Below are 57,416 nucleotides of genomic sequence, written 5' to 3'. Positions count from 1 at the left end.
GCAATTCATGTTCTAACCCTAAACAGAATATAGATCATAGTTCTAACACTAAACAGAAAAATAATTCATAGTTCCAACATTAGTAAAATAGTAATATATTAAGTATTAACATCACAGTTTAACAGAGCAATGCACATTCTAACCCTAAACATAACATAGATCATAGTTCTAACACTAAACAGAAAAATAATTCATAGTTCTAACATTAGTAAAATAGTAACGTAACAATTTAACATAGCAAGTTTTTTTAAAAACCTCAAGGCGCAAGCAATTTTCAAAAGCCAATTGGGATTGTAGCTTACAAATTTGATAGACCTTCCTCCCTGAAATTAAGAAATTAGAAACATTAGTTTACCAAATTTTCAAACAGCCAAAACATAATAAATGGAATAAATAAAAAAGATTTGCCAAAATTGAAATAGTTAGGAACTAGGGTTCAGGAGAAAAACATAACTTAAATGCAAAAGAGACTAAGAGAGGCTCTTCAGATTCTCAGAAGTCAAAACTTTTTCTCTTGTTAGCAAGAAGCCAAAGCAAACAAGTTCAAACTTATTCAACTGAACAACCAAAGTGACTTGCATACATCATAAGTTCATATTCGAGTATAAAAGGGCGATGGGGGGGGGGGGGGGATTTGGGAATGAATAAAAAAATAAACCTATGATGACAGAAAGCTCAATACTCAATTGCCATTTCTGTCACAGTCAAATCAAGAGCCATCATGTTTGTCTCTGCCATCGGTATGAGCTAGGGCTTGGAGAAGATAACTTGCCAGAAGACAACTCACAACATGTCAACAACCAAAATGTCACCAAACAGTTGAATGAACAGACTTACTGAAATAAAAAATTGAAAGAACACAAAAAAATGGGGATTTGGCGGCGAGATTGGACGGTATAGGAGAAAAATTAGTATCCACTTCTGGTTCGAGTCACGCGATATCTGAAGAGAGTTTCTCTCACAAAACTAGCATGACTGCTTAGAATGCCATTAGATCAATATCAGATGATCCATCAACGGCTCGATTGAGAATCTGAAAGGAACGGGTTGTTGGGAGGGGGTTGAGAAGGATTGAATGCGTGCATTCAACTCCTCAACGATGATGGGAGATGCATTGAATGCTCATAGCAGGCTGCATTCAATGGATCATCTCTCTCTCGCCATCACCCTAGTAATCTAGCCCTCAAACCAGTCCGTCAAACAACTCTCTGGTATTGCCATAGTGGTAACTGGAAAGACTGGAATGAAGAGAGAGATAGAGAGCGACGAGGGTGAGTCAATGAGAGTGACGAGGGTGATGGTTTGAACTTTGAACTTTGACTGGTTATTGGTTTCTGGTTTGGTTTACAATTTACAAACGTTTGGTTTCAATCCCAAAATCCCAGCCATTAGATTTGAGAAAATATCAAAAATTTTAATAAATGAACGGCTGGATTTGGAGAGAGAATTAGTTAAATCGATTTGGGCATGCCACATGTCGAAACCTTTAGTTTACCAAAACATTATTCACATGCGGCTGTTTGTAATTGAATTTGGTGTGCTTATTTAATAGAGTCTGTCGATTCTATAAATATTATCAAGATTTAATTTCAGTCGTTAGATCGAATCACTCATGGCATGCTTACGGTGCTTGCGATACACCATATAACTCCCACGCAATTTAATTGATTACAGATGGCTTCCATTAAACCCATCCAACGACCAATATTTCATCAATAAATTTGGAGGGCTAAGATGGCTTGTGGTCATACCGAAACGACTGTTACACTGTCAGTCTCGATGATCGTACATGCGTGTGAGCTTACAGCCGTTGATGAATTCCTCCTAGTGCGATGGGGGGTTTTAAGTCGTTCGATCATCTCAACCAGGGGAAGCTTACAAAAATTCGGATGCACCAAATAAATCCTAAACGAGAAAATGGTCAGCAGCTGGCGTCCACTACATGCATCCAACGGCTGAAATGAAATAAAAACAAATTGGACGGCTGTCGTCCATTGCGTGCAAACCAAGAGTCTTGACGCGTTGTCAGACTCATAGACAGTGCGTGCGTGGGGTAGATTTCCAAGACCGAGTGTATCGTCGCGTGTGTGTTGGTGAAACCGGTTCCATACATTATCCAATAAATAATATTGACCATTTATTTTAATCTTTATTTTATCATTCAATCAAAGGCGTTAGATTAGTGGGCTCATAGTGTCATGTGCAACACCATATAACTCTCACCTTCGTAATGGATTACAGCTGTATTCCATTTACTAAACTCAACGGCTCGGATTAAATCAAATTAAATCGGATGGCTATGATTAAATGTCTAAAATTTCAAAAATTCAAATAATCAGAATAATCTAGTATGGGTAATTTCAGGTGAGCTCGCCTCTTTAGTTATCCAATAAATTATCTAAACCATTAAAATAAAATACAAATTTGTATCAATTAAATCTTAACCGTTTAATTAACTAAAGTACTAAAGAAACCGTGTGTGCATAGTAGTGTAGTACTACATAGTTATTATTATGAATATGATAATAATTATTATATAATAATATATAGTAGTAATTATTATTATTTTAATAATAATTAATTAATTACTACTATTATTATTATTAATACTAATTTACTAAATGGTTGAGATTCTTGAGAGTTGAGATTATTATTATTAATACTAAACGGTTGAGAAATGAGAATCTTGAGATTATTATTATTATTATTATTATGATTAATTGATTATTATGAATATGATTATTATTATTATACTATACCCTTGATCTTAATTGAACCTATGTACACACATTAATATGATTATTATTATTATTATTATTATTGACTAATTAATTGGACATTAGACATTAAGCTTATAAATAATAACATAGTCTATACTCTATATAATGTTGGTTATATAATTATACTATACCCTTGATCTTAATTAATTAATTGTACACACATTAATTTAACCTATGAATATGATTATTGTTATTGTTATTATCATTACTATTATTATTATTATTAACTTATGAATTGGACATTGGACATTGATATTGAGATTCGGGACAAGAAAGGTACTGAGAATGTTGTTGCCGACCATCTGTCACAAATTTTATTTGAGACACCCCAGCCGGTTCCTATTCATGACTCTTTCCCAGATGAGCAACTATTTCAAATCACTCCGAGAAATCCGCCATGGTATGCCGATATTGTCAATTATCTAGCTACATGACGGATTCCTTTTCATTGGTCTAAGAAAGATAAGGATCGCTTCTTCAATCAAGTTCGATTCTATTTTTGGGACGATCCGGAGTTGTTCAAGTATTGTACTGATCAGATCATCCGACGCTGTGTCCCTGAGAGTGAATTTTCCAGCATTCTCACTTTTTGTCATTCTCTAGCTTGTAGAGGTCATTTTAGTGCCAAGAAGACAGCAGCCAAAGTTCTACAATGCGGATTCACATGGCCCACCTTGTTCAAAGATGCTTATGAATTTTGCCAAGCTTATGAGAGATGTCAACGCCTAGGAGCTATGTCTCGGAGGGACATGATGCCACTGAACCCCATCCTCCTTGTCGAGATTTTTGATGTCTAGGGTATTGACTTCATGGGACCCTTCCCACCGTCTTATGGATATGAGTACATTTTGATAGGAGTGGATTATGTCTCTAAGTAGATAAAAGCCATTGCCACAAAGACCAATGATCACAAGGTTGTGGTGAAGTTCCTCCAAGCCAACATTTTCAGCAAATTTGGTACTCCTCGAGCTATCATCAGTGATGGAGGTAGACACTTTTGCAACCGGTTTTTCAAAGCCTTACTTCTCAAGTACTCTGTCACACATAAGGTAGCCACTCCGTACCATCCTCAAACAAGTGGCCAAGTGGAAGTTTCTAACCAGGAGATTAAGCATATTCTGGAAAAGACGGTTAGGCTAGACCGAAAGGATTTGTCCTTGCGCCTCAATGATGCATTATGAGCCTACCACACAGCTTACAAAACTCCCATTGGAATGTCTCCCTATAGGCTAGTATATGGCAAGGCGTGTCACCTCCCTGTGGAATTAGAACACAAGGCTCTGTGGGCAATTAACCAGTTTAATTTCAACATGCAAGTAGCCAACCCCCACCGGAAACTTCAATTGACAGAGTTGGAGGAGCTACGGCGAGATGCATATGATAGTGCTAGCCTTTATAAGGAGTGGACTAAGGCTTTTCATGACAAACATATCCTGCCCAAGACATTTGTGCCGGACCAGAAAGTATGGTTCTTCAATTCCAAACTCCGGCTTTTCCCTGGGAAGCTCTGCTCCAGATGGGGACGGTCCATTCATAGTCACCTTGGTGTCGCCCCATGGCGCCGTCGCATTGCGGGACCCAAAGGATGGCACTCTATTCAAGTTCAACGGCCAAAGGTTCAAGCCCTGCATCCAGAACTTCGAGCTAGGTATAGACATGGAATCCATCCATTTGACGGATCCAATCTATTTTTTTGATTGAGACACTGGCACCCTGGGCTCGAGGGCACCCATTGTGCGCTCGATCCCAGAACACGGGCCTGCGCTCAAGCCCACCCCAAGTGGGATCGAGCGCAGAAGCTCAACACTAACACACACTTGCATGAATGCGCTCAAGCGCACCATCAGGAGCGCTCGAGCGTACCCCCGCCCATCCATTCCCCCTCTGCGCAAGTGCGATCGAGCGCACTCGTTCAGTGGTCTCACGTGAATTTTTTTTTTTTTTTTTTTAATGTCACGATCCCCTTTCTTTCCCCTATTTCTCCCCCAAGCGCTAAATACCCCAAGCACCCAACTACCCCAGCACCCCATCACCGCCACACTGCCCTCACCCACCACCGAATCTCCACCACCACCAATCACCGCCGCACTCCACTACGACTGCCGAAACACCCAATGCCGCCACCACATTCCCTTTTTCCCCCTCCCCGTCCACTCTTCTCTCCCCCATTCCTCCTTCCCTAAAATCCCCACCGTGCCCAATTTTCTTTTTTTTTTATTTTTGTGGAAATAGCAGTCCGTGGGTGCTCCACCACACACTGACTACTATGTGTTGTGTTTTCTTCTTTTTGCAGGGGGTTGGGCGGCTGAGTAAAGTGGTTCTCTACCACTTCCCTTTTGAGGTGCCCACCAGGTGTTCGACAAAAAGCCTCAACGAAGCAACATCATGCTTCAGGTCCCCGCTTCCACCTCCCGGTCTTCCCTCGCTCGGGATACCACCCCCGAAGCCCCATCCCAGCCGTTACCACGCCGTGGGAAGCAACGGAAGCTTATCTTGGAAATGTCGTTTGCCATTGACATTGTCTTCCAAAGCCTCCAAGCAACAAAATGGGCGGTCAAAGAATGCAAACTCCGCGGCCTCACAGCACTGTCCCAACAAGTCAGCCCCGTTGCTTACGAAAGCCTAGTCCGAGAATTTTATGCCCATCTCACATTTAATTGTACTCAACCGGGCATCCTCTCTTGATCGGTGGCGGGCATGGACGTTGAGCTGACCACTGATGACATTGCTGCTGCTTTGCAATGTTCTCATGCTTGCCCGTCTAATATTTTGGCTCGAGATGGTGCCCCTCAGTACTAAGACCTACCGTCCGATCTTACACTGCAATATATTGTGGACAACATCTGCCGCGGCCGTTATACCGATGATCTCCGTAATTGTACAAGCAAGGTCCTGCTGCGTTCCCGACTTTGGTTCGTGGATTTCATTTTGCAGCGGAATGTGTGTTCCTTTGGACACAAAACTCAGCGGTGCAGCCCCTTCCTTGCAGCCCTATATGCCTTTCAGAGAGACTTTTGGATTTCCATCCCTCAGCTCATTTGGGATCACATACACAAGTTTTGGGACGGGGCGATTGTGCGGTGCACTCAGGGTTCGTCTTCATGGGGACTTCCCTTCCCTTTTCTCCTTACCCATATCCTTCAGACCCGAGGCATTGAGGTTACACCCACTGATGCGTCTATTTCTACTCACCGTCAGTTCAGACTGATCCAGTGGAACTAGAGTTGTTCCCACATGCCAAGATGACGTCGGGAGCACACAGTAGCTAAGGTCGTCAGGGAGGCCGATGGGCCTATACACAATGCGCCACCTGCAGCTGAGTTGGTAGACAGAGAGGGAGCGGTCGCAACCGTTACTATGAGCATGTCACAATATGAGTCCCTCCACAAAGAACAGCTGGAGCTCCGATCTGAGCTTGCTACCCAGAGGGCGGAGGATAAGCGCCTGGCAGATGAAAGATTTAAAGCCCAGCAAAAACTGCTGCGTGCCATTTTAGCACGGCTGCCACCTGATTCAGGGGCATCTTCTTCTGCGCCGCAGTGATAGGTCAAGTACTTTTATCCCTTACACTGCTTTACTGTTTTTTCCACACACTGAGGACATTGTGTGTTTTAAGTTGGGGGTGTGGGCATACATGTTAGTTCTGAGCATGCAATTAATTTTCCTGTTTTGATTTGAAATTCATTGATGGGCTTAATATGACAAACACATGATCACTTGATTAAGGAATTAAAATTGTGTTACTTTCATTGGTAGCATGAAATATTACTTGTTTCAATTTGATTTTCACAAGCACACTAGCATGTTGTCTGTGGGGCATAAAATCTAGAATCAATAATGTCTCGTTTTAATATTTGGAATGTAGTTGGGTAACTTATTGGGAAAATGACCTTGGCATAAATTCTTACAAAAAAAAAAAAATAATAATAAAAAAGAATAAATAAATAAATAAATTGATCATTTTAAACTTTTCACCAAGTAATTGGACCTCTTGTCTCATTAAGCAGTGAGTGTTCGCGTCAAAAAGTGAAAAGTTTGGTTTGATTGATAATTAAAAAAAAAAAAAAAAGAGTAGCTTAGCTTTGTAGCCTTTTTGACCTGAGCTAGTAAGTCCTTAGTGATGTCTTTACACCTAATGCCCTAAAACCGTCTGGTTTGGGAGTCATCAACCTAACACTCAATACATGGGTCAATCAGAAAGCTTAAGGGAGCTAAGTTATTAAATGATTAAAATAAAATAGAAAGGGAATTTTTGCCTTGGTTGTTTTATCTGATGGGGAGTCTAATGAATTTTGAGTATTAATCCATGCATGATTGAGATTAGTATTGAAATCCCATGACTATGTGTTGAGTTCACATACACTAGTTGAATCCTGTAATATCTCATAATTGACATGATTGAAGCTAAGTTGTAATTTCCTGAAATTGTGAAGATAGTGTTTATTCTATTAAGCCTGGTAATAAATGAGAACCATGATGGTCATGATATTGCATCCTTGGGAACTACATGGTTGAAAAATGTTTATGGGTATCATTCCTGGAAAACCCTCACGAGACTTCACTCGTCCTCTAAGGAACTCCTAAGGGTTTAAAAGGCTTGTTGCATATGCTAAATATAACCGTACATCCCACGAAAGATGGATTTATCTTTTTATTTTTCAGTTTATTTTCTATTTTGTATTGCTAAGGGACTAGCAATATGTAAGTTGGGGGTGTGATAAGCGCCGAATGTTGCACATTCAAGCCCCTTAATTTACATATGTTAATTTCTTAGCATTGTTATTTGTTTGATTTTGTTTTGTTTTTGTGTTTCAGGTCTTATTTGACAAACCATTGAAAAATTGGGTTTAAAAGGGCAAAAAGCTGGGCATTCTGAATCTAGGATCGAGCGCAGTTACTCCTGAGCTCGAGTGAACCTGCGCTCGAGCGTCTGCGGCCAGGGATCGAGCACATAACAGCTAGGCTCGAGCGCACAAAACTTCAGATTGAGCGCACTAGGGTCTGTATTGCACGGCAGCAATCCTTTTCCAGGGTGGATTTGGTTTTCAGTCTCCCAATTGGACTGGGAGACTGACCTCCGATTTTCTGAGGGTTTCTAGGGTTTTTAGGGTTTTCCTAATCCCTATAAATAGGGCTCTAAACATGGTAAACAGGGACACCGCTTTCTAGAGTTTAAATTTCAGTAAATTGTCTGTGGAGCTTAGAAGATCATGAGCAGCTAAACCCAATTGTGGGGTGTTGATGTAACCCTTTCCAAACACAATGGTTTGAGTGTATTTAATTTCTAGTTTTTCAATTTATGCATGTTGATTGTATAACTCTGAGGATTGCTACAATTGATTTATGTTCTTCATAAATGCAATTGTTCTTTAATTCCAATTCAATATTAGTAAAATTCTTATCTTGTCTTAGAAATTATTTTACTATTATTGAACTCGAATCATTCTTATTTTCTGTGATTATAAGAATGATGGTTATACAATGGTTCTTAATTGGTATGCAATCAATAGGGTTAGATAGGCCATGCCTAGGAAAGACGGATCGTACTACACCTTAGTTTAGTGTAATTTAGGTAGATGATCCGTGCCAACCGAAGATGGGTTATGCTATTCCGTTGATTGTATGACATTATTTTCATATTTTTTCTTGTTTAAATTATAACATGCATAGAATGAATTGTTAGAATTAAATATGGTTAACCATTGATGTGCGGATCGTGGTGAAATCAATACCTTACTCTCTCTCTCTCTCTCTCTCTCTCTCTCTCATATATTTACTCTATTTGAAATTACATAACAAATCATTCTCTTTTAAATTAAGTGAACTTTAATCTTTTAAATTTTGATAATTAAACCCCTGCAGTCCTTGAGGTTCGACACCCTCAATATAGTCGTATCCTACAAAAATTCGTCCTATTGGGAGTGGTTATTTTTAATTGATATTTTTTGTCACAAAAATACCACATCACTAAGTCACCACTTTTTTAGTTAGTTGATTTTATTGTTAAGATTGCACATAGAATTGGTAGCATTGGTTTTTGATTTGATGCAGGACGATGGCACGGACAAAAGCGAGTGTAGCAACCTCATCCTCCTCTTACCCACAATCTCGCAAGCTCAGGGCCATGATGCAAGACACCCAAGACCCTGAGTCCGATCTCGACTATGAGATGGAGGATGTCATCTCCGATGCATCCCCGGCCAACAGTCCCGCGCTCGAGGGTCCAGTTAGGGAGGCCAACAGCGGCACTGATAGTGACGATGCCAGCCGCGCCTATGATCGTGACTGCTGCAAGGTCGACAATGCTGAGCGCAAATATTTAAGCCTCTACAAGAACTGAAAGATCATCTTTGAAAGGGGAGTCGATGTGGCCAATCATGCCCCTAGGATATGAACGTTGTTAGATGCCCAAAGGTGGGTGGATATGGTAGAGGACCATCACCCGACAATCGTGGAGTTGGTCCACGAGTTCTACGCCAACATTCATGAGCAGAGCAGTGACTCCTTTCAAACTTGGCTTAGGCGTGAGCCGATCATGGTGACTCCCAACCTCATTAGCCACATCATCGGGCCACACGAGTAGGTGACTTGGCTTTTCATGGCCACTCGACGACATTCCTACCCGTTATTAGATAGTCAAGCACTTCACCAACGGGCGTCCCCATCAAATGGATATGGAAGGAGAAGGGGTCTTTCATATTAACGCCCTCAAGGACGACGACCGATGAATCTACCTCGTCATGATCAGTCGGGTCCTTCTAGCGGTGAGCCTGCTGCCTCTACGCTCTCCTGACAAAGCCTGCCATCGATTTTGGTTCCTTAGTCACAACAACGATGTGGGAGTCCAGCTAGCAGACCAGATCATCGCTTTGCCATATGGAGCCCTGATCACACGAATCACTGAGCATGCCAAAGTATCTACAGAGGGCCTAACAGAGCTACCACTGTCCAGAGCATGCATGACCTCGTGATTGCTCAACACAAGCAAGTCTCACCTTCGAGGAGGTGAGCCTGAGCTGAGACCCCCACAGGCATTGAGAACGGCAACAACCGATGGCACATCCTTGTCTGCAAGCAGAGAGGTGCATTTGGACCGTAAGGAGAGCACGCTCAGCAAGATCTAGTAATCCCTTTGGGAGCTACACGAGGTGCGAGCAGAGGGCCACGCTATCCTAACACAATTGCAGAACCACTTGATGAGATCTCTCGACGTTAAGGATTACGGTATCCACATCCTTAGCGTCAACCGAGGGAGAGGGAGCCCGAGCTCGCGAGGTACCCTTGGTCGAGGATCTGCAGAGCCTAGCTCCAAGAAAGATAGGCGATCACACTCTTAGGCTAGTCTTGTGATGACTTCTTTTTCGTCCTTTTGTGTTTTGTATGAGTTTCGGCTACATTATAAGTCCATTTTGATTGTGGCAATTTTTGGTGTGTATGCAGTATTCCTAGACTTATTATGCTTTGTCTTTATTTTTTGGTATGTATGCGGGGGTTGTTAAATTTGTTGTGACTATTTGATTTTATTGCTGCTTTGAACGTACCCTTTTCAAAACAATAAACAAAAAAAAAAATCTGGTTTTCTACCCTAACTATTTTACAAAACCCCACGCAAGGAAGAACTTATTCTTTATTGGGAAAAATATAAAAAGGCCTCCCAAACTGACAGCCGTTTGCGACTTGGCCCCCTAATATTCAAAAGGTACTAAAGTAGCCCAACAATGTACCCAAAATTTTGCAAAGTGGCCACTCCGTTAGTCAGCACCGTCAAATTGGATGGAAAATGCAATACGACGTCGTTTTTTGAGGTTAAGTTTCTAAAATGCCCTTTTGAGAAAAAATCAATTTAAAAAAGGCCCCCAAACGAAGTAGTTTGGGTTGAAAAAAAAAAAAAAAAAAAACCTAACTACCTCCATCACTATTCCATGCTCGTTCCTTTTCCCTTCAAAGTTTTGGATGACAAAGATATAAGAGGAGAGGAACGGTTGAAAGGAAATAAACCCACAAAGTTCCGATGACAAGGTTACTGGTAAAGGAATAAGGAAGAAGCAAGGAAGTAAGGAAAATTTCCTTTAATTTTCCACCTTCAGTGCCAATTCTTGAATCGAAACCTCCCCATTGCTGTCAGTGCTACCTCCTTGGTTTTCAAAGAATGAGACCATTTAGGATCTACAACACGCACTAAAGCCCGAATTCCTCCTTCTCTAATCACCATTTCCCTAATCAATTCATCACCAAATGCTATACTTTGAAGGAATTCAATCGACATCATCTGCAAAGCTTCATCTTTAGACCTTGCAAGCCTGATAAACATCGAAATAGCACCTTCTTCAACCATAAACCGCTTGCTTTCTTCGACCCCAACGAGATTTCTCAGCACCCCACATGCAGGACCAACCAATTCTACCTTATATCAAAACTAGAACATATTTCAACAGCGACCACGCATTGTCGGAATTCTGGGTCAGTTTCATCAAACACCTTGTAGCACTCTGTTTCCCCAGCTCAGACCCACACTCCAAAACCCGAATCAACAATGCGGTAACCCCGGCTCCAACCAAGATCACCTTGTACAAATAAACCCTACAATTTTCCAAGTTTAATGGGAAGTGGTTTGAAAATTGCAGGTGAGGTGTGAGGTTGTTTGCATGAAGGTTGGGTTGCTGAATGGTGAAGGGAAGTGGAGAAGAAGACAAACCTACGTTTGTTTAGGGTATTAAACACTTACCAAAATGGCGTTGTTTTGTAAGTGTAAGGGTTTTTTTTTTAAGCCAAACGACGTCATTTGGGGGGCCTTTTTTTAATTGATTTTTTTCCCAAAAGGGCATTTTAGTAACTTAACCTCAAAAGACGACGTCGCATTGCATTTTCCATCCAATTTGACGGTGCTAACTAACGGAGTGGCCATTTTGCAAAATTTTGGTACATTGTTGGGCTACTTTAGTACATTTTGAACATTAAGGGGCCAAGTCGCAAACGATTGTCAATTTGGGGGGCCTTTTTATATTTTTTCCATCTTTATTTTCAAAACTCGTAATTTCGATGACGAAATTATTAAAAGGATGGGAGAGTGTAATACCCCGATAAAAACAACCGTTTTTATTAAAAGATTAAAGGCTTTTTACAAAACGACTAGAGATTTCAATAAAACATGGTTTATAACAAAGGACTAAGTAACCCAACCCGTGAGTATTTGGAGGCAAACTTAAGTTCCACCCCTTTTTGACTGTACGTATGCCTAAAGGACCACCCATATGTACGCACCTGACCTTTAGTGAGGAAGTATGCCCAAGGGACCACACATACGTACACACTTGTCTTTAGTGAGAATGTTCGCCTAAGGGACCACTCGTACGTACATTGACCAGTCTTTGACTGAGTAGGCAATACCTAGGACATACGCCTAAACTCTTTTATCCAACATGTAATAGTACCCGTATGTACGCCAATAGTACTCGTACGTACGTTGACACCCTTAAAAGTAGTTTTAACCCATTCTTTGACTTTTTAGAGAATACCATGCTCCAAGCCCCAATATAAGGCCCCCATTCAACCTTTAACCTCCACTGCACTCAAGAAACCCTAAAACCTAGTGTAATGAGTGATTTAGTGAAGGAAGGAGGAGATTGGAGGAGTTGGCCATCTTCTAAGGTAACTCCTTGTCCATTTCCATAACTTTCATAATGTTCTTACTGCCTTTCTAATGTTATAAGTTTTAAAGATACTATGACAATCTCTTGTTCTCATTTTCTTACAAAACCAAGAAACGTTTTCAAAAGACTTTAAAGTGCCTCTTTGATTCCTTGAGTTGCGTGATATGTACCTTCCATGTGTTTACTTGATAGCCTAGATGGAGGTATATCAGCCCATAGACTTGATAGAAGCCTCAAACCACAATTTGGAGCTGTCTACCAAAATACCTAACTCACTGGCTGAACGTATGCTCTTGATGCCACGTACGATTAGGTCTACGTACATCTGCCCACTTAGTTCTACCTGTGTAATATTATGTCCAACAATCCCTTTTGTTAGATAGGACTTAGCACCAAACTCGTAGAAAACCTGTACTGCACATAATGACATGTCGTATTTTGTTATTGCAAGGTTTTGTGATGTCGGAGGACTCGAGCAAGCAAACGAGGTAAGTAAACACTTACAACCACTTTCCTTAAAAACATGGAATATGTCAACTGACTGACCCCGCGTATGATATGAGCATGTCTACTTTTTGTAATAACTTGGTAACTATTTAATAACTTGTTGATAAGATACATTATATGACATGGTACACTGGTGCATGCGGTATAATGGCCATGGACTTACTATATAGACTTGATTCTATGGTCAAATGTGTGTGATTTTATATAGGCCTTAGATCCAATGGTTGTTTCATGACCGGCTCAGCTTTAACAGGCAGTCACTATAAGACGTACATCATTAGTAGTGTTGGCCACCCGTGGTTGGACTCGGTCGGGTTGCTAGTGTTATGGACAGTAACGTAAAATGATCGGGGCACCGACATTGTATTACAGATCCCTCGAAACAGCGCCAACTCTGCTAAAAATGGGCAATATCTCGGGTAGAACATATATGATAGTTATGACGCATTAGTTTTTCTACATTTAAATATTTAGGCGATTGCCACCGGGAGTACACTACCCTTTATAAAACCAAACAATATTTTCAATGTGTATTAACGGAGACAACACCTCTTTTCAACGATATCGGAACTGCACGTTTATTTTCGTATAATAATAATGAGCTCGTGTCATACCCAATTGTAAGGTTTACTTACTAAGTCGTTGGACTTACGTGGTTATTACTCTTATAGGGAGCTTGTTCTTAGAACCCAAGAGTAGAACGGTTGCCACTACAGACTTTGCTTTAAGATCTTCATGCTATTATCATGTTTGCTTTATATTATTGTTAGTTGTTTCATGTCTTTAATTTGAGGATTATACCTGTTCCTGTAATGATTAATAGATTTCTCAGATTTATTTCACATTCATATGCATTAACTCTGATAATGCTTAGAGGGCCGGTTCCCCATTTAGCCACTAGTTGGTTAAACTGAGGTAATTGCCAGTAACCCTACCAGGCTGACTAAGGCTAGTCTTGGAGGCGTTACAATGCATGTGCCTAGTTTTATCATGTATATGTGCTTGAGTCCTTGGCAATAGAGATAAATGCAATAGAACCGGTACCGGGTAAAATGAATAAATAAAAGGATAGCATATAATGCCCAAGAAAATTAGATGGATGAATTATTCATTCTAAACTTGAATAGTATGGAAAATGAATTTCTCTTTTATTGATATTTTCAATACAATTTCTACCGGTTTTTGTTCCTTATAGATTGAATAGCCAAATGGGATTTTATGAGATTTTATTATAAAATGTACATTGATGAATCACTTGTTAATAAACTCTCGAAAATCATATTTTGTACTAAAACTGGATTTTGACATTTTGATCTAGTGGGAATTTAATTTTTCTGTATTTTTTATTGAATACAAATGGGTGAATTTTCTTATTTACATTGTAAACTTAAAGAAAATGAACATATAAATATTGTAAAAACATTTATTTAAAGCCTACTGATGAGTGCCAAATATTGCATATTTGATTCCCTTAATTTGCATTTGTTAATCCTTTGACTATGTTTTAATTTGATGTTTTGTGTTAGTTCTTTGTTTTTAGTGTTTTGTAGGTTGCTAAGGGAAAAATGCAACTCATTCCATTAATTATGGGGCTTAAGACACTTCGGGGAGCATTTGTAGCAAATTTGGATCGAGCGATAATTCGTACCTGACGAGTCCCGCTAAAAAGACCATATCTAGAGTTGTAAAACTTGGATTGGAGTAATCGTGGCGGCATTGGAAAGCGCTAACTTAAATATATACAAAGTCATGTTTCACGAGAGTTTGCTAATTTCGATGTTTACTAGGTCAAAAGAGCCATTGTTTCGCAAGCCGTCCGAACGGTGGGAAATCCCGTCCAAACGTCAGTGCGCACGAGCGCACGTATTGTGTGATCGAGAGCACTCGGTAGGCATGTCCGTATGCTGAAAAGGCCCGTCTAGACGGACCACTTATCAGACTCGTTCCAGCCGCTGTTTTTAGGGTTTAAAGCCCTAAAAACTCTTATAAATAGACAACTAAGCCTCAAGAAAAGGATGCTGGGAGACCAAGTCCGAATTTCTATAGTTTTTCTCTCTTTTTATTTTAGTTTTCTTTAAGTTCATGTTTTATTTTCAATATCACGTGGAGGTAATTCCCAACTAAGGTTGAAATGAAGCCTCACCGATGAAGAACAACTACATTTTTTTGTAAGTCAATATTATTCTAATTTTATGGATTTTTAAGATTTCAATTGTTTTACTTTAATTTAATTATTGAGATTACTCTTGGATATCTATTAAGATTTACGGATACATGTGATGATTTAGGAGAACTTCATTTAATTGTTTTGCTTGGATCTTTATTTATCAAAATAAAATTGGATATCTTTTGTGATTTATCTTATGGATACTATTGATGATTTAGTTTAATCTGAATATCTTTTGTGATTTGTGTAATGGATGGATACATTAGATGATTTAATTAATTTGTGAAGCATAGTAAGACATACATACGATTTCATTTGTCAGAACTTTAGACAATATTGATGAACATGGAATGTGGTGTGTTGATTTGGTGAGTGTGGATTCCACAACCTTAATACGTTCTTAGTTGATTATTTGTTTAGCTTTCTTAGTTTATGCTTTCTTTTATTCAAAATCAAAAATCTTTCGGAACTAGGTTAGGATTTAATTAATTTAGATATATTTAGTCTTCAAAAACACAATTCCTTGTGAATTCGACCTCGCACTTGCAAAAGCTATATTGCAAACGACTTGTACACTTGCGAGTAACATTTAAAACTCACAACACCTACTACTAAATAGGATAGCTGCTAAATTGGTTTTCTATTTTGTCATCCCAGCGGTAGTTCCTCCATCCAAACGAGCCTTTTCTAGAGAGTCTCATGCACTATCTTGTCCGAACGAATGTCGGATGATGTGACACAGAACGCCTCACCTGCAACCTCGTTTGAACGAGTTGCAGCCAAGTTCACTTACTCATTCGAATGAGGGTCCCCTCATCCAAACAAGTCGCATTGGTATGAATACCCAGCACGCGAGAGAAAACTTATTTCTCTCATTTTTTCCACCCCTTCTCCGTTTTTCTCTCCTCTATCCTTAGGTTTGTACCCAAACCTTAGGTATTGATTTGTAAAAGTTTCCAAAGCCAAATCTAACCTCAGGAACACATTTCTTGGTGTTTTTGGTGTTAGATCAACGTTTTCACCAACTAGTTTTAGGTAAATCCATAAACCCTAAGTTTTCTTGAGATTTTTCGGGGTTTTGCTTAATCTCCCAAATTTCTTTAGGGCTTTTTCAATTGGTGGAGTTCAAAGCTTGGTTTAAGCTTGAGTTGAAGTTTCGTAACTTGAAACCTTGAATTTCATTGAAAATCAAGGTAAGATCCAAAACCATAGTTTTTGTCTACGTTTTAAGTTTGAGTGTTTTGAGTGTCTATCCCTAGAGATTCTCTATGGGTTAGCATTATAAGCTAATGTGGTGTCAAATGAAAACCCTATAATGCTATGGGTTACCTTGTGGGGTGAGATACTTTTGTGGTTTAAATATCTTTGTAAAGCTTGAGTTATTTAAGCTTAGAGTTAAGCCTAATAGTATATTTACTATGTAAATGCAAAGGTACATTCTGAGTTGGGTTAAAGTTCCTCAAGCGTACCCAAGTAGACATTGTAAGTATTTTTACTTATTAAGCAAAAAGAAACGTTTTCAAAATATGTACAAAGCGATACATAGTCATTTGGCTTCAAGCCAACATTACTTTGAGATAAAAGAGTGAGTTGGCACCACATCCAATTATTTAAAGAAATGATAATTGGAGGGGCGTTACATCAAAGGTCATGGATGCTGGATTTGGCTTACATGCTGTATGCTGTAATTTAATCAACGATCAAGATTTAATTTCTCAAAATCTTTTTTCATTTTTTCTCTCTTATTAAATGCTTCTAAAAGTAAGTCAACTTTAAAATTCAATCTTAACTGTTGATTAAACTACATCATATATGCTGTTATTTTAATAACAGCATGTAAGCCAAATCCATGGATGCTTTGTAAATAAAAATCTCGAGTAATGCAAAGGAGTTGATAAAAGTCGAAGGGGAAAGAAGCTTGCATGGAACAAAGGGTGGGCAACACAAATGCAATGAAGCTAGACTTGAGCATTACAACACGACTTGTCATGCTATATTTGATTTTAAAAAGGGAAAGATATATAAAAAGCATTACGACACGACTTGTCATGCTATATTTGATTTTAAAAAGGGAAAGATATATAAAAAAATAAAATAAATAAAATAAAAAAAGAAGTCTCATAAACTAACACCTGTTCTTGAAATATTGTACTACAATGACAAGTGTACCAAAGTAATATATCAAACTACCTTAAGTGCATAAAAAAATGCCATTTTTTATTATTATATTCATATAATACTCTTATTCTCTTAAAAACAAAAATTAAAAATTAAATTAAACTATTTTTTAAACATTAAAAAACAAAGAAAACTCAAGGGGTGGATATATATATATATATATATATATATATATATATAAAAGAGGGATAAACAAAAATCAGTCACGGTAGTTAACATAAATTACAAATTATTCTGTGTGGTATAAAAAATATGGATAAATGCAAAAATAGATCTTACGGTTGACCAAAATTACAAATTATGCCCTGTTATATGAAAGTAAACTCAGAGGTCCCTAGCTTATGCCAAAAAAATAATTTCGTTTTCAAGTCGAATTTCGTTAAAACATTTTACGGATTCCGTTAAATGCCACTTCAGCACCAATAAAATGGCGACATATGTCACTTTTAACAAAACAAATATAAATATATTAAACTAAAAGATTAATTTTTATTTTTTATTTTTTATTTTTTTAAAAAAAAAAGTTGGGCAGCCATTTTATTATTAAAAGTGACACGTATCGCCATTTTATTGGTGCTGACGTGGCATTTAACGGAATTCGTTAAATATTTTAACAGAATTTAACTGCATGGATTGAATTGTTTTTTTTTTTTTTTTTTTTGCATATCTCAGGGACCTCTGAATTCACTTTACGACAAAGGAACAAATTGTAATTTAACTCAAACATAGAGAGTTGTTTTTGCATTTATCTTTTCTTCTTTTTTTTTAGGGAAAATACATTTTACCCCATGAACTATCCACACATTTAAACTTTGACCTCCAATGTTTAAAAAGTGACACTTGACCCCCCCTCCAAACTTCCAAATTGTTGCAATTTGACAATTCTTACTCTTTTTTTTTTTTTTTTTTCTCCAAAATGCCTCCATCCCAAGTTAAAAAAAAAAAAAAAAAAAAAAAAAAAAAAAAGTTAAAAATTAAAAATTAAAAATTAAAATTAAAATTTAAAATTTAAAATTAAGGGGTGTCCGATCTAGGGTGGCCGAAGCCACCCCTAGGCCCAATTGGGGTGGTCGGCCACCCCTTAATTTTTAAAATTTTTTTTAAAAAAAAAAAAAAAAAAAAAAACTTGGGATGGGGGCATTTTGTAAAAAAAAAAAAAAAAAAAAAAGTCAGAATGGTCAAATTGCAACAATTTGAAAGTTTGGGGGTCAAGTGTCACTTTTTAAACATTTGAGGTCAAAGTGTAATTGGGTAGATAGGTCAGAGAGGTAAAATGTATTTCTCCCCCTCCCCCCCTTTTTTAATAGTTTAGTTTAGTTTGTTATTTTAGTTTTTAAGAGAATATGAGTATTATAGGAATATAATAAAGAAGTGACATTTTTAACACCTTAATAGTTTGATGTATCACGTTAGTACACTTATCACTTTATAGGACTATTTAAAAAATGACTGTTAATTCAAGAATATTTTTATATTTTTCCCTTTAAAAAAAACCAATGGGAAAGGGTAACAAAAATGGCACCTCGAAGAGGAAGTGTCCTACTACGTGTAATACACACAGAAAGAGGGCTTGGAAGTGAAGAGAGCTTGATAAGACTCAACTCCTTTGCCAAAATGAGAGGGGTTGAGGAGAATAGGATAAGGACGAAAAGGAATAGAATGGATAAAAGAAGGTGCGGAGGGTGGGAGTAATAATAGAAGTTATTCTTATGTTCTTTTTGTGTTACTCTACAAATGAATTAAGATTTCTTATAATTTTAAAGAAATAATAGATTCTTAAATTACACAAGTCTGGTCATTTTTAGACATTGAAACGATTGAGAAATGCTACATATTAAAATATTGTATGTTACAGTTGAAAATTGAGTATATTTTCATTATATTCTTGCTCTCTATGTTGTAAAAAAGATTTGAGCAAAAAACTATCTTTCAATTTTATGAAGAATAAATGTCTCTACAAAAGTGAAGGTGAAGCTTTTTGGAAAGAAAATTCTTTTTGCGTACCTCGAAAACATGCCACATTTTTAATAGGTGACATTTTTCAATTGTTTCAATGCCTAAAAAAGGCCTAAATTACGTAATTTGAGTCTAAAATTTTAAAGAAATTGTAGTGGATCTTGATCCAAAAAAATAAAGTGGCTTTTAAAATTACCATTTGATCAAAATTTAATTGTGATCAATCACAAGTTCAATGATGATTTTAAAAAACACATCATTTTTAGAGTGACATAAGAATGTCTTCTAGCATTACTCGTAGGAGTGAGGTTTGACTGTGGGATGTTGTGTATGGATATATACTCAAAAGTAACATTTTGGTCCATGTGGTTGCATGGCGACAACCCCCAACAAATTAACAAAAAGGGCTCTGTTTGAGATCAACATGAAATATTTTTTAGAAAATGTTTTTCATATTATTCGATGCATGGTGCAATCAAAAATAATAGTAAAACTGAAAATCTTTTTGGTTTGACCAAAAAAGCTTCATTATTTTCAGAAAATGGTTTATGTTATTAAATTTCGTAAACCATTTGTCGAGTTTGAATTTCTCATTCTCAAATCGTAGGCCATCGCTAGGTGACCACCGGACCCCCACCAAACCACCTCTGAAACCCCACTGAGCCACTGCTGGAACTCAAATTTTTAGGTTAATTTTTTAAGGAGAAACTTCGCTTAATTTTCCTAAACTTTCAACGTTTTTGCAATTATCTTCTTAAACTTTAAAATCTCTCAATTTAGTTTATCCAACTTAAAAAGTTTAAAGTGTCACCCCTACTGTTAGGGTTTGGAGTTAAATTTTAACTGAGGATGCCAAAAGACTCAAAATAACTCTATTAAAAAAAAAAATTGCAAGTCGGGACCCAACTGAGCCACTATCGGGACTTCACCAGACCCAACTGGACTGCCACTAGGACTTTTCCAGCCATTGTCAGGACTTTGTTGGTACCCAACTGGGACTTACTGGGACCCAATGGAACCACTGTCGGGACTTCTCTGGGACCCGGTCAAGACTTGCGGTACCTAGTCAAATCACTGTCGGGACTCATAAGACTCGACTAAGTCACCATCGGGACCTAATCGGAACATTATCATAATTTAAAGTTTAATATAATTAAATGAAAAAAAAATTGTTTATATATATATATATGTCCTATTGGCCAAACACTAAAAAATACTTTTATAAGAAAAGTTTTGAAGAAAATATTTTCTACTTACGTGGAAACAAACGGAGCATTAAATGACTTCCACCTCAATTAATGTTTCATCCTCCTCCTTTTCTTATCCTTTATTCTTTACAAGATTCCATATTGAAGAGGTGAAGAGAGATGAATTTAGTGCACGAACCTTCGTTTTTCACTTCAATTATTAAGAAAAAGGATTGCATTATTTCCTCACTCCAAAGTAATACGTTTGTAAATACTCCAACTCCTATGATGGGATCCATTGTATAGACCACCAGGCACCAACCCCAGATGGCCATATTATATATATATATATATAGGCAGGTATAACCTACCCCCACTGAGGTGGGTTGTACCTAGTGCCTATGGCACTTTTCAATGTGGATTAGAATATATTTTTTTGGACTGCAAAAAGGTAAGAAGAAAACAAATACCTACCACTTGTCGCAAAGCAATGACGCTGAATGGATGGTCCACTTGTATTTTGTAATCATCTCTCTACTACGAATATGAATGTCTTTTCCTCCATCACACAAAACTATTCGCACAACTTGACAAATTAACTTGCATTTCCTTCTGATAACTACAAGAGAGAGAAATTAGAGCCTAATCCTTGCAGTTCTTTGAATTTAATATTAATTCTTGATCCTATAAAAAAATTTCCAAGCAATTTTTATAAGATGTAAACACAAGACACCACCTCATGTATGACCGCTGAAAACAAAAACAAAAAAAAAATATTGTAGTAGCAAGTGCTACGATTCCAATTGATTATAATCCATATTTGGTTGTGACACAAAAATTGATTATCTATTTTTTATTAGGGTTTTAATGTTTATTTGAATTTCCTTCTTTAGTTTATTTATTTGTCTTTAAGATATAAGATTTTGTAATGTTTTCCTTCTTAGGTGATTTAGAGCCCGTTTGGGAGTGTGATTTCAATAAGTGCGATTTTAAAATTGCGTTTTTGAAATCGCCATTTTTGAAATTGCATAGGCATTTGGTAAAACATGTTAAAATTGAGCAGAAATTTTTCACGATTTTAAAAATTGCAATCCCAAAGACTCAAAAATTGCGATTTAGTTTAAAAACGCAGATTATTTCTTTAAAAACGCACTTCCAAACGGGCTCTTAGTTTCTTATTAGGTTTTAAAACTACCTTTAGGATATTAATAGACATAGTTACGGATTTTACCTATATTTAGTTTTATTTCTTTCTTTTGTAGTTTTGTATTCTTTATTATAAAAAGGCACTGAATGTAATGAAAAAAAAAAAAAAACCTTTTGCTCTGAGCCATGGATGAGGAAAGAATAAACTAGTCTTTAGGTTTTATTGATTATTTAGGTTTTATACTTTAAGAGTTAATGCATTTTGCAATTTAATTATAATTTTATAATGGGCTTGACCCAAAAATTAGTTAATTTAGTTAAGATTTCTTAGAGTCTATTTAAGTGTTCTTTTGAACCTTTATAAATACAGATTATGATTAATGAAAAAATAATATTTTGTTTTTGAGAATTGTAATTGCTCTTTTTCTATGGTGATACTTTACATTCCTAGTAAGACGCTAGATTTATCTGATTAGTGAGAAGTTAATCCTGGTAAGAGCAGATTTATCCGCGTCATGCGTAGCTTGTTATTTTTACTTAGAATTGAAGACACTCTCCTTTCCTTTTTATCCATACTTTCCGTGCTATGACCTTAAAGGAATTTTTATGGGGACATTTTGGAGGGAGGAAAAGAACAGTACTATTGCATAAAAAAGATAAAAATTGAAAACCTTACATTTACATTGCTGGTAAGTACAACTGATTCTCACTGCTATTATGTCTTTAATACAATACCCAATAGAAAGCTATCATCAAACCTGACATTGCGACAAAATGATCCTCTCCCGTTCAAAATGAACCAGTCCATTATATCATAAGGGTAAAATTATCATTTCACACATTTTTTTGATAATTTTGTACCGGATACCCTCCAGTTAAAGGGCAATATGCCAAAATTTAATGCACTTATTTGTTATAAAGGATGGTAGAACTTGCATTAAAGGTTGAAGGACAGAACTCCGCATCAAGCTTAGTAAGGAACAGGCACACGAACTGTAGGGGGACCGGATTTCATGTCCTCAATAATGAGATTCAAGAGACTGAGAGCCACAGGACCTTCTTTGCCTAAAAAGAAACAAAATTTGTAACTTCTATCAACTTTCAAAGTTTTATAAGCAACAATATTTCAACTTAACAATTTAAGTAAGAGAATGGTTATCAAGGGCCATAGAATAATATAAAATGCATTACTTTTAGGTATTTCTTAGAGCTTGTTTGTGATTACAATAAGGAGGTTAAAAAGTATTATTGATACCTAAAAAGTTCACATATTTGGTAAAAAATTTCAAAAGTACTTCTTTGACTTTTTTACTCTAAAAAAAAGTCAAACTCACTTTTGAAAAAGACTTTAAATAAAGCTTTTACCAAAAACTCATTTTGATTTAAAAGTTCTATTTTCAAATACAATCTCAAACATGCTCTTAAAAGGGCCAGCATGATTGTAACAATGTAGTTCACATATATAAAAGCAACTTCAAACATGAATAAATGAGGTCCACTGTGCTTAATGATGTTTTTTCTATAACTTTTTATCAGTTAAAAAAACTCATAATAGAGCATACAACACAAACACATTGTCAAATCATTAAACCAGCCTAAGCTTTTGGGACAAATGATTACTTCTAGGGTACACAGTGACAGTACATAACAGGAGGAAGAGTTCTTACCATCACCAATGACCTGCTCATCCCACTGCACAACAGGCCGAACAAGAACTCCACTGCCAATAAGCATCATCTCATCAGCTTCCTTCCCTTCCCCCACACTCACATTTCTTACTTTGATTTCCCCAAGCTTCCCCTCCCTAACCAGTTCTGCAGCAAGAGTCAAAACTCTCTTAGCCGTGCACCCACTTAGAATATAGTCAAAACTAGGCATAATAAGTTCCTTCCGCTTTGTAACAAACGCCACATTCATGTTAGGCCCTTCAGCAACAAATCCATCACTATCCAGCCAAATAGCTGCATATGCACCATTTTCTTCTGCCTCCATCTTTGAAAGCACATTTGGGAGGTAATTCACACTTTTCATGGTAGCAAATTGAGGAGGTTTTATTGGGATTGATGAAGTTATTACTCGGATGCCCTTTGAATCAAACGGTGATTGATCTTGGATTACAACAGCATAAAGAGCTGGTTGATGGCAGCCAGATGGGGATAGTTGGAAATCACCAGGTCCTGCAGAGAGCCAGTATCTCAGTGATCCTTTTCTACACTTGGAAGCACTGACAGTTTGTATCAGTATTCTTCTTATTCTTTCACGATTATATGGGAGTTCAATTTTGGCCATTGATGCAGACCTTAAAATTCGGTCAAGGTGTTGGTCCAACTCGTAGAGGTATCTGGGGTTATGAAAAAAATACTATTAGCAGCTTGAAAATCGATAGCTTAAGACCAGTAAATAAATATTAGTTGTTTTCTACTGCCACATGATTCACTAGGAACAAGTAATTGTTTTTGCTCTTCAAGAAACAGGAAAAAGATACAAATCCAGGAAAGATTTGTAAAACTTCAAGTTCATAATTGATTATGACAAATTGTCTAGTAGAAAAGTTCTAATATATATATATATACACGTTACACATAAAAATCCTACCAAATTCAATAAGCCCAAGGCCCCATAATGGAAGATAAAAGCCCACAATGATACAACAAGCCCAGCCCAGTGCTGAAGGTCTAAGCCCATCGTCATCGCTATTCTATGATGGTCCGGGATAACTTACTCCCACCACGTCTACAGTGATCATCAAGCCGACAATCTTAGGGTCAAACACACACATTAATCACATCAACGTTACCCACACTCTCGGATACTGATTGATTACAGGAACAGTTATGAATCACTCTCAGATCACATTCATGATAGCGACTGCTGTTACGCGCCATTCTTGGAGTCAACATTGATTACAAGCATTCTCGGGTCAATTACAGTGACAGTTATGCCCCACTCTAAGGATTCGCACTAACGACAGTAGCGGTTTCATAATAACCGTAACAACTAGGGAACAGTAATATTAACTCCTCCGTCCGTTACGCCCGAATTCCAAATCCTCTGCCCCGTCATCATCATTACATCCACCACTACACCTATATAAGGGTACAAAAGTCCAGGACACAGGTACATGACTCATTCTTAGTAAATACTATGCAGAACTCAGAAAGAAGCTAACTTTAGCATTAGAGGAGGATTCGCCGGAACATCCCGGCATATTCTCTTAACCTCATTTTTGTCTCACAGATTGAAAGAATGAGCGACATTCAAAGTTACGATTTCATCCCTTGAATCTACCATGCCGGAAACTGTACCAACATATATATATAATGGCCTATTTCTGTATATATTGACCTTTGAGGCCTTCGTATGATGTGTGTGGGCATTAGAAGAGCTTAACAATATTCCAAGTGTATTTAGGAGGTTAAAAAAGAAAAAATGTGTGTTATGGAGCCAAAAGCACTGACCCATTCATGATGGCTGCAGTATCGAAAACACCATGCCCCCTGTGGACCATGTGGTCATCAATGGGGATCACCATAGCTGCTGGATCTGTTGTTATTCCACCAAAAACACTAGAGTACATGGCCAGGAATTGCTGCTTGCCCTTTTGGGTATCTCGGTTTGTTTTTAGCCTTTCAATGGCCTTGAGAAATGTCCAGATGAAACAAAATGTTACTAACCGAAAAAAGTAGTTCTACTAATTTGGTGAATTTAATTATTTAATTAATATTTTAACAGTCTTCCTCACGTGTGGGCACAAACTTTTTATTCTCTCCCTTAATAAGTGAGGTCCAACACGTGATATATTTAATTGAAATAGGAGGTAAATGACAAAGACAATGTTCGAACTTAGGACCTTTGCTCTTATACTATGTTAAATCACTACTTATCCCAAAAGCTTAAGCTGATAAGAAATAGTGAATTTAATTATTTAATTAAAATTCTAATGTATAAAAAGATAAACTAAAGAATTGTCAAATATCAATTGTTAGGGAGAAAGACACAAACGGAGTCAACCAATAGTACATTAATATACATATTTAGACACCGCTCTAGGCCAAAAGCCTAAATTAATAGACTTAGGTCCACCTAAGTATATCAACTACTCACTTTCTTTATACTTTATCAATGAGAAACACAACACTCACAAGTGTACTTTACAACAGTTAAAAACAAAAGCTTTTTTTTTTTTTACGTATAAATTGTACAATAGAACAACCTATTTCTCATTGAATGATGCCAGTGAAAAAAAAAAAGAAAAAAAAAAAGAGGAAATACACTGAATACAAAATTAAGAAATAATAACTAGAATATTTACAATAGAGAATATTATCATAATATGCTGTGAAAATTATGAAAATATTCTGACACAAATATGGTAATGTTGTAAAATCAATAATATACTAACATGAAGTATGGTAAAGAACAGGGCCCATAAGGTAGTTCCCCAAAAAAGATTTAAAAAAACTATTAAGAACATATATATATTTTTTTATATAAAGTAGACCTATAAAACCAATTTTCTCCCCTAGTTTTGTCCCCCATAATAAAAGTTCTGGTTCTGCACTGGTCAAGAAACCACAAGTCTCAATCTTGATCCATTACCCATTACACATTTTTAATGCAGAAACCAATCCAGTGCTCTTCTTTTCTTTTTCCCTTTAGATTATGATTTTCCATGGTAAGTTAAAATGATCACATCCATCACACATCCATATGGAAATGAAAACAAGTGAAAACACAGAAGGGAGTAGGAATATTAACCTCTAAACAAGACAAGTTTGGAACATCGGATATTTGAGCAGTAGAATCTGCCACAATAAAGTCAAACTTACATCACTCTTTATGATCTGATCCAACATCTATTTAAGAAACCCAAAACTCTGTAAAGATGATAAATAGAAAACTCACCAACCAAAGCTTCAGAGTGATTAGAACTTCTCAAAGTTCTTATTTTTGTATGCGACCCATGTTGAGAAATCCCAAATCTAAGTCCCGAATGTGAAAGAATGGGGAAAAATACGTTTGAGTTGTGCGAATGATGATGGACCTTTGAGGGAACTCGTGGGTCATGCGAGACAAATTTGGAGCAAGACGAGAGGGAAGCCATGGAAACAAGCGGAAGGAGCTATCAGAAGCAATGGGAACAAGAACAAATCCGAGAGAAATCATTGGTCAAGTCCTCGAAAGATTCCTAGCTGGCCAAGTCCTCGAAAGATTCCTAGCTGAAACAGGACAGAATAGAATATGTCGACTCTGTCTTTTCCGAGGAAAATGCAATTATAGTTTATTTTGCATAAGAAAATAGATGTGACTATTGTGTTAAATTTAAAATTGTGCTAATTTATTTTATTAGTTTCTTTTGTAGGATGTTTTTGTTGTGTGGTGTTTTCCTTTTCTAGATGAGAAATTCTACACATTTTTTTTTAAGTTTACTACTAGTTCCGATGGCACATGCAAGGCACATGCTTGATTCATTGTGTAAGGGTGGGTATCGGTTCAGTCGGTGTGTTGGTAGGGGAATTTTCACCTACAGATTTGTAAAAGTCAATTAAGTCACTTAATTAACCGACTTCATACTGACAAGGAATAGTTTTAACATTTTCGATTAATTAGTCAATCAATAGGTGGTCGATTAAGTTGGTTATAGGTTTTTATGTTAAAATTTATCAACTTCCTTATAAGTTGTAACTACATAATCAATTAAGCATATAGTTTATATATATATATATATAAAAAAAAGAGTAACTTCATTGAACACAAACTAAAAGGGTAATCACAAATTAGTTCGACAAGCACAATAAAGAAACTTACTAGATAAAATTCAAAATTCACTTAAAAAATAAGTTAAGTTGGTTAATTGGCGGTTATCCAACAAAAACAAAACCTTTTGGAACTAGGTTAGGATAAAATTGGTTTAGATATAAGTTGTTCTTTCAAAAATACAATTCTCTGTGGGTTCGACCTCGCACTTGCAATCCATTAAACTACAAACGATTCATGCACTTGCAAGTATATTAAAATTTGCACAACACTTAGGCACCTACTTATGGTATGTACAACTATGCTGTTATAGATAGTTTAACAGAAGATGGATACCGCGAAGCATCTGATTACCTTGGAGGATTCGATTCGAGTGATGCTTGAGAAATTATTGCAAGCTTATGCGGGTACTCATGGTAACTAGTGCTTTTGAGTTATATTGTAGACTTAGAGCTTTTATGCGAGTCTGCATATTGAGATATAGTGTGAATCCCTTGTAAAGATGATGATTTGTATAGTGTAATTTTAGCTACTTGATGATCCTTGGTAGATGCTCTGGTTGTAATGATTAATGTTTATAGAATCTTTTTATTTCCTATGCTTGTATTCTCTGTTTTCGAATAGTAGAGGTCTCTGAATCTTATTTGGAGTGGAATAAGACTAGGAGACGAACCGTTGAGTTAATTATTACTTAATTAATTTTTGGAGTGTTACATTGAGTCTCTGTTTAGGGAGCCATACCTCCTCTCTTTTTTTTTTTTTAATTAATGCAATCTTTTTTTTCTCTATATATATATATATAAAGGTTAAGTTCCATATTTTCAAATTGACGTAGCAATTTATAATTAGTAAAATAAGTAAGAGAAATTAATAAGCCAAAATTTACTGCCCGACAAGTTTGTAAATGATTTTGTAGCAAAATTACGGTAATCAAAATCAAATAGTGAAATAGGATGCGCGCCTACTGGAAGTCTTCTCTAACCTGTCTCACAAAGACCTTCTATTAAATTGATTATGGTTTGAATTTAATAAAATATACGCACACAACTTACAGCAACCAGAGTTGGTATTTAATTTAATTTAATTTAATTAATCTCGGCATGATTTTCAATTAATTAATTAATTAATTGTGAAACCAACGCGTAAAAGAAATAAAGATAGCGTGTTGACCACTCGCACCAACTCCAACGTACTAATGTTTGCTTCTCCATGACTCAGAAGAAGAAGCTCGACATTTTCTGCTCCTGCTAACAAGCGCGTAACCGATTCTAAAAGCCGGAGAAATCATACGCGTCACCGTGAGTGCACAGTGGAGTGCATACGCCCGGCACGCCAGAAATCTGATTAGCTACGAGCCTACGATGCGGACGTACAAACACAATAGCAGTTACTGTAATTCACTCATTTTTTTCTTCTTCCCATAAATCCCACCTCTGGCTCTTCATATCCTTCAAATCTTCCAAATTAGGGTTCCTTTTGGGTTCTCTCCAATTTGTGAATCCCCAGAACCTGGCTTCGAACTTGGTTGGCTTTGCTTAGATCTGGCTCGTCTGTTCAAATTGTAGAGAAAATCGAAGGCTATTTGATTCTTGAGCTATTACAACAAGAAGTAGGGTCTGATGGAGGTGATCGGGGACGCGCTTCGCCGGGCGTTCATGCCGAAGCACGAGTACGAGACCCTGCGGGAAGAGGACAGGGCGTGGGGCAAGCTTCAGAGGCCGCTCGTAACGGCTTTCGTGGCCTTCATTTTGCTCCTGGTGATTATATGCACGACTATCAGTTTGAACATTGTTTACCCTGGCGACAATGGGAAGAGGCCGTTTTGCAGCGACGAGAGGCTTCAGCCTCTGTCTTTGAACTCCAAAGGGGGTGGAGGAGGAGATTTTGATCTGTTTCCGGGCGCGTATTATCTGACCGACCAGGAGACTGTGGATTACTACTTGATGGTTGTGTTCTTTCCCTTCGTGCTCATTTTCTTGCTCTCGGCTCTCTATCTTGTTGCAGGTAAAGGCAAATTTTTCGAGTTTTTGTGTCTCGTTTATTTCGAACTTATTGGTGTTTTTTGTTAGTTTTCTGGGAAGAACGGGGGATGGTAGAGAACTTGGATTTTGAGTTCTGTGTTTGGTTTGGGTTATCAAGAGTGTACCTTCCTATTAATCCTAAGGGTCATATAATATTATTTCAATTCTGGGAGGTTCATTCTGTTTATATTGGAACATTTCTCTCTTTTTTCTATTTTAATTCTAGGATTTCATTCCATTTTCAGAAGAGTCGTATATAATGTCAGATATAGCTGTAAATTTAGGATTATATGAGAAATAGGAAACAAAGTTCTTACGTTGTTGATGTTGGTATGCGCTTTTTATAATATTTGAGAAGTTATAAGATCCTCAAGTAACAGAGGATTTACTGTCAATCATTAGATCTTGATGCCAAAAATTAGTTTTTTAAGCTTAGTAATTTTTTACAGTTAACAGAATTAACCTCACTAGATGCATTTTAGCATGACGACATGCTGTCAGTCAACATCCTAGGCTCTGAGCATAATTACTAGAAAGGGAATCCAGTTCAAAATATTTTTATGGCATATGTGAGATTGAGAAACGACTGGGAGCCCAATTGGAAACTTTTGGGTTACCTTATAAAAGCTTTTTTTTCTAAACAAAGAGGAAACTGTTAAGTAATTAGATTGGAAAACTGAGTTGGAAACTTTGTAAAAGAGCTCATGCAAGGTGAAAACATACTTAGATTTTCATTAAATCTGAAGTTTATGGAAATAATGTAGGGGATAATTCTCTTCTTGTGTTTTAAGTCAAGAAAGCACAAAACTCTCCAAACTACTAATCTAATTGAAAGCAATTTCAAATAAGTTTTTGAAGCATTTCCTCAGCATGTTAGAAAGGACTTGTGTATCATCTTTAGAAGTCAGCAAAAATGTTATCATGAAATTGTATCTTTCCATCCAACCTTCTTGTTTCTGGATAGAGACCTAGAATTTTTGTCGTGTGTTTTTATTGAAGGTTCTATCTTCATGGTCTTTTTGCTCTTTGTTTCAGATACTGGGTTTTTAAAATTGATGATTGAAGTACTTACAGTCACTGCTCTGCAGTGTAAACTGAAATATGTGAAAATAATGAAGGGTCAAGCACCTTTTGCTGTTTGCTCAATGTATTTATCTATGGGTGTATGTTACTTGCTGCAAACTTGTTTACTTGAAAGAGACTTTCAGTATTTTATTGAGTCTCTTATGTTAGCTCTGATCCATCAGTTGTACCCCATCCAATATAAAATCATGTCCTGCATCAATGTTAGTTTGGTTGCTCTGGGATCAATTCCAAGATTGTTTCATTGGATACTTTTTCGCATAGGTTCCAAATGGTTTGTTTGTATTATAGCCATGTAATCTACTGCTTTCTTTATGTTTAATGATTTTCTGTTTTCTCATAGTTCTGATTTTGCTGCAGGAATCATTGTTGCTTATGCTGCTCCAAAAAGACATGAGTGCTTGAAGGTGGTCGAAAATAATTACTGTGCTTCAAAAAGAGGTGTGCTCTTTCTCTAACTTGTTTTCTCTCGTGTAAATGAAATTTAGCTAGTATGAGTGGTATTTTTCTTTCATGCCCATCGTTTACCTAAACAACAACCCCTCCCCACCTTTCTTCTATTTATTTATTTATTTTTTATTTTATTTTTTTCAATTATTGAAGACGTCAAAATTTTTTTTTTTCAAATATGATGGGAGTGATCCTTTCTATTTATTTTAGGAATAGCTGCAGCTGTCATTAGGTTGTTGCTATGAACTCTTCTTAAAATCCTTGCTAGATTGTTCTCATCTCTAATCCGGATTATGTTTAAAAGCTGAATACATAAACAATTTAGCCCACCAAATGTTGGTCTGTGATGTATTTCTCCCTGAAGTGTCTCTGTTATGCTTCGTTTGGTTGCCAACATGACAGTGTGAAGAACAAAAGTTAGGATCTTTCAGCTTCTAGGTAGTCTGGACACAGTTCGTCTGGTTGATTTGAGGCAGATTTAGATGAATAATCCACAAATTTTTGGCTTGGAGCTACAGAGTTTATATTTTGTCTCTTCTTGCATTTGGAACAGGAATATTGTTACATTTATATTTAAGCCTTGCTAGCGTATCATTAGGACTACTTGGATTACTTTTATGTTTAACCCTTGTTACATTTTGTCTTAATATAATTTTTCTTGTAGTAATACAAATCAGAAAGTCTACTTGGATTACAGTTGATTACAGAAAATCATCTGCGACTGGATTTTCAAAAGTTGAAAGCCAGAGACATCCTTCCTCTTTGTTTGCATTTTTTTCGTTTACTTTTTGTGCAAGAAAATGAAAAGGAAATTAATGTAATCATAACCATGGAGATGTTTCTTGTACAATTTACTCAGTTTTCATCATATCATTGTCATATCTGATAGAGGCTAAAAAGACTTGGAAAAATGTTGCATGAACACCTCAAATAAGTGGATTTGAAGCTTCCTTCTTGTAATCCACAGGTGGGGTTCGTTGTCTGTCTGTGTTGAATATCATCTTTGCCATCATCTTTGGCCTTCTCGCGTTATTTCTTGGATCAACCCTCCTCACATTAGGGAACAGCTGCTCTGTACCCCTATTTTGGTGCTATGAGATCTCGTCATGGGGACTGGTTATTCTATATGGGGGAACTGCATTCTTCCTAAGAAGGAAAGCAGCTGTGATTCTTGATGAGGGAGACTTTAGCGGTCGAAACCTTGGGCTGGAAATGTTGGAAGCGAATCCCTTGGAAGTCACACCAGACTTGGAAAGGCGTGTTAATGAAGGGTTTAAGGTATGGATGGGGTCATCCCTCCTATCCTCTGACGAAGAAGATGAACCTAACAGTTACCAGGAAGCGCCTAATGCTAATCATACCGGTGCTAACAGGCAAAGAGTGTGATCTTCAAGTTATGCGTTCAGAAATCAGAATAACACATCTTCCTTGCAATTTCTTAATGACTTAAGCACTGGGAATGGATGGAGTTTTGGATTATTGAATGCACAAACTTCTTGATAGTTCAACTGATGTCATGCAACGAGTGGATGGAGCTATTTGGCTGGGGATGAAGTCCACTGTATAAGGTCTCATTTCATTTGTCGTCTTAGGTAATGTAGCTTGTGAATAACTAACGAATTTTTCTCATTTTTCTTCGCTTTTTGGGAGGAGGGCGAGAGAGGAAAAAGAAAAGCAAGAATTAGTAGTTACTCTTGCTGAGTTTTGTATCCAGTATGGAAGTCCGCTGATTACTGATAAATACTTATGAACTTGATATACTTGTTTTTCTGTCTCAACATTCTCAGAACAGATAGTATTGTCATCTCAGAAATGTGGCTTGGTTATCAATTTATTGGTCTTATGATGGTGCGACAGTTTGTGCGGAGCTAGCTCGTTGAGCATGCACCACCTAATGGAGGATGTGAGTCTTGATACAGTGAAATGGCAAATAAGATTTCATGTATAGACGACGGTGTTAATACGATTGACCACACCCCACCCCAGTAATTTGGCCAAGAATACTTGCAAAGATAAGCAAAAACAAAAGACGGTGAACAAAAGCCGGTAGACACTCTAATGCTTAAGTCAATAGGATAATTTAATTTCTGAAATGGTAGGAGGCAATAAGACAGGAGAAATGATGTGCATGCCTCAAATTAGGGCTTGTTACCTTCTTTATAGAATTGTCATAGGTAAGGTAATAGGGTCTGATAATGCAAATATAGGAGGTGAAGAGCTCAGTATGGGAGGTGGTTGATTCCAATGAATGCCTTTCCTTCTGCGCATCCCTTCCTTGTAGAGTCAATCCTTCCTTATACAGTGTCAAGTTTGAATAGGTAAGGTCATTAGTGGGGTATACTTTTCATTATACAAAGCCTTTTTACTATATGTATGTGACTGTTGGTTGAGTATAATGCTCCAAAAAATTATTTAACTAGTAATTAACTCTTCACTATGCTTCCTGTCTAATTCTTCCAAGAATGAGACCAAGAAATCTCTACTACTCAAAAAGAGAATATTAAGCAACGAAAACACATGATATCCTTATCAACATTAAATCATTACAACCAGAACATCTATTAAGAATCATTACATTTACTAATATAGTCTATACATATCATCGCTATAAAAATATCCAAAGTAAACCTTAATACATACACGTGTCTTAAACTCTAAGTATGTTATATCACCCAAAGTTACTAATTACCATGAACAACCTCTGAAATCCCACGATGAGTTTTCAAGCGTTATGCCAATTACTATCATAACGCCAAATGATCACAACTATCTCAAATTCCTCCTTACTCAAATTTGGCATCTAAAAGTAGTCTAACTATACAGTATAAACAACATATGTTTTATATGTAGAAAAATATAAGTGTAAGTCCTTGACTTAGTGAGTAATAATATAGTTATCATGTACTGAACTCAGTTATTCAACAAAAGTTTATAAATCAAAAGTAGTAATATAAATGAAGTATTCCGTTAAATAAAAAAAATTTCATGATAATAGTTATAAATATAGTACTTGATATATTAACTGAGCATGTCATATAATAAAGTTGTAGTACAACACTCATGTTTTAGTACAAGCAGCTCGACCAAGTTTGACCTAGGGTGATTCACTCCACTAATGACGGTTGTCCTCGTTACCACCAATCAAACATGGTTACATTGGTCGCAAAACAAACATTGAATATAATACCAAACATGTTTAAATAGATATTAACCTGTAGCTAAAAAGAATGCACGAATACCAATCCGTATATGTAGGCTTGTAGCCATGCTACAAAAAACGAGACACATTATTTGGATGTTTTCGGCTCTTGCAACACTAGTTACACCAAACAATTTGAAACCATCAGATAAAAGGGTGCGAAATCAAACAAAATTTTTCGAAATTTCTTTAACCTATTCTATAAAAATGACTTATACTTTTTCCATGTGAGAAGCATGCATATGCCTTTTGAATATATATATATATATATATATATATATTTTAAAACTTTGTTCATGTAATTAAAAAAAACATGTATTTCTTACATATAAATGACACATGTCATTTTTATAAACTAGGTTAGAAAAATTTTCTTCAACCTAGTTTAGAGAAAAGCTCTGTCTGTGCAAAATCCAATCGTTCGATTTTATTTGTTTGACAATGAAGACCAAATCATGACCATCCACTTTTTCTCTTCCTCCACACTGTGAAGAATGGAATTTATTCCAACTAACTTTTTTTTTTTTTTTTTTTTTTTAATATATTTGCACAAGAGGAAAGAAAATGGGAGAATGATTCGAATTAGTGATCTCCATTTTATAAGGCGTGGTCCCAAGCTGATTGAGCTACTCCTTGAGGACCGACCTAACTTGCACGCCTTAATTTCCCAAAAAAAAAACCACAAAAAATTAATTTCTCTCAAATGTGAATTTTGTATTATATTTAATTTAATTCACCCTTCTAAACATATTTTAACAATTTTTTTTTTTTTTTTTTTCACAATCTGAAAAAAAAAGAAAAAGAAAAAGAAAAAAAAAAGCACATCCAAACCAACCTAAAATATGGAATAAAGGGGGTTTACTTTACGAGATCAAACTTGGGTTATGAGGCCGTAAGCCATTGGGCATTTGGAGGCTCCACAACAAGTCCAATTTCCAGAACCCAATAACAGTGGATCGGTTTCTCCCACAGTAAACCCTAGCACCACTCTCTCCGTTTCTCTCTCTCTCTCGCTCTCGCCATATATCGGTCATCGGTGCCATATCGCCAGGTCATAGCCGTAGTAGCAAGCAATGGCGAGCTTCGACTACGACGACGCACCGGCCAACTCGGCGGCCCCACCCTCTTCCCAATCCCAAACCCCAGACGAGGCGCTCGGATACGACCCGAACTTTGTGCCGGACTCGGTGAAGACGTTCGTGGTGCACCTGTACAGGCACATCCGGGAGAAGAATGTGTACGAGATTCACCAGATGTACGAGACGTCGTTCCAGACGCTGTCGGAGCGGCTCTTCAAGGACACGCCCTGGCCATCCGTGGACGCCGTGGCCCACTTCGTCGACAACGACCACGTCTTCTGCCTGCTCTACCGCGAGATGTGGTTCCGCCACTTGTACGCCAGGCTCTCTCCCACGCTCAAGCAGAGGATCGACTCCTGGGACAACTACTGCAGCCTTTTCCAGGTCGTGCTTCACGGGGTCGTCAACATGCAGCTGCCCAACCAGTGGCTCTGGGACATGGTTGATGAATTTGTATACCAGTTTCAGAGCTTTTGCCAGTACAGGGCTAAGATGAAGAACAAGACCGAGCAGGAGATTTCACTTCTCAAGCAGTTTGACCAGGTTTGTAACTATGCTCTGAGAATAATAGGTTATCGGAATGTAAACCCAATTGAAGTTATCTTTTGAATACTGGTGAATCAATGTGAACGAAAACAGCATGCTATTAGACCCTAAACTTTTGTTGCCAATAAAAAACACATCTCATGGTCATATATGCGTGCTTCTTTATGTTCCGCCCCGTTAGCATTAGGGGCTGAAATTAGAGCGATTGTTTCTATTACAGGCCTGGAATGTGTATGGTGTGCTGAACTACTTGCAAGCCCTTGTGGAGAGGTCCATGATCATTCAGATTCTTGAGCAGGAGAAGGAAGGTCTGGAACAGTTTACTGCGACCGATGGGTATGATTACAGTGGTGGCAGTAACGTTTTGAAGGTGTTGGGGTATTTCAGCATGGTGGGATTGCTGCGGGTTCATTGCCTTTTGGGTGATTATCATACTGGTTTAAAGTGCTTACTTCCCATTGACATTAGTCAACAAGGTGTTTACACGAGTGTAATCGGAAGTCACATTACCACCATATATCATTATGGGTTTGCCAATCTTATGTTGCGGAGGTACGATAACCCATTTATTGCCTTCTCCATTAGGTCTTGAGCTGCTTTGTCTTTGCATCTATGACTCTTTTAGTGTCTTTTGGGTCTGCTATTGTTTCTTGTCTAAAGATGTAGAACTTTCTGTCTTGATGTTTGTGTTTGTAAGGGATATAATAGTAGGGGCTCCTTTAAGTGTAATGGACATATTAGGTTAGTGGGCCAAAGCCCTTTGGTGAGTATGGTCCAAATAGTTAGGCTTGAGTTGAGGGGCTAACTCTATATAAGATTCGTAAGAGAATTGTAAAGGGATGAAAAGGATTATTCAGTAAAAGATTTCTTGGAGATTAGCTGTTCTCAAATCAGCCTTGGAGATTCTTGGGCTTCTCGAAGTGCCCATTCCCTATTATCATCCAATCTTTCATATTCAATCATTCTAACCATTCCATTATCCATTCAAATATTTCAAATTACATATAGGAACTAGAAAATATGTTACAATGTTGTTACATTTCAGTATCCATTTTTTAGCTTTGTTGTTAAGCTCTATCATTTCTTTATTAATTTTCCAAATTAAATTTTCTATTCCCATTAGTGTCTTATGTTTTTTTAAGCTTGATAATATAAGCTTACGTGTCTCCTTTGTCGATTAGTTATAGTGATTTCTTTATTCTGTTTGCTCCTTCTAGTTAAGTGTTTCCTTTTGTATATTTCTTGTGTACTTAGGGGCGCCGGGGGGCTTATGCTTTTATTGATATTTGTCTATTACTTATTAAAAAATATATATAAGTTGTGGGTGTTAGCCCTATTTGCCAGATTCAGAAGTATCGATCCTTACATGATCTGGAATGTATGCATTGCAGACAGTTTAGAGGTGCAAGCATGTAAAAATAAGTAAATTAATAATTTTGTGTTATGGGAAATTGTGATTGCTTATGATCTTGAAATTAAAATTCAGAGGTTGGAAACACTACTCGGAGATGAGTGATTTTCTAGGTGTTTTATATTGGGAGAAAAAACAAACCTAGGTTGTAGTTCTTGCCTCAACTTGAACACGGTCACCTACTTGCTACCTATATAAGAGCGGAGGAAGGGCTGGGGTTTAATGAATTAGGATGCCGGCAAAGTTGGAAGCCTTTGCTCTTAAGGTCTGGAGGACACCCCTTTGTTTCGTGTATCATCAAAGGATGTAGAGTTGTTGTATGTTTTAGTGCAAGTAACTGCAAGGTTGGATTTGATGGGAGCCATAATTTTATGGTGAAATAGAGAGTTAGGATTATGAGAAGATTTAAAGTTGTTTATTGGAAAGTGTGGTACGCAGGAAATTTTTCAAAGGAAGATGAGCTTTACTTGTGCAAGAAAATTTGATCAATTGCCGAATGCATTGGTTCACTTGTCTCTTAATGGTGCCCGAGAGGCTCTTGGTAACTTGTTGCCTTGTTGCCCTATTATTTTAGAATTTGAAATTTTAACATAAATCCCATTGCTGCCCCACACCCCCCCCCTTTCTCAAAAACACCCACCAACAATGAAAATGAAAAAGAACGAAATGATTTTCAATTAGTTTTAAACATAAAGCTCACAAATAAAATAAAGCTACTTTCAGTTAAAATGTTCTTGGTTTGCGCCTTTGTAAATATGTAAATTTTCATGTTATATCTCTATATGATCTTTCTTCCGGCAATGAGATCTAGCTCAAATAGCGTTTTCTTTCTTCATAAGAGCATTCTCAGCAGCTTCCTTGTCATTTCCCTACATTTAAGGATTAAAACTACTTTTTACTTCCCTATCTACATATACTCCACAATAGCTTTCCTTTTATCATTCCCTATATTAATTAAATATCATTTCTTTACTCTTCTTTATTTTTTTAGCTCTTTATTTCTCTACTTTTTTAATGATTCAGGAGAGAGAGTGCGTTTTTTTTTTTTCTTTTTTAATAAGCACACGGATTGCTACAGTGCAAACCTATACATTGGGTTGTATTGTAGCGATCTTAATGTCTATGGGAGATATAGGGAGTTTGCTGTGGATGGCTTTTTGTGATTTTTTTTTGACATTTTTCCTTAACTTAGGGAAGGGAACCACATATAGGGAGTCTGTTGTGAATGCTCTAATAATGGGAGGATGAGGTTGTGGGTTTAAGACCCATTGGGTGCATGTGTTACCACTAAAAAAAGATTCCTAAGATTTTTCTCTCTTTATCTGCATATTGAGCTCAACACCTACTGTTACTTCTCTTGAAGGTATGTGGAGGCAATTCGTGAATTCAATAAGATTCTTTTGTACATTTACAAGACCAAGCAATATCATCAAAAGTCTCCACAGTATGAGCAGATACTGAAGAAGAATGAGCAGATGTATGCCTTGCTGGCAATTTGTCTTTCACTTTGTCCCCAAGTAAAACTTGTTGAGGAAACTGTGAACTCTCAGCTGCGGGAGAAGTATGGTGAAAAGATGATCAGAATGCAAAGATATGATGATGAGGCATTTGGTATTTATGATGAGCTCTTCTCATATGCATGCCCTAAGTTCATTACCCCTTCAGCTCCAAGTTTTGAGGAGCCTCTTGTAAATTACAACCAGGTATTTACTTTCCTCAATTTGAGCCCATACTTCAAAAAGATTTGGACTGAAGTGTGCATCTTGCTTAGTGCTTTTTTAATAACGTTTTTCTACAGTTGTTATCAACAGCTTATTTTGAGATTAGAACTGAAGATATTTGTTTGATAGAAGTTGCCATTTGTTGAGCTCATAAAAACTAATCTTAAATGTTCTAATTATTGCTATTAGTCATTAACTGTATGTAGTATAAATTGGCAACTATGTTTAGTTGCAGGAATCTTTGAACCTATCAACTCGGGGTGAGCACCAAACCCTTGGATCAGCGTTCATTGGATTCCGATGCTTGAACCAATGGTGTTGATGGGTAAAATCAAAACCAAACCAATCAACCTCGAAAACTGAGTCAAGCTTAACTGAGTGTTGTTGGTTGGTTTTGGGTCGACTGGTTGGCTAGGTTAGGATTTCAGGTTTCACTTTACCGGCATAGGCTCCATCATGTGGAGCGGCCTGTGTTTGGGCCTTAATTTTGTCCTTCGAATCTAACCTCAAGTAAGCCAACCGACCAGGCCTCTTTGAGGTGAATCGTTTGTCGATCTTGAGCTTGAACCCCATGAGGAGCTCCAAAAGCTCAAAATCCTTTTTGGGGGGGCCCAAAGTGTACTCAAATCGTGTTGATCTCAATGTCATTCTCTATGTCCTCAAAGCTTTTTGCCCACGATTTTTTTGTAAGTAATCAAAATTTCATTAAAAAGTGCAAAGGCACAACTTAGGTAAACATGAAGTATACAAGAGAAACATCTAGTTAGAAAAAGAAGAACAGTCAAGGAAATCATGAAACTCAAGAAAATTAAGAAAGTCTAAAGTAGCTGCCCAATGGTAAAAGGTATTGAAAAATAAATACTTTTAGATCCACTACTGTCTTCAAAACTCCTATCATTTATTTTCGTCTAATACACCACAAAAAGGTAAGATGGTACCATCTTCCACACTGCTGCAGTCTGAGGATTGCTACTCAACCTCTCAAGTCTCAAACAAGTGAAAAGGTCAACCACTCTCGTTAGCCCAACACGACTAAGGATAGCACTCCATAAAGCACAAGCAATCTTATAGTGGAGAAAAAGATGATCCATAGATTACCCACACCTCTTATACGTACAATACCAATCCACCACAATGACATGTCACTTCCATCTTCCATAGGGCGGTCTACCAAGCAAAGAGCGCCGCTCTTATGGGGACCTTATTTTGCCAAATACTCTTTTAAGGGTAAGGAGTACCACCACGAGGATAAGGATGTTAAAGAATGATCTAACATTGACCCTCTCTTGGAAGGGGCCTAGCAAAGCTTGTCTTCACGTCAATGGCTCACTCTAGAGTACAACAAATTGAAGAATGAGGCAAAGACATCTACTTTCCAATCATGAGCTGCTTTGATAAAGCTTACGTTCTATTGATGGGAGCTGTTATATAGCTTTAAATGATCTGCCACAGAAGTATCCTTAACACAAACTATACTATACAAATCAGGGGAAGCTTCCTTGAGGCCTGAGGGTCTAATTCCCAGACCATGTGTCATGCCAAAATCTAACATTGAAGTTGTTTCCCACCTCAAATTGGGTATGATTAGCAAACTCCCTCCAATCCCTCATGATATTTTTCCATAACTCCACCCATACAACCCATAAACCTCATTAGAACACCGCCCACGATGATATTGACTTTGCCATTGACATTGTCTAATTGTTGCAAGACTTGACCGACAATAACAAGTACAAGTAGTCGGTGTAAATCTAATCATGGTGAAGCTAGCAGTGATGTAGTTGTTCTGTGAGATGACAAAGTTGCTCAGTGATTGTTGGGGAGGATAAAAGGGTGGGTTTTAGGGCCAACGAGTGAGAGTAGGGGTGAGAAAGTTGGGGTATATGTATTATGGGCATTGGTGTACTGGGTATTCAACGCCCAAACAAATGCCATTGGTTTCTTGAACCAGTGAACCAGCACCAACCTGCTTACTGTTGGTAACTGACCAATGTTTGTCAGTTTCATTGTTTTCAAGGGGCTTCCATGGGTTAACCATCACTTTGTGGAAGCATGCGTCTGCAATTAAATGGATGATTAGAATGTCTTCTTTACTCGTTTGTGGGAATATTTTTCTAATTCTTTTGAGGTTGTGATGGTCCTCAATGTCTTCCTGTCCGTCCACATTGTTGTACTACCTAAAATCAAAACTTATTTTGGCAGGTTATTAACTTATTCTATATGTTGGTTGCACGTTGATCTCTTTCTGATTTTAGCAAATGCATTTATTTATTGCAGGATGCCTACAGGCTTCAGTTGAAACTGTTTCTTTATGAAGTGAAGCAACAACAGTTACTATCGGGTGTCAGGACCTTCTTGAAAGTGTATTCAACCATCTCCCTTGGGAAACTTGCAAATTACATGGAAGTTGATGAACCTACATTGAGGTATTGCATGAGGAGTTCGGTTTTGGCTCAAAATCTCTGTTTCTTCGGGTGATAATATGTAAAGGTGATATCTTGAGCTTTTTTCTGCTATGCCTTACAGGACTATCTTGATGACATACAAGCATAAGACACATGCTGTTGATGTTGATGGAAAAATTGTATCCAATGCTGACGTGGATTTCTACATTGATGATGTATGCTGTTTATTTCCTTCAGTTATTTTTGATTCCTTTTAGTTTGGCTCCTGGGAAACTTACATAGGTCAGGAATCGTCCAAGGGCTTGTTTTTGTTCTTGAATTTATTATCATATGGTTTTAAAGACAATTTTGAGCTTTTGTTCATGGAATTTTTGTGAAATAAATTCTAACTTTGTAGCCTAACTAGATGCAATAGTTGTCAGCTGAAGTTATGCCCTTATACTTCACTTTTGTGTATCAACCCTTGCATTTGTAACATGTATGTGGATTACAAGTCTATTAAAGAAAACGTTAAAAAGAACAAAGGCACCTAAATGCAATGAAACTGTGGGTGATTCTGATTTTGCCTTCTCCTTTTCTCGGTGATCCTGCCTTGCTATGTGTTTTATGCATATCAATGTTTCAGCCTATGTAATTTGGATATAATGCAAATAAGCTACAGCATACAGGAATATCTAAAAACCAAACAAGATTAGGTTATTAAAAGCCAGAAAATTATTAGAAGAGCTTCTATTCTTAAGGGTGTGGCAATTCACAGTTTCATATTGCTGCAGGACATGATTCATGTTGTTGAATCCAAATCATCTAAGAGATATGGGGATTACTTCTTGCGTCAGATTGTCAAGGTATGCCAATTCTTTGCTGTTAAGCTACTTTCTCTTGCACTCGAACATCTAGGTGGTTTTTTAATGTAATCTTCCTTGATGTTTTCTTTGGTAACAGCTAGAAGGGCTGATCAATGATTTGGACCGGATAAAGCTGGACTGAGTTGCCCATCACCTTCTAGGGTTGGCCCCTGTGATCTTGCCAGTTGTTCTTTTCAATTATTATAGTACTTGGAGAAAGCTTATCCTTCTTACTTATTTATTCTTTTCCTGCTTTTTTGAATTAGTGGATATGGTTAGATATTAAATATGTGAGTTAAATCAGCTGCTCTTTTCTTGAACTTTGTAGTTTATTGGTAAGAAAAAAGGATTAATCCCGCTGTATGAGGTGCATGGAATAGGATCATCTCCATTTCAAGTGAATTGGAGAGAACCATTTCATGGTTGATATTAAAATTTACTGATCTAAATAGTGTATATGTTGTCAGTCATGTCATTCAACAGATTTTAAACAACATGGTACCATGTATATTGTTAGATCTAACAAAACAAAATTTTGACCATAAAATAGTTCTTCATTTCACTTGAAATGAAGAGGATGCTATGCCAGAATAAAAGAGGTTGTCATATGATATCAGGATTATTGGGGCTTGGATTTGGAGGTGGAAGTGGAGGAGAGCATTGTGGATGGAGCAGTGGGGCCACTTGAATTACATGTATATCATAAAATCTCTCCGAGGAGCTTCATCCTACCCACATTCCAGAGACCAAGTAACCAAGCACCAGTTTTGAAGCTTGCCACGCAGAGGATGAATATGCAAAATCAAAATTATTTTCTCTTCAAAACAAATGGAGTCAAGTGTTGAACATTTGCCAGCATATTCCTTGCATTAATCAAATGTGCCATGGAGCATCACTTTATTCGGATGAATTTCGGAAAAGTGGTGCTCCTTAGTATTAGCCAATCAAAGGTACTTGACGACGGTGATATTGATTGATTGATTGATGGATGAATCATAATATGCAGTAGTCAATTATGAGTCTCTGCATTATTTCCCCCCGAAAGTAGTGATGTTTATCTGTATGACGGGATAGAGTTCCGCCTATTAGTTGTGTATGAGGTTTTAATTAGGAAATTGGTTATTAATTTGTCTTTTTTGTTGCAGGTTTATCATTTAAGCATTTTCTTGTTGCCATTTAATAATGTGTCGATGAGTAGGTTGCTGTGGTTGTCATTGGTTGCCTTTGGCAGACAATCATGTGTTGCTACTTCAATGTGTCTAAGATGATTAGGTTGCCGTGATGGTAATTTATAAGACACATTGATAGCCAGTTTTCAGGGTAGCCACAACAGATGAAACACAAGCAACTCTTCTTGCAATCAAACTAGCAGCCTCCCATGAAAAAAAAAAAAAAAAAAACTAGCAGCCTCATATGGAGACTTTCCCATCATCATAAAAGGGGATTATCAATTAGTTGTCCTAGATAAACCATCCAAAACTCACATCACAAGCATACATTCATGAGCTACTCCCTAACTTCAGAAGCTGGTCTCCATCAAAAGTCTTGGCAGAAATGCCAACTCCAAGGCACATCTTTTAGCAAAATAGGCTACTTCTCATCATATCTTTTATCAAAGCAATCACATACAATAACACTAATAGATATTTACTTGGTTCTCTCAATGTAAGGTACGTTTACAGGAGTAAGCAATCACAAAGAAATTTATCATCAAAGATGTAATACAAGAATAGTAAAAGGAAAGTTACTCAGAATCCGAAGTTCATTATAACCAAATCCCACTTCCACATAAAAGAGACGATTCTCTAAATGAAAAAACAAAAGTACAAACTTTGTCTTTTGTTCGGTATAAGTAGCGACTGGTTTATCTCTCAAGGTTTCGCAAACATTTTTCTTGTTTCTTGGTGCGGCATCTTAAAACTGATAAGAAAGAGTGCGGGTCTCTCTCTCTCTCTCCGCCAAGGGCTAATCATTTGTGCCTTTTTTTGGTCAGACATGAAAGGATGTTAATGGGAGACCACGAAGTCAGCTAATACACAAAACACAAACCGTGTAGAACTAAAACACAATAAAAATCACTCAAAAAAAAAAAAAAAAAAAAATCGTCGAGACCCACCGTGTGACTAATAGTGGCTTTCAATTCACGTCCAAACATTTTTGGATGTATGCCCATTGACATGTGTACCATGTGAATCCATTTCATCCCATCCCCCCTTCCATTTTTCAAGGTTGCTTATGAAGATGCAGAGTTAGGAGGATTTTTGCTTGATTTCTAGTCCTTCTCTCATTTTGACCCAAAAGAAAGGTTTTTTTTTTTTTTTTTTTAATTGAATAAGGAAAGGGTTACATAGAAGCATCCTTCCCACTCCTGATCCGAGAGGAAGAAGAAGTGGGTGATCCTAAAAACAAAAATGAGGTACGTTCCTCAACAACAGACCCAAAATAAACTAAAACAGTATAATAATAATTGCAAAAGATAAAAAATTGGTCAAACAAGTGACTCAATCATCTCAAAAAGCCGCTCAATGCGATTATAGAAACGAAAGAAGTTGTTTAGATTTAGCCGAACCCAAAAGAAAGTTGCAGATTTTGAAATATAAGGATGATGATCAATCATGGCCCTAAAAAGAAGAAAATGCTTCATTCATTTTTTATTTGATAAATTAGACGTCCCCATCATAAACAGTAATTAAAAAATAAAATGGTTTCATTAATTTATATGTTTTGAAATTTGAATGGTAGGTGGGCATGCATTTTTGCCAATCCAAATTTACCTTCCGACAAACTAGCACCCCTCCATCTGTCCCAATCTAACATATACTGAAAAGTGCACACACAACCAACCACCGCCAGCCATCTACGAAAAGTATGAAACTTCACTGGATAGATGCTTGTGTGGCACTGATTGTGAGAAATGGTGAGTTGCACCAGGTGCTGCCTCCAGAGTTCCATGAGGGTAGTCAACCTTTTTCTCAGTCTGTGTGGGATTGGGATGATCATTTACACCCTTTGGCTGCTCAAGAAGTGGCAAGATGGGGTTGCCCTGCTCTCAACTGTTTCATCTCTACCAAGACCCTGGTCAATTTCCCTTTATTTTCCTTTCTTCTTCTTCTTCTTCTTCTTCTTCTTCTTCTTCTTGTACATATTTGTATGTCTCTGAGAATTTTTCTTCTTTTCATCAGGTTTATTTACACATGTTTAGCAGTGGGAATTGCTGTCTCCTTGAGCACCCTATCTGGTCATATGGTTGCTAATTGTATCAGCAATTATACACTCTGCATAGTATCCTCTTCAATTTTTTTTTTTTTTTTTCCTTTTTTTGTCACTTACCACATTATAAATATCTTGTGTCAATTCATTCCATAAAGATTTTCCTTCTTGGGATGGGATGGCTTGATGAAACATCTGTTCCACTGTGAATCAATTGTTATGGTAAGCCTGATTTTCCACAGTTCTATTGCAATTTTTTCTTTACTATCAACTTTTTCTGGTTTCAAAGAGAACTGCATATTCAGTTCTTAGGTGGGTAATCTTTGGTGAAACATACGGAGCCTAAGCTTTTTTCTTCTTCAATTTGATTTGTACATCTCATGATCTATCAGCCATCCTTGACCAGATTTTAGTACATTGTCTCCATTTGCTCTCTTCTTTTCCTAGAAGTTGGTGTGATTGTCACTATTTTCTTCAGGATGGATTGGGAACAAGTATGGTTTCTTAACACCACTTATGGAAGCACCCTCAATTCTCATAATTTTCTTATGGAGCTGTATTTTCTCATTGGATTGGTCTTCTCTTTTGACAGAAAATTGCCAAGTACATTGATGGGAACCATAAAGAGTTCAGGACTTTTGTGATCTTCCATCTACACATGTGTCGCTTCATTCTTATCATGATTTTGGTACCCCAGGTATTTAAATCTCCTTTCAAGGCTATGAACTCAAAATCAATATTACCATTCTGCTAGTTTCTGTTTGTCTTCTGGGATTTGCTGCTGGAAAATGATTTTGAAAAGAATGAGTGAAGGAAAACTAAAACTTTCTAGTACCCATGATTTGCAGATCAATGTGATTGTGCTGGCTATTATTCTTTGGGGCATAGGTACTGAGCCAAGCACTCACTGCAGCTATCTGGATATATCTGATTTTAATCATTCATTTCTTTTGATACCCAACTCCCCAATATTCGATGAGACAAGGCAAATATGTAGAAAATGTAAATTCTTGTGCAGAGCAAATCCAGGGGAAAGCCTTCTTTCATATATTAAGGGCCTTCTTAGAATGAGATTTCAGGGAAGAATCAGTACTACTTAAATTGTGATTTTGTAAATAACTTTCTTTTTGCTTGGGGGGGGGGGGGTGGGGGGGGGGGGGGGGGGGGGAATTCTGTGATTTTGTTTACAATTTATAAATGCCACACCCAATGGATACTTTGAACATTGTGTTGTCACCAACCTAATAGAATCAAGATGTCATGCTTTATGTCAAATACATCACTAACATATGCTTCTACTGTTCAGAAATCTATATCTGTAATTTCATACCAAAAGTTTATCAACACTAGTTACCTACAGACGAGTAATACTAGGTGTTGATGCAGAAAATCAACAGTGACCACCCACACCTAATCCTCGATCTGGGATCCCTGTAAGTGCACCAAATGTTAGATTGGTGCACCGCGAAGAGGGGAAGGGGGCAACAACGCCACCTCTGATGCTTAAGTAGTAAAAGTATAGAGGTGAAAATGAAAGGGAGATGGAAATTAGGGCATGAGAGTATACCTAGGTCTAGCCTCCTACTGACCTTATATAGGCTAAATAGGCTAAATATCATTTATGTCATGTGCCTTCATAAGGAAATTGTTGTCCAAACGGCCATTAATTTGACATTCAATTGCGCGAGTGATTTTGATTCACCTTCCTTTAGTGAATTATCTTTCCTAAGCGGGTGTATTCATTGCTTTCCATATAGGATGGTTGCCTAATATGGAATTTCCCTCCTCGACGTATGCTTCACGCAATGTTGGGTTTTGGTGAGCTTGGTTGTCCTTTGGGGCCACATTTGGGTTGGCTACCCTATGGGCCTAGCAGGCTTTTGGATGAGCCTGGTGGGTTGTCGGATGGGCTTGTGTGTGATGCCCCAAATTACCAAAGAATGATTTTTTTTTTTTTTTTTTTTTTTTATAAAAGACCATTCATTTGAACATATAAAACCTTTTCATTAACCTTCAAAGAAGTGTATTATCCCTGATCAACCCTTATTGAAATATAGCCCTAAAAATCCAACCATAACTCTCAGGCCAAACGTTCAATGGGGGACCAACGAATGTTCAACCATGTTCTTAGTGCGAACGTTCGCAGGAGATCAGAACGAACGTTCGTTGACAAAAGTTTGACTCACTGGGTATTAACCAAACGTTCCACCAACAACCCTAGAACTATTGTGTAATAGTACACTGACCGTTTGCCCAATAGTACCGAACGTTTGGTGACAATCTAAAAAGCATTTTAAACTTATTCTCCACCATTGTAGAAGGCATCACACCTCCCTACCCCTATAAATACCTCCCCTTCGCCCCGAAGCCTCCCCTTACACTTGAAATACTGTTGGGAATTATGTTCAAAACTCCAATTGATTGGATAGTGTTTTTGATTAGAACAGAAGACATATACACTTATTCTTATATGGCATATATATGTGATTGTGTATTGTCCGATTATATGCATATAAGATCCCTAACATACATTGTATTTGAGTGATGGTGAGGGTATCACAGAAGATCATACTCAAAAGTCCTTACAACATATAAAACTTGTTGTTCGTAGTCATAAATGGAATTGGGAATTCCATCTAGACTGTAACATGTTAAACCTCAAGTGACTTATCTTGGTCATGAGAAGCAAGGAGGCTTTAGATTAATATGTTGGGGTATTGGCAAGGTTGTACCATACATTGAACAGGACCACGTGAGTCATCAATCGTATATATTGTCATAACAATTGATGTATATGCATGACATCTTAATATTTACTCTGAATCCTGAGAAGTTCATGAACTCAGATGTGAAGTGTTGATTACTTAAATGTATCGAAGATTGAGACCTATCATTGGTCAACAGTTGTAACGCCTCGGAAATTAATTAACAAGTAATCAACTCTATGGTTCGTTTCCCAGCCTTATTCCACTCCAAACAAGACTCAGGGACCTCTACTCAAAAAAAAAAAAAAAAAAAAAACAGAGGATACTAAGCAGTGAAAAATATTAAAAATTTATATAAATATAAATCATTACAACTATAGCATCTACCAAGGAACATTAAGATAGCTGAAATCATACTATACGTATCATCGTTACAAGGTATCTACGTTATACGTAAATATGCAAACATGTATAAAAGCTCTAAGTTTACAACATAACTCAAAGTACTAGTTACCATGAGCGCTTGCAATAAGTCTTCAAGCATCTCCCAGATTGAATCCTTCAAGATAACCGGATGCTTCGCGATATCCATCTTCTGCTAAGCTATCTATAACAGCATAATCGTACATATGGGGAAAAAGGGAAATAATACAAGGGTAAGTCCAACGACTTAGTGAGTACAAATGCACATGATGTACCCGTCATTAGTTTGTGGATTCAGTTATTTATAAAGCACATGCAACATTATGACAGTTTATCATGAATATGATATATATATATATATATATATATATATATATATATATATATATATATATATATATATATATCATATTCATGAGTAACAGTAATAGTTCAACCGTATGGTCTACCCGAGATATTACCTATTCTTAGCAGGATTGACACTGTCCCGAGGGACCTGTAATATAACACCGGTGCCCCGGATATTGCACGGGTACCGTACATAACATTAGTGACATGACCGAGTCCGACCTCGGGTGGCCCACATCATTAATGATGTCCGTCTTATAGTAATCATCCATTGGGAATGGCTGCGCCTTGGTTACGAAACCATTAGATCCAAAGCCTACACATATATTTGACTATAAAGTTAACCTGTATAGTAAGCCTATGGTCGTTATCCCACACGTACTGGTGTACCATGTCATACGATGCAATTAGTTTTATCAGTCTTTTACATGCATAATTTTACAAGCCTCATTCTTATCTTATTAATCAACACACGTTTTCACAAAAGAGAGTTTACAATAGTTCAAAAATGTATTTCATGATAGTTGCAAAATATGCATGTTTGGTATATATATAAAATAGACGTGCAATGCAGGAAAAGTAACAACAAGTATCCATGTGAGTTTGTACTCACCCGGGTCGTAAAGGTCCTCCATAAAATTCCCTTAAGGCTCCATAACCTCGAATACTAAAAAAAAACCTATCATTAGTTCTAAATCCAACTAAAACGACCTAGAAAATGAAAACAGAGGCTATCAGACGACTAGCCAAAATGGTGTTCCCTGGAACACTTTTGACCGTACGTCCAGGCTCATGGCCGTACATCCGCTGAAATACTTCGGACCGTACGTCCGGGCTCGAGGCCGTACCTCCGCTCAGAGAGTTTCAGGTAGAACTTCATTTGGTTCAACCGTCCTCCTATCCTCCTGAACTAATTTCTAAGGTTACCAAAAGGCTATCTAAGGTCTCCTAACTTAAAATGAAACCTCCATGCATACGAAATCATGTTAAACCAAGTCAAATGCTAACATTATCAAGATTTAAGACGCAACCTAGATAGAACTAAAACTAGCAGCTTAAGACAACATTTAAGCAGCATAACGATGTAAAAACGAGCTAGGCTTAAGGGTATTACCTCCTTGAAGCGAAACTTCGAGAACCTCCTCTTCGATAGCACTGAATTGACAAACCTCACACAAAACACACTCACAAGGAGGGATTTTCGCAGAGCCTGGAGGTGAGTTAGGTAGTGAACAGGGAGTATAAAACTGACGGGAGTATGGGGTATTTATAGCAGAGGGCGCTACCAACTTCTCTGAAAAGTAGCGGACATCCAGTACTATTGGGGCGTACGTTCAGTATTGTTTACACAGCGGTCCAAAGGCTGTAGCGTACGATCCTGGTATTGTCCAAGAGGTATTCCAAAAGTAGCATACATCCCGTAATATTGGGGCATACATCCGTGTACTATTTGCAGAGTACGGCATACTATTGTCAACGTACATCCGGTGGTCCCCCTGCGTACGTCCACTCTAAAAACATGAGCGTACATTCGGCAACCCTTTCTGAAAGTTTGAAATTCCCAAAATGCCCTTCTAACTGTTCCTAGTGACCCAAAGTCCATCTTAACCCTCTAACTAATCTACCTAAGCTTAGTTAATTATTTGGGTCACTATAACAGTACTCAGTATGTTGGGTAATCACATCTAACGTTTTGGGAGCACGACTTCAAGAAGGAATCCAAATCCTTTGTTAGAGAAGAAAAAGATAATGAATATTCCTATTATTTTAGATTTAATGGGAAAGATTATCCTAAAGCTCAAGCCTGAGTGTTTTCAATAGGTACACTAAAAACTTATACATTTACAAGGTGAGATATATTCTCACAAGGTACATAAGGATAATCATGAATTTAAATTGGTGACTTAAGAAAAAGAGGTAGTGAACAAAGTGACAGTTGAAAGACTTTGGTTCGACTACGGAATGATTCCATGGAGGAGAAACATGCAATAAGAACGTCATGAGGATTAATTGATTAAATAAAAAATAATCATTAGAGTGCAATCACAATTGTTTAGTGAAATTAATTGTGTGATTAAATAGTGTCATGAGATATGATCACATGCCTATTAAGCTAATGATATTTTTTCTTAGGTCCCTCTTTGAGCTGATATAAAGTGATTGGGAAATTATATGGTTCCTCAGTTATTTATTTATTTATTATGATGTTTTATTTAAATAGAACATTAGCCAAAAGATTTATTTAATCTTGTTGGTTTGGAGAAATTTGATTTGAGAATTAAATAGAGCACTGGGCTCATTATTTAATTCCTGCAGGCTAAGGAATTAAAATAAGCCTTGGGCTTATAATTTTAATTCTTTAGGCTTGTAAAATAACTTTGGGCTTTATGTAATTAATTCCAAATGCTAAAGTTAAATGGAACATTGGGCTTGAGGATAAAACCCAAGCCCAAGTGAGTAACTAAGTGGGAGTGGTATTAACGGCTTAGCCCTTGCTGTATGGGGAGAGAGAGAATATTCTCTCCCTATGGCCAGCCACTAGGTGGGTGGCAAAGAGTGTAATTACTCCTTGTCCCACTTCACCAAGGACTGAGATTTTAATCCTTGTCCCACTTGGTTTGAAATCCATTTTCTCTTGGGATCTCAGTATTATAAAGATGAGCAATTGAAAAGAAAAAAAAAAAAAAAAAAACACACATAGAGAGACATTAATCTGAAACAATTCAGAAACTTATGATTTTTGTGAAAATAAAAAACACAACTTCACTCTTCCACAAGAGTGAATACACGGCCACTAGGAGATTTTTCTCTCTCCAAAGTTTTGCTTCTAGTTTTCTCTTGCTCTTGAGAAAAATTTGTGAGCCCACACTCACAGTGATATTCACTCATCAAAAAGAAGATCTAATGGAGCAATCTTCTCCCCAATTATTTGAAGATCTTGAAGTTCTTATCAACTCTTAAGTCTTCAAGAAATTCTTCATGAATATGATGAAGAATATAACGATGTTCTTCAAGTTCATGAAGAACACAAATAACGCTACGAAGGCAATATGAGTATGGACTCATACTTGAAGTTTTCATGTATGTTGGAACTTCAACTACTTAGTCCAACACCAACGGAAGAATTGATGGACACTCCTACGCCCCAATGCCTAGGAGAGACCGAATCTACATGTAAGTAATTATAACTTATTTTGAAGTTTACTTTTACACATAGATCCCAACATCTAGTATTAGAGACATCTTCAAGAAAACATGGTTTAGATTGTTTTGGCTTTTGTTTTTCCAAAAGGCTCTAGATTTTTGATTGATGGTTCCAAACCATAAAACATGTTTATTAACATGTAAAGTTATAATCTGGAATGTTTCAAGTCAAACAGAACACATTAGATATTTTATATATAATTTACCTGTTAGAACAGTATTGCTGTTTTTCAAAGCAAGAGCTGCTGTTATTACGAATTTTTCTGGGAAGTCTTGACAAGTCCTAAAATTTATTGAGCACTTGTTTCGACATGAAAAATCTGTGGTTGACATAATGGTTCGAACGGATTCACATTTCGATTTATATCAAAAGATTTATAGTTTGTTCTTCATTAGTCGACATATCTGGAATTTTCGAAATTCCTGCAGCAACTGTTTTAACTCGAATTTTTAGCATGACTTGTGGGTGCTTAAAAATTAAAGTAGCAATTGATTTCGTATGCAAAGATGTTGGTTGACACATTGGAAAAGTATAAATGATGTTTTGACTTTTTATTCAACACGTTTCAGTCAGTTTTCCAATATGAACCAAATTTGGAATTTTGAATTAATCTTACATGTATTGATTTGTAAAAGATTTTATTTTGATGCTTGATCAAAGAAAGAAATTTATTTAATTATGAAATATATTATACTATTTATATAACATGTTTGCAATCAAAATAAAATAGGTTACAAATTGTTGGGATGTGTTTTAAGAAGAATTTTGAATTATATTCAAGTTCTTGAAATAAAACACATAAAGATGAAATCAATTGATCTTGATTTTTGAGTGCATGGTTGCTTGTTGTCATTGATTATAAAAGAGCTTGGAATCAATGAGAAGTGTTTGCATTCATTATTTTTATGTTTAGTGGAATGGTAATTTAATCACAATGTATGCTATGATATGAATTTAATTCATAACTAAGCAAAAGGAGGTGAACCATGGTTCCAACCCTTGTTTGCACCTTGATGGGTATTAGCCAGGGGTCCAACCCATGACTAAGGTATCACTTGTAGTGATGACCAGCCGCTACTCATTGAGTGAAATACCTAGACCTCTTGTACCTAGGGGCGGCTATGCCTTGGATTTTGTAGGGTTTTTGCAAATCCTAAACCTAATCCATAAACCCTAATAGTAAAGATCTAAAAATCCTTAGCCTAATATTTTGGGATCTATTTTTTCCAAGAATAATTTGGTTAATGATAATTCCTAAGGGAATTGTGATTACTCAAACACAATAAATTCCAAACTAGTTGGAATTTAATGTTTAAGAATCATAATTAAGGAAAATTATAAATAAGGATTAGTTTGGGAGTTGGAACTCCATAAACCTAAACATGATTCCAATGGGAATTAAATTGACCTAAGTTGCTTAGGGTCAACAATTGCTCTTTGGATAAAGGGTTTATGGAAAGTTTTGGGGTTTGAATTTTTCCTTAAATAAGGAGTGGGAGTTATTATTATTATTATTATTATTATTATTATTATTATTTTAACTCCTAGCACCTAATGTATGACAAAGTTCCTTGAAAAAATATAATGCTTTAACATTGAAGGGTTAACCATGTCATATAAATTAGGGCTTCTATTTTGGGAAAATAATTGGATTAATCTTGTTTTAATCAATAAGAGGCCTATGCCTAATAAGATAAGGAACCTAACAAGTTAGGATCACTTATAATATTGGGATATGAGATCCAATTATAGAGGCAAGTAGTCAAAACCCATATTCTTAGAAACATCAAGTGGAAGAGAGTCATCTATTTTGATTCTTGCAGTCTCCATCTAAGATCCACCATAAAGAATGGAGTGATGGACATCTCGCCTTGGCCATGGGCCATGCTCCCTACGGAGGGTGCTCCTCACTTCATAGATTATAACATGATCCCTTAAAAGGGATAGAAAGTGTGGTCAGACCGATGGCGATCACGACTAACGTTAAGCTAATTGGCAATCACATCTAATCTATATGATGGTAGACACTTGACTAACTTAAGATTTTAATCTCCCAAATGAGCTATGTTATCTTAAAGTTAGAGACTATAGTAAGATGACTAGACATTAACATTTTGGGATGTTAATTACGAGATAGTAGTTTCACTTAGATCATAGTAGTTAAGAGTGCCTCACCTTGGCCATGGGCCTTGCTCCCTAAGGATGTTGCTTTTAATTGCATAGATTGGGTAGTTGTTGCATGATCATATTATGTGTTTTGTTATTGGGTTTTCATATATATAATGATATGCTAAATTATATGTCTTGATATTTTGTTCTTTAAATATTTCAATTTATCCATCACATGATCCTTATGAATTGCCTGTTGGTCCAATATTTGTCATTACTAATTTATCCTATGAGGATTGGAGACAAGAGTACATCTTGTCTATGATGGTTGAAGGGCACAATCTTGTGCAGTCGAGACCAGAAAAGCCTTCTCTAGAATCCACTGAGGGCACTATAGTTACATATAATCAATGGGAGCACGTTAATGATGTAGCAAGAGAGAGTTCACCTTGACATCATTAACACCAAAGTTTTATGAGAAGTTGAAAGATTTCAAATATGCTTGAATATCTGGAAGCAAGGTTTGGGAAGAACTACACCATTCCCAAACAAGACTGTGATACCAAGATGACTGAGGTAGTTTCAATTGACTATCAGATAGCCAAGTTGAAAGAACTCAATCAACTTGATACTAGATTGGATAGTCAATCCAATATTGATGAAATCCTAACTTCCGTTATTGAAAGCTATGAGGAATTTAGACGTAAGAATAAAGGCAAAAATGTTTGCACTTCTTCTGAATTGAAAAGTAGCACAATGGAAAGCATGGTGGAAATATCGTCTATTATGGTGTATGGTAGCTCTTCTTGTTCAAAACCGAAAGACAAGAAGAAGAGTAAATCCAAGGAAATTGGCAAACCTCCTGCCAATGGTATCAAGAAAACTCAGAAGAAATCCAAGGGTAAACCTAAAGGGATTTGCTATTTTTTTGTTATGAGGATGGTCATTGGTTAAAAAATTGCCCAAAGTATCTGGAATACATACGTTCAGGTAAAATTTCTTCTTTTAAAATGGTACATGTTTTAGTAGAAATCCACCAGTGTTCCTGGTGTGTGGATTTTGAGCTAACTCATGTCTGCAATTCATTTTGCAGAGGTTCCAGGAAACCAAAAAACCAAGAAAAGAAGACGGAACATGAAGTATGAAGATGGAATGAAGATTCCAGAAAGATATCATCAGAACATAGAATATGTAAGGAATAAGAATATTTTTCCTATTAATAGATTGGATATCATTAGATATGACAAATGCAGTAAAATGATTGAAGTTCTATTTCAATGAGTTATTGCATATAGTTTGATGATTGTATGTTTTAAAATTATATTACTTGTTTATCCTTAAGGCTAACAACTCATATACATTGTCATGTTGTTGTTTTATTTATTCATCAATCAAAGATTAAAAAGGCTATGATAAAATCCTAGGGTCATTTGGACCTTGATGGATCATAGTCTTGGAATTTCTCTTGGAGAATAATACAAACAAGGGAATCTTTTATTTAAGAAAAGGTTGGCATATGGATATATTATTGGTTAGAATATTATGACATGTTATAAAAGAGATATTGGGTAAATCACTTGGTGACAACTCAAGTATTTTCAAGTATAAGAGTCTTTGAAGAAATTCAAAGAAAGTTATATGTTGAAGTATCTCTTAGAGATAACAAATCATAGTTTGGATAATATCCCAAAGTGTAGATATGTCTTTGTTCGAACAAAGAAAGTATGGGACATTTAAGGAGTAAATTATTGTAATAGACTCTACCTTATTTTTTTTAAGGAAATATCATAAAGGCAAAAATGCATTTCATGGTGCGATTAGTTGTTGGATATTTTAAAAGAAAAATGAAAGTTTTTAATTACTAGTATAAAGTCTCAATTAGGAAAGCATTGGTTTGCAACCAAGTTCCCAAAAAGATAGACTTATAGGCAACGCAAAAGAAAGAGTGAGAGATTCTATAAACACACAGGTACTTGATAAAGGGATAATTTCTAGGCTATCTAAAGGTTATTTGAAATATCTTTGAATATACCTAGATTACTAAAGTATCTAGTACTTACCATATTGTGAGTGGGAGCCGAGGTTCATTATATTAATCAAACCCCAAAAGACAAAGGCATGGTAGAATGCAGATCTGTGAGATTAAGCTAAGTAAATCTAGTTGGTAACCCCAACTAAGTTTGACATACTTGTGAGAATACCTAAAGGTGTTCTATGATTGTGATTAAATCAATAAGTAAAAGGAAAATAGATGAGAAGGATAAAACCTTCAAAGCAATGGTGGTTTTGGATAGTTTCTTAATAGATCGGGATCTAAGATGAGAAATTTTTTTTAACATAATAGACCTTGCTAGAAGTCTATAGTAGTTTAAGGTTGATCTTCCAAATCAACATGACTAATGTGTCTAGAGACACAATCAGGCAAGCGTTTTAGCATGCATTCATGGAATATCAAGTTATTTGATTTAGCTAAGATAAGGCCATTTATACAAGAGAAATTGTGTCACCCAATTCCCTAATCATCTTGGATGATGTTGTTGTGCCAAATACCCACCTAAATTAATAGGCAAATACTTGGTACATTTTACTCGCAAGTACACAAGATCAAACGATAGTATCGCAGGCAAATACGAGATCATTCCCACGAGAATTGGTAAATTATGTTTAGAAGTAATTTTCTATTTAATTAAACGAATAAAATTCAATTGTCACTATTGAATTTAAATTAAAGAAATAAAATAAAAGATAAACTAAAACTAAAAAGGATTAGGGTTTTGATATCTACCACTAATCAGACTAATTAAGATAACAATATGCCAATGCGCCAATCATACCGGTATATTTAATGTTTGCCAACCTAAGGGTATGGGTGTCTACTCCTTAAGCTATTGATCTCCCTAAGCAACGAATTACGAATGCGTATCTACTCTAATTCTTTTCTTTCTTAAAGGATTTAGCATGAGTGTATACTAAGTTGTTATTTAGGAAAGCATAAATCTGTGGAAATCGACAAACACGTGAGGCCTATGGCATGGGTGTCTACTCCCGGTTCCCCATGTTGATTAACCCAAGAATTCGGTGTGAATTTCTTTTGTTACTCTATTAAACCCAAGACTCGATCATCCAAATTGATTTAATTAACTAGTCCATATTACATGCATATGTTGATCAGGCAAACACATATGAGAAATTCAAGATAACAGGAATTAATCAAGTTAAATACACCAAAATACAATTGTAGCAAATGCGCCAATATTGAAATCATAAATAGACATGACTAGGGCTTCAATCTAGCTCTAATTAAAATATAAATTACATAACAAAGATA

At 36.7% G+C, this 57,416-nt stretch overlaps 4 protein-coding genes across 4 annotated transcripts; 3 read left to right on the top strand and 1 right to left on the bottom strand.

The window, feature by feature from the left end:
- Positions 1 to 22,199: 22,199 nt before the first annotated feature.
- On the bottom strand, positions 22,200 to 26,906 carry ADCL (D-aminoacid aminotransferase-like PLP-dependent enzymes superfamily protein). Its single transcript, XM_059604835.2, has 5 exons — positions 26,477 to 26,906; positions 26,330 to 26,376; positions 25,030 to 25,208; positions 23,239 to 23,912; positions 22,200 to 22,636 (listed from the first exon to the last, which is right to left on the bottom strand). The coding sequence occupies exons 1-5, from the start codon at positions 26,673 to 26,675 to the stop codon at positions 22,542 to 22,544; spliced, it is 1,194 nt and encodes a 397-aa protein (XP_059460818.1). The 5' UTR covers positions 26,676 to 26,906; the 3' UTR covers positions 22,200 to 22,541.
- A 1,622-nt stretch (positions 26,907 to 28,528) lies between these two features.
- On the top strand, positions 28,529 to 32,712 carry LOC132189848 (uncharacterized). The gene is made up of 3 exons (XM_059604662.2): positions 28,529 to 29,332; positions 30,793 to 30,873; positions 31,850 to 32,712. Exons 1-3 carry the CDS (start codon positions 28,948 to 28,950, stop codon positions 32,266 to 32,268), a joined length of 885 nt encoding a protein of 294 aa, XP_059460645.2. The 5' UTR covers positions 28,529 to 28,947; the 3' UTR covers positions 32,269 to 32,712.
- A 2,264-nt stretch (positions 32,713 to 34,976) lies between these two features.
- Positions 34,977 to 42,582, top strand: LOC132189334 (RNA polymerase I-associated factor PAF67). Its single transcript, XM_059604034.2, has 7 exons — positions 34,977 to 35,703; positions 35,927 to 36,258; positions 38,481 to 38,820; positions 41,116 to 41,264; positions 41,365 to 41,458; positions 42,017 to 42,088; positions 42,186 to 42,582. The coding sequence occupies exons 1-7, from the start codon at positions 35,155 to 35,157 to the stop codon at positions 42,228 to 42,230; spliced, it is 1,581 nt and encodes a 526-aa protein (XP_059460017.2). The 5' UTR covers positions 34,977 to 35,154; the 3' UTR covers positions 42,231 to 42,582.
- A 2,342-nt stretch (positions 42,583 to 44,924) lies between these two features.
- LOC132190284 (tetraspanin-19) lies at positions 44,925 to 46,432 on the top strand. Its single transcript, XM_059605226.2, has 5 exons — positions 44,925 to 45,166; positions 45,271 to 45,370; positions 45,712 to 45,792; positions 45,891 to 45,995; positions 46,147 to 46,432. The coding sequence occupies exons 1-5, from the start codon at positions 45,003 to 45,005 to the stop codon at positions 46,396 to 46,398; spliced, it is 702 nt and encodes a 233-aa protein (XP_059461209.1). The 5' UTR covers positions 44,925 to 45,002; the 3' UTR covers positions 46,399 to 46,432.
- Positions 46,433 to 57,416: the final 10,984 nt, after the last annotated feature.

Source organism: Corylus avellana, chromosome 9, assembly GCF_965113065.1.
Source record: "Corylus avellana chromosome 9, dhCorAvel1.hap1.2, whole genome shotgun sequence".
NCBI lineage: Eukaryota > Viridiplantae > Streptophyta > Magnoliopsida > Fagales > Betulaceae > Corylus > Corylus avellana.
Note: the sequence above shows the minus strand (reverse complement) of the source record. Positions and strands in the feature narration are given on the sequence as shown.

Excerpts from the sequence above, each read along its gene's own strand:
- ADCL (XM_059604835.2), bottom strand. The coding sequence starts at position 26,675 with ATGGCTTCCCTCTCGTCTTGCTCCAAATTTGTCTCGCATGACCCACGA. Across the intron at positions 25,209-26,329 it reads CAAACTTGTCTTGTTTAGAG|GCCATTGAAAGGCTAAAAAC; the intron begins GTTAATATTCCT and ends ACATTTCTCAAG. Across the intron at positions 23,913-25,029 it reads ACTGCAGCCATCATGAATGG|ATACCTCTACGAGTTGGACC; the intron begins GTCAGTGCTTTT and ends TCATAACCCCAG.
- LOC132189848 (XM_059604662.2), top strand. The coding sequence starts at position 28,948 with ATGGAGGTGATCGGGGACGCGCTTCGCCGGGCGTTCATGCCGAAGCAC. Across the intron at positions 29,333-30,792 it reads GGCTCTCTATCTTGTTGCAG|GAATCATTGTTGCTTATGCT; the intron begins GTAAAGGCAAAT and ends ATTTTGCTGCAG. Across the intron at positions 30,874-31,849 it reads TTACTGTGCTTCAAAAAGAG|GTGGGGTTCGTTGTCTGTCT; the intron begins GTGTGCTCTTTC and ends TGTAATCCACAG.
- LOC132189334 (XM_059604034.2), top strand. The coding sequence starts at position 35,155 with ATGGCGAGCTTCGACTACGACGACGCACCGGCCAACTCGGCGGCCCCA. Across the intron at positions 35,704-35,926 it reads TTCTCAAGCAGTTTGACCAG|GCCTGGAATGTGTATGGTGT; the intron begins GTTTGTAACTAT and ends TTTCTATTACAG. Across the intron at positions 38,821-41,115 it reads CTCTTGTAAATTACAACCAG|GATGCCTACAGGCTTCAGTT; the intron begins GTATTTACTTTC and ends TATTTATTGCAG.
- LOC132190284 (XM_059605226.2), top strand. The coding sequence starts at position 45,003 with ATGGTGAGTTGCACCAGGTGCTGCCTCCAGAGTTCCATGAGGGTAGTC. Across the intron at positions 45,371-45,711 it reads GCAATTATACACTCTGCATA|TACATTGTCTCCATTTGCTC; the intron begins GTATCCTCTTCA and ends ACCAGATTTTAG. Across the intron at positions 45,996-46,146 it reads TCATGATTTTGGTACCCCAG|ATCAATGTGATTGTGCTGGC; the intron begins GTATTTAAATCT and ends CATGATTTGCAG.